Source organism: Cryptomeria japonica, chromosome 1 (genome assembly GCF_030272615.1).
Source record: "Cryptomeria japonica chromosome 1, Sugi_1.0, whole genome shotgun sequence".
NCBI lineage: Eukaryota > Viridiplantae > Streptophyta > Pinopsida > Cupressales > Cupressaceae > Cryptomeria > Cryptomeria japonica.
In genome coordinates, this window is record NC_081405.1 from 316581016 (window position 1) to 316653104 (window position 72089).

The window sequence follows — 72089 nt, forward strand, 5'->3', positions numbered from 1 at the left end:
GCTAGGGTTAGGGCACGGCCACCGTGTCTTCTTCGTTTTGAACGCGTTTTTCTTTAAAAAAAAAAAACAAGAACTTAGTTATGTTAAATGCGATTTGTATAAACATAGGTTATGAAATCGTTTGGTTTATTAATGTATTTTGTTGGTATTCAAAAAAAAACAAACAAACATGTGGGTTAATATCCTGTTAATGAATATTAGTTTAATGATTAAGTTTCCAATCAGTGATTTATGATATTTATATCATTTAAAGGAGAGTAATTTTAATGTTGAGTTTAGTTAGTTTTAAACTGGATTAGGGTGGCATATAGTGGTAAATGATAATTAGATATGGATTTATCTTATAATGGGTTTATAAGGGAATTAATTATTCAATCCCATTTCTCGACCTATGCTCCTTTCCTGATTAAGTTTTAAAAACTGTTGATTTTTGCAATTGAAAATTGTTGATGATGTTAAATTTTATCGTGGAACAGATCATTTGAGTAACTGTATAGTAGTGAAATACTTATCGTTGGGTATTGAAATTAAACGATGTGCTTTTGGAAATGATTAGCTTCTTTAGTTTCTCCTTCTACATTTTTATTTCCGTTATTCGCATAATGCATCTAGAAGTGAAATTATGAATCTGTAGAGATTGATTTTTAGTCCAGTATGTTTATGACGTTTTGGGATGGAGATTAAATATCTTATTTTAATAGTTTAAACGGTTGTCTGAATTTTTAATAATATGATTTGGTTAAAACTCTTTATGGCTTAAATTGCCTGTTCAATGCTTGAACCTTAGGAGTTAGAAACCCAAGAACAACTTACCCTTGATGAGATAGATAACTGTAACCTGTTTTTAGAACATGTAGAGAACTTGATTGATTTTAATGATTAAATCAATTTGAGAATTCATTGTCCTTTCTGATTATTGCATTGCGAGTTTAATTACTGTATTCGCTTTAATTTATGAAATGGCATGTTTTGCTTTGTAAGTAGGACCCTGTCGTATGGATGATTTGGTGTTCCTGTTTCAGTCCTCGAATTTTGAGTTGACTATGGTATTGTGATGTTGTCTTAGTTGGTCATATCCTCTTCTGTGAGTCGTATTTGACCTGATGATTGTTTCTCCTTCTTGAACTCCGTTCGTCTGACCATGTGTATTCCGTGGTTTGAGTTCGTTTGAGTCAGTCTAGTGTCGTATGGGAAAGTGGCTTTCGATTGGGGGCCGCGCCCAAAGTGGTTGCTGGGTAACCCGTCGAAAGTGAGTCTAATAAGTGATAACCTAAATAGATTAGAATATAATCTCTAAATAAGATAATGTGCCTCACACATGGGACGAATGCTATCATAGATTCGGCATGCTGTGAGAAGGCCTGAAATGGCAAACCATCTTCCTTGTCTTCACGAGAGGATGTGTGGGTCCACATGAGTCTTGGATGGGTCGGAAGTTCGGATTAGGTTGCCAGGGTTACCAGTGTATGGGCCGGGACCTATGAAGACTTGCCATGGTATCCATACCAGGTGGTGTGATGACACTTGTCCCTACGTCCGCTAGTGTGTTGTCGTTTTGTCCTGTTTGAGTACCTTTGTGAGTTGTCCTTTTTGTCTCTGCCCTTGTGAGTGTCGGTTTCATGTTAGACCTTGGGTGGTGATGGTTCAGTTTCATGGATGCTCTCATGGACTCTTATGTTATTAGCTTTGTTTATGTTCAGCTGGATCCTGTTCCTTGTAAGGATCGTTTATGTATTGATTGACCGATGTGGTCGTTTGTATATTGCTTATATATCGCCTTGATGGCTGGATTGTATGGTGTAACCTCTTGTACTCTTAAACTTATTATTTATCCGAGGGGGTCTTGCAGTTGAGCAGACTCGGAGATGTAGCCCTTTAGGGGTGAACTCCGAGATCATTATGGTGTCATGTGATGTATTCTCTTATGGTTCCTTTATTCAGCTTTATCATGTATGATTAATTTATGTTAGAATGGTTAAGTGGATAATGGAATTAACTCTAAATGCTTATATTCAGTTCTATCTTGAATGCCATGTGGATCAAATGCATAATTGGTTGAGATGCGATTTATCGTAACGCATGTGTGAAATCATCTTTTGAAATGCAATGAACTGGATTATGTATGAATGTAGCTTAGAGTAATGAATTATACTCAGTTGTTGTTAAGGAATTTAAATATGCTTGGAAAGACCTCTTATGTTTATGGTGAAATTCCTAGTGTATTAGAACGTTAAATGTATGGTTTGTAATTCTAAATGAAAAGATTGAATGAAGTTTATGAATGGATCTTAAATGATGAATCTTGCTTGTGATTTATATTTCCGTCCTTTGAAGGAAATTATCCTGATTATGAATTTCCTCGTTTTTAAGATATTTAGCTTATTGGATTAATGGTGTGAGTTAAATGAATTTTGAAATTAAGTAATCTCGTTGGGAAACTCTTTAGGAGATTGTTGTTAATGTCTTCTGCTATGTAATCTGAATCTTGGTATCGTGTTGCATCTTATGTGTTGTAACTTTAAAAAAAAAATTTGCACTCTTTTCTTGTAATTTTGGCTTATCCCTTCGGGTTTCCTGGCGGGGCATTACATTTTGTATCAGAGCCCATGTTGCAAACATTGGGATCTCTGGTGTCGCCTGTGCCCTCTATTTGTGTGAGGTGTATCGACCTTATGTGTATGCTTGTCCTCCTTTTGCATGTGATTGATTGAGCAGACCTTGTCGGGTGTGTAACGTGTGTGTTCACACCTTGTTTTCGCCTTCTTGATGTTGGTGTTTGAGTGCTTATATGTGCATTGTTGTTTATTGATGTCTTGGTCTACGATTACTCTTATTTGGAAGGAGAGTCGTATGTACCATTCCTTATTGAGCGTTGTACTCTTTAGACTAATCCATTTGGATCAGTCTGTGCTTGTCTTGAATCTAAAAGTGTGAATTATGTGTGTTTAAAGATTATGATTTAGCTTAATGTTGTCCACTTGAAGGACTAGCATGGAAATTATTGTATGCTTACTTTGTAGAAAACTAAATGATCATCACCATTTCTCTCTCTCTTTCTGGAAATTAAAATGGTTAGGAGATGTGTGATTATCTTTGACTCGAGTTTTCTTGTTTGCAAGAGAGAAAAGGGTGTGACTTCTTGAACCCTTGTGTGAGCCTTATGATGCTTATGCTTTTAGATTATTAAAGGGCTATGGGTTTAAAAATTTACTTTGGTTATTGGGAGAAAACTGTATGTGTATGTTTAAAGAATTCTCCATGTGTATGTTGTAGGAGTAGCATGATTAAATTCTACCTTAGTAAGGCGCATTTCTATGCAAATAGATGAATTATGTGATATTGCTTGGTTTGTAGAAGAAGTACTAAAAAGAGCATGTTATTGTAGCTTCGAGAAATTATTAATGTGTTCTCTGAAAGATTGATTTATGTGTTTTCCGAAAGATTGTTTTCTGTGTTTCATTTAACCAGTTGATTGAAGATTTAGTTTAGCAAATGCTCCATTGAACTCGCTTTTGGGTATATGTAATTACCTTAATGTGTTTAGAAAATGCGAATGGAAAAGCTGGTTTGATGTGCGTGCATTAATATGTTTTATTTGGTTAATAGCTCCTTGCTTATCTTTGATCGTAATGTGATTGGTAATCGGTTGCAATTATGACTTGTGTCTATATTGCATTATTATTATTAAGTGAGTGTTCTTATGAGGTCTTGCATTATCGAAAAGATTGCCTCTCTTGATCTCTGTTTTGTTTGTAAACTAGAACCTCTTGTTGCAACCATAATCATTGGAAATGGTTTTGTTAGACTGATTGTCATCCTTCTAATGGTAGCGAAATGAAAACCGTGTAATTGAAATGATAGGCTTATAGTGAGGAATTTAATATTATAGCGTGATCTTGATTGATCTTGCGTTTTGTAGGAAATAGTTTGGTTATCAAACTCTCTTTCCCTTCTCTTTGCCTAATCATAAGATTTTTTTATAGAAATGATATTAAGAATGCATGGACTTAAATAGAATGTTTATAAAACATGTGAAATCGTGTATTTGTTTTGGCTTCATAGTGATAGATGAAAGTCTTAAGCTTTAGAAATAAATTTGCTTAGCTAATAATGTAGTTATGAATGCTTAGTGAGATTCGAGAAAGCTAGAGGAATGATGTTAATTCCTTATATAATTGTGAATTGTTAATAATTTCAGTACTTGAATCTAGAGTAAACTTGATTTAGTTATTTATATAGAAAGCATTATTGGAATTTTCCTTGAATAGATGTTAGCGTACTGAAAAGTATTCCCCGTAATGTGACTAAACCAGTATTGGTGTTTTATGTGCATTGTGAGAAACCAGTGCTTATCTTGTGTGCCCATGGGTTGGTGAAGTAATCAACCATGGAGGATATGTTGCTTATGAGTATGGGAAACCATACTGTTTATGTAATGTTGCTTATTTGTTTCCCTACTGAGTACCAAACCTCGGGTTGTGGGTAACTCGGTATGTTAAGGGGTAGTATTCGAAGCGACCGTTCCTTGAATAGTATGGATTGGCGTGCGAGTAATGTCGACGCGAAGCGACTTTAGCTTCTCTACTTCGAGGAATGATATAGTTGTACTACTAAACTGTATCAAGGTGTACTCAATACTTTCCCTTTGATGAATCTATTTATAGGTTTATGTGTGTCAGCCTATTCTCTTCCTTATCTGAGCATATAGATGGTAGTTTTTGTGCATATTGTTGGATTCTATTGGAGTATCTGTTGCCTTGTCTTCTTGAGAGGCGTGTCATTATTCTTACATAAGTTGCCAACTGGCCTGTGTTGGTAGACTTGTGGGTAGACCATAGTCATGTATACCTCTGACTTACGGCGAGTATCCTTCTAGATACGTCGCTATGCGGGATGTGGCTTGTGCGTGCTTTTTCCGTGAGGTGCACTACCATGCGGGATACGTCCATTGTGTGTTTTCTCCACTTGGGGTATTGCCATGCCACGTGACGACGTGATACGGGGTGATGTCGAGGTGCACACCGCCATGCCATGTGGATAGTGTGACTATGTCGCACCACATGATGAGCTACTGCAATAGCTAGTCAGTTGTTCCTTCCTTCCTCGTTGGTGGCTAGATGCTAGTCACACAGTGATGTTACGTGCAGTTGTGATATTCTTTATATTTCTTTGGGGATCAGCAATTTATTTTACTTTGATTTTGAAGGTTTGGCCACGATCTTGTGATCTTTTGCACTTTGATTTGGTGTTGAAATTCCGGATTATTTTCTTGCCTTACTGTTGGAATTGATGATTTATTATCTTTATTCATCTGTGCTTTGGTGGCTGAACTGGTTTATCATTCTTGTTTTCGGATGCTGATCTTGTGTCGAAATGTGAAATTCCTCTCCAAGGACGTATGATACGGAATTGGTAGAATGTGTGTGAGGAAGTTGTTGTAGGGAACCGTGAGGATGGGGGTATGTGAGGCTGTGTTGCAGCTATGATCCACTACCTACCTTGTGTGGTGACTATCTCTTGGAGGCTAACCACCTTGTTCAACAAGGGATATTCACAAAGGTCTTGTATGGAAGGTAGCACCGCTATGGTGTACCTAGCACCATCAAGCCTTTGAGTGTGATATTGGATTCTTATGATCATATTGTTGTTCTGAGATCAGGCATAGAGATGCTGATCGTGCATGTTATCATTGACCGAGCATTAGACATGCTCACATGTGGCCTTTTCTGTTATGCATTCCAGTTATGTGGATGGTTATTATTTGTATCATGGAGTAAATTGTGTTAGCTTGTCGCTATGTTATGGGACATAGTCTTTGGAAAGGTTTTCTTATGCCTGGCAAGTGTAACCATTGAGTTATTTATGTTGCTCTTACTTCATGAAAGTTAATTTGGTTGTAGAAATTGATATTTTGAGTTAGTTCCATTTGATAAAATTTTATGATAAAGATGGATTGGTAAAGGAAATTGATCTTATGGCATGTTTTTCTGTCATTTTTGATCGATGATTATGGTAATTGTTGTTTACCTCCTTGTAATGTTTTAATTTGGTGCAATGAAAGGAAGAAAATTCTGTTTTTCTGCTATGATGGTGGATATCTCTTAGAATATTTTTAAGGAATGTATGGATTTAGTTGTATCTCGCCAATGGATTATGGCGTTTGTAAAAGATTTAGCGATAATATTTCATTTATTTATGGGAAGATTTCTATGTGCAATTTGATCTTTGTTGAATGAGTTTCAGGGCTAATGCGTACGACATGTTCTCCATCTAGCCTTACGACTTCCAGGAGTAAGTCGGAACCTAGGGGGGGAGAATGTAGTACCCCTATCGTAATCGATCTCTAACCTTGGTTTAATCGTGATTAGTTATCTTGATATAATGATTACAGTTAGATGTTGATTTTACGCATCGCTGTTGATGTGATTTTCTCACTAGTTGTATGCAGGTTATTCAGTGTACCTATTTCGTGATTTTAGTATCGGACTAACGCTTTCATTAGATTTTATAAATGTATGCATGTATGATCTTTTGTTGCAGGAGATTTCAGGTACGAAGTCGCATGAGTGCGAGGTTCGTCGTCACCTGGTTTTGCAGGTTTGAGCATACCCTTGTTAATCCCTAGAGTCGGATTAGGTGGTCGTGAGACCCTAGTCGACCTTAGTCGTTCTCTAGTGAGCATCGCCAGTCGTCGTCGGTAATCCCTTCTTGTTTGGGTTTGCGAGTCGTCTGTTTGGTTGTCTTCCTCGGTTTGCGTGCCTGGTGTGTTGGTAAATTGATTAATTAGTCCTTAGCATTATTTTGAGTATTTATGCGCTTGTGCAGTGAAGACTAATGGATTAAATTAATCTGGTTTCCGTTTTGCGATTTCCGTTGTTATTGGATTGCTCGTTTTTAATTTGGAGTAAATTCGATTTAATGACTGTTTTCGAATATTTAATGCATTTTATATATGCTGTTGAAAAAGAAAGTTTTGTTTTTATTATCGCAATAGATTGATTGCTTTCTGTTGGATTCTGGTATTTGAAAGGTTAAATTGAATTGATTGTGAAAGAAATCGATTTTTAATTGATTAAGCAAGTTATTTTGTTGATAGTTAAAAAGAAATAATTTTTGTGAATTATTGGAAAATAAGAGATTTTATTCCAAAAATAGAAATTTGGAGTCAACTCTTCCATATAACCCAATTTGGGAAATTTGGAGAGGAGGGACAAGTTTGGAGGAGATTTTGGGGGAATCTGGCAGGTGGGCTCTCCCTTCAGCCATACCAGGATTGCGAATCGAGGTAGGATTCTGGACTGGTTATTGAAAATCAATTTGGATGTCCATTTGAATTTGGTTGGAGATTTTAATTTGTGATGTGTTCTCATCTTTGCTATTTGGGGGTTTGAATCCCTTTTGTTATTGGGAAGGAGGAAAATCCCCAAGAAATTGTTACCAAACCAGTCCCTTTAATATTCGAATTGATTTTAAATCGAAATTTTTATCAAACTTCGTGTTGGGCGTTTGGGGTAATTTCGGACTGTGTGTTCAATTTTAATTTTAAAATGTTATTGTTTTATGGCTGTGCGTGTTATTGTTTGGGCGAACTGGGCGTCTTATTTGCTTTAACCGTGGGTTTGGGGTTTGGAGGCGGGGAGCGGAGCTCCCCCGCACCTCCTCCCCCTACCCCCGCACGCAGCCCTTTCCTTTTTTTTTTTCCCTCGTCCCCGCCGCGTGTTCTGGTTTACCTCCGCTCGCACACCGTTTGGTACGCCGCTCGCCGGTGTTGTTTGCTACGGCTGCAGCCCACGGCGGTGGCCGCAGGGGCCGCGGTGGCCGCAGGGGCCGCGGTGGCCGCAGGGCGTCGCGGCACCTGCGGGCACCACCGTGGTGCGGCCCGCGAGCGCCGCCGCCCCTCTCCCTTGGCTAGGGTTAGGGCACGGCCACCGTGTCTTCTTCGTTTTGAACGCGTTTTTCTTTAAAAAAAACAAACAAGAACTTAGTTATGTTAAATGCGATTTGTATAAACATAGGTTATGAAATCGTTTGGTTTATTAATGTATTTTGTTGGTATTCAAAAAAAAAAAAACAAACATGTGGGTTAATATCCTATTAATGAATATTAGTTTAATGATTAAGTTTCCAATCAGTGATTTATGATATTTATATCATTTAAAGGAGAGTAATTTTAATGTTGAGTTTAGTTAGTTTTAAACTGGATTAGGGTGGCATATAGTGGTAAATGATAATTAGATATGGATTTATCTTATAATGGGTTTATAAGGGAATTAATTATTCAATCCCATTTCTCGACCTATGCTCCTTTCCTGATTAAGTTTTAAAAACTGTTGATTTTTGCAATTGAAAATTGTTGATGATGTTAAATTTTATCGTGGAACAGATCATTTGAGTAACTGTATAGTAGTGAAATACTTATCGTTGGGTATTGAAATTAAACGATGTGCTTTTGGAAATGATTAGCTTCTTTAGTTTCTCCTTCTACATTTTTATTTCCGTTATTCGCATAATGCATCTGGAAGTGAAATTATGAATCTGTAGAGATTGATTTTTAGTCCAGTATGTTTATGACGTTTTGGGATGGAGATTAAATATCTTATTTTAATAGTTTAAACGGTTGTCTGAATTTTTAATAATATGATTTGGTTAAAACTCTTTATGGCTTAAATTGCCTGTTCAATGCTTGAACCTTAGGAGTTAGAAACCCAAGAACAACTTACCCTTGATGAGATAGATAACTGTAACCTGTTTTTAGAACATGTAGAGAACTTGATTGATTTTAATGATTAAATCAATTTGAGAATTCATTGTCCTTTCTGATTATTGCATTGCGAGTTTAATTACTGTATTCGCTTTAATTTATGAAATGGCATGTTTTGCTTTGTAAGTAGGACCCTGTCGTATGGATGATTTGGTGTTCCTGTTTCAGTCCTCGAATTTTGAGTTGACTATGGTATTGTGATGTTGTCTTAGTTGGTCATATCCTCTTCTGTGAGTCGTATTTGACCTGATGATTGTTTCTCCTTCTTGAACTCCGTTCGTCTGACCATGTGTATTCTGTGGTTTGAGTTCGTTTGAGTCAGTCTAGTGTCGTATGGGAAAGTGGCTTTCGATTGGGGGCCGCGCCCAAAGTGGCTGCTGGGTAACCCGTCGAAAGTGAGTCTAATAAGTGATAACCTAAATAGATTAGAATATAATCTCTAAATAAGATAATGTGCCTCACACATGGGACGAATGCTATCATAGATTCGGCATGCTGTGAGAAGGCCTGAAATGGCAAACCATCTTCCTTGTCTTCACGAGAGGATGTGTGGGTCCACATGAGGCTTGGATGGGCTGGAAGTTCGGATTAGGTTGCCAGGGTTACCAGTGTATGGGCCGGTACCTATGAAGACTTGCCATGGTATCCATACCAGGTGGTGTGATGACACTTGTCCCTACGTCCGCTAGTGTGTTGTCGTTTTGTCCTGTTTGAGTACCTTTGTGAGTCGTCCTTTTTGTCTTTGCCCTTGTGAGTGTCGGTTTCATGTTAGACCTTGGGTGGTGATGGTTCAGTTTCATGGATGCTCTCATGGACTCTTATGTTATTAGCTTTGTTTATGTTCAGCTGGATCCTGTTCCTTGTAAGGATCGTTTATGTATTGATTGACCGATGTGGTCGTTTGTATATTGCTTATATATCGCCTTGATGGCTGGATTGTATGGTGTAACCTCTTGTACTCTTAAACTTATTCTTTATCCGAGGGGGTCTTGCAGTTGAGCAGACCCGGAGATGTAGCCCTTTAGGGGTGAACTCCGAGATCATTATGGTGTCATGTGATGTATTCTCTTATGGTTCCTTTATTCAGCTTTATCATGTATGATTAATTTATGTTAGAATGGTTAAGTGGATAATGGAATTAACTCTAAATGCTTATATTCAGTTCTATCTTGAATGCCATGTGGATCAAATGCATAATTGGTTGAGATGCGATTTATCGTAACGCATGTGTGAAATCATCTTTTGAAATGCAATGAACTGGATTATGTATGAATGTAGCTTAGAGTAATGAATTATACTCAGTTGTTGTTAAGGAATTTAAATATGCTTGGAAAGACCTCTTATGTTTATGGTGAAATTCCTAGTGTATTAGAACGTTAAATGTATGGTTTGTAATTCTAAATGAAAAGATTGAATGAAGTTTATGAATGGATCTTAAATGATGAATCTTGCTTGTGATTTATATTTCCATCCTTTGAAGGAAATTATCCTGATTATGAATTTCCTCGTTTTTAAGATATTTAGCTTATTGGATTAATGGTGTGAGTTAAATGAATTTTGAAATTAAGTAATCTCGTTGGGAAACTCTTTAGGAGATTGTTGTTAATGTCTTCTGCTATGTAATCTGAATCTTGGTATCGTGTTGCATCTTATGTGTTGTAACTTTAAAAAAAAAATTTGCACTCTTTTCTTGTAATTTTGGCTTATCCCTTCGGGTTTCCTGGCGGGGCATTACATTAGCTCTTTCAATCTAAACAGTTGCACCTACAGTCTAAACAGTCGCATCTATAGTCCAAACGGTCTAACATACAGTTCAAACAGTCGCATTTTTAGTCCAAACATTAGCGTTTTTATTCCAAATAGTTTCTCTTTCAGTCCAAACATTAGTGTTTACAGTTCAAACATTAGCTCTTTCAGTCCAAATGGTCGCACCTTTGCTCCAAACAGTCGCATTTTCAATCCAAAGGTCAGCTCTGTTTGTGTTAATGTCAAATTTCTCATATTTCAACATTAACTCTCAAAGGTTGAGCATATTATAGAGTTGGGTCAAAATTGAAATCTCCTAAGTTCAAACACTCAATTTGCTAAACCTACATATCATTATTTGAACTTTAGAGTCACTAAATAGCATAATAGAGTTCTTGGTTTGTCAGTCAGCATTTCTGGTCTGTATGTCAGTGTTTTTGGTCAGTATAGTAGCGTTTTTGGTTCAAACAACATCATTTCTGGTCTAAACAGCAGCATTTCTGGTCTAAATAGCAGAGTTCCTGGTCTAAACAACAGTGTTTCTGGTCTAAACAGCAGCGTTCCTAGTCATTTTGTCAACATTTTTGGTAAAATACATCAAAATCAGAAAACAAAAACAACCCATTTCTCAAACAGTCAAACATAGTGAATAGTTCATCTTTTCGGGTCATTATCAAGTTTTATTCTATCAAAAACAGATTCACAAACAAGACACACAAAAAAACTCTCAAGTATTCACCTCAAACAAGTTAAAGATCAAACACCTTAAAGTGCAACAACACATTGTCTTTGATAAACTCATTGTTCAAACATAGTTTCTCATTAGGATCTATCATCTTTTAATCACAAAACTACAACACTTGATCAGAATAACCTTGTTCTTTATCATAGGATATATCATTCCTATTTGAACTTGGTCATATCAAAAATCAAAAAATTTGCACTCTAAAAACTAAGATCGAAAAACTTTTAAACAAGAAAATACTTGAAAAGATCATTTTGTGTCTATACATCTACAACTTTCACCTCAACAATTGATCACTTATAATGACACATTACTCAAGATTTAAACCCCGAAAAACATTCAAAACACGTGTATGCCCGTTATAACCAGGGCTCAGAGATAGAAATAGAAATGTTTGAGATAACTAAAGACTATAGAACCATGGAACACAAAGATGAAATACAAGTGGAAGATGAAATACAAGTTGAAGAGGAAATAACAAAACAAAATATCAGAGACATCAAGAAAGATCCTCAATTCAACAAATTCATGAAGAAATTATTGGAGGGAGAAAAAGAAAAATATTTCCTAATGTTAGCCAAATCTGGTGCTACACTCCCCCAAGATTTTGATGTAAACAAATTGAAACAAAAGAAAAGTGGTCCTCCTCCTAATGACAAACAATATGAGGACATCTTTGGTCTCAAAATGAATAACACATCAATTCCTAGCAACACCAGAAACAATGAGGAAACTTACATTCCCACAAGGGAGGAAGTAGAAATTCTAAATAACGCTCAATCCAACGAAGATACAAGAAGGGATAGAGATGATACAAGAAGAGATCAATATATTCCTAGAATGCAAAATGATGGTCATACAAGAACAAATCATGTTGATAATCCTATCATAACTCTCACACAACAACTACAAACATTGCAAACACAAATCCAAGATATCCAAAGAGGAAATGTTAGGCGATACTTGATTCAAGAAATATGTCCTTATCCATTTGATAGAATCCTCAACATGATACCTTTTCCTATAGGTTTCGAGACTCTGAGGTATGGAAAATATGACGGAAGCACTGACACTCAAGATCACATAAGAGAATTTTGCACAATGAGCATGGAGTTTGCACATGAAGATACATACTTAATGAGACTATTTCCAAAGGGTTTAACTGGATTAGCCATGGAATGGTTCTCAAAACTTCCACCAAGAATCAAATCATTTTCAGAGTTGGTGGATAAGTTTGTATCCCAATACGCTTATAACATTCAACACGAAATAACCATGCTAGACCTGTGTAACTCAAAACAAAAAAGTGGAGAACCCTTCATGACATTCTTACAACGATGGAGGTGGTTAGCTTCAAGGTATCCTCGTACAGTGTCGGAGTATGAAAAAATGGACATTTTCATAGACAACTTAAATGATCAAATGAGTTATTACTTGAAAAATGCAAGGAAATCAAAGTTTGGCAAAAATGATTGATAATGGAATCAGAATGGAAGAAGCCATGATAAAGAAAGGTAAGTTGAAAATATTCAAAGAAGGAGTTCACCCTCCTAACAACACTAACAACAATAATCACAATGATAAACCAAAATTTTGGAATAGAAATCGTAATGTCGTCAATAACGGGATAGTGGATAACAACAATGTAAAACCAAAGCAACCAGTTTTCAATTTATCCAATCACTCAGGAGCAGCTCAACAAGACAACAATCACCAAAAAGCAACTATCAAAACTTTCTTTCGAAGACAATTTACAAACATTGGTGAACCCCTTGGGTTCGCATTGAAAACACTTATCGCAAACAAATTGATTACATTAGCAGAAGAAAGAAACTTTGAACCCAAGGTGAAACCTACTTGGTCGAATGACAACCATTATTGTGATTTCCATCGAAATAAAGGACACAAACCAAATGCTTGTCAACGATTAAAACATGTCATCCAAGATTTGATTGATAACGGAATAATAACTGTGGATGGACATACAACAAATGAATCTCACACAACTTTCAAAACTCTGCTTCCTAATTATGAGAAGGGTGAATCATCAATAGGGCAAAATGGTAAAGGTAAAGAAAAGGTAAACTATGCTCATACATATGACAATGTGGTAAATGTAATTGTCATTAAAGAACAACAACATCACGAACTTGCTCATGTTATCACACGAAGTAAAGCCAAAGTTGTTTTTCTGGGTCCTACAACAAACACGTCATCCACTACCAAACAATACAATCTAGTGGATCAATTATAGAAAACAACCGCACAAATATCCATCTTAGAACTTTTAAAACTGTCACCTACACACAAAGAGATTCTTGAACGAGCATTAGTAGATACCACATTGTCCAAAGATCTTGATATTGATCAATTCCAAACCATGGTGGGACACTTCACAACTCCTCACTGCTTATCATTTACTGAAGAATATGACATGTCCTTACAACACGCCCACAACGCTCCTTTGCATATTGAAGTCCTCATTCACAAAACATGAGTTAAATGTGTTCTAATAGATGGTGGAGCTGGCCTAAATATTTGTTCATTAAGTCTTGTTCGTGCCTTAGGATATTTAGAAGATGTAGTTGATCCCCATTAAAAGACCACCATAAAAGCCTATGACGAAGAAGAATGTTCCTCCAAAGGAATTGTGATACTACCCATCAGAGTAGGACCTTTACAGAAAAACACAGCATGCCAAGTTCTGGACTTGGACTTATCATATAATATACTCCTGGGGAGACCATGGATACATGACTTGCAAGCTGTCCCATCAACCTATCATCAGTGTGTCAAATTTCCCTATGATGGACAAGAAATCACAATATTTACAGATTCAAATCCATTCCAGTATTGCAACAATCTAAAAATGGCTCAAGAAGTCATTGTTCCTCATAACAGAATACTCAAGTATGGAAAAACAAATGCAGTTAAGAAATCGAGGAAATGGAGAATACTCAATATCACAATTACCACTCTCTCCTAAATCCTTTGGAAAACCATCAAACTCTAAACAACAACCAATTGTGAAACATCTTCTGATATTTGATGGAGCATTCATTAGTGTTGGAACCTTGTCAGAGGAGACAAAAGACAAAGATGTGCTACAGTGGCTATACAAAGATGAAGAAATTCAACAAAAGGTCAACAATGTCAGAATACCTATAGAAAAATATGGAAAAGGATTCAACATTCTTCAAAAGATGGGATACACTGGAATAGGTCCTATAGGAAAAGAAAAGAAGGTATCTCAGAACCTATCCAACCTCATAATCAACAAGCTACATACAAAGTAGGCTTAGGGTATGGACAAGTTACTCTACCAGAAGACACATCTTCTAACCAACAAAAAGAAGAATATGAAAAAAGACAAGAACAACTTGCAATTGAAAGGGAAGAAGCATCTGTAAAGCAACGATCACAACCAAACATCAAATGGAAAAAGAAACAATCCTCAAATCAACAAGAGAAATAAACCAATAATACCTCCCAAGTAGCATTAACTCTCAATCAAAACAAGCATGAACCTAGTACTAATCAAGGAGAACTGATAGTAAAGTTGACAGAACTCAATCTCAGTCTAGAAGAAGTTGGATATGAAAGAAGGAAAGATATAGCAAGACAAACAGAACAAACACATCAAAAGCTATATGAACAAATTTGTAGATTGCAAGCTGCAAGTGAGACAAATTCTGATGAATGGGAATGGGATTCCTATCATTCTGAAGAATCAGCTGAAGAAAATTGCTTTAAAGAAGATGTAGGAGTCGATGTAGTTCACACATATGTAGGACAAACGTTAGGAACTAGTTCACTTGAATTAGAATCACATTCGGCTGACTTGGAATTAATTGAGCACGATCAAGAACTTCCTGGGTGAGGTCATTCTGATGAGGGTACCATTCTGGACATTGACATACATATCGAAAACTTTGATAACTCAATCATGACCCTAAATACTCTCGAAACATCTCAACCAGATGATCCTTTCCCTCTACTCCACCCCGAACTTATTGAATGGGAAAACGAAGGACATACTGCCATTGATACCTTTCCAAATGACTATGCCATATTTGTATATCTTAATGCAATCGAACTCGCAACAACTTCAACCAATAATTTCAGCAACACATCTTCCAGTCAAGTGGCTGCCAAATCTCCTAGTCGTAAAAGCAAAAATAAAGAAAACAATATCAAGTCTAATGTTGATAACCATTTCTTGGCGACATTAGATTAGGAAAAAGTAAAAAGAAAGGACGTATCTAACAGTGAAAACCTCCTCAAGGCATCAAAAGATGGGAGATTTGACAGTTTACCTGAGTACTATCAAGAAAGGTCATCAATTTTGATTGAACCAACAGAAGCAGTTAACATTGGGACATCAGAGCAACCCAAGATCCTACATCCAACAACTTCTTTGATAGAAAAGGAAAGGAAATAATATATAGAATTCTTTACACAAAGATAAAATCAATTTTGCCTGGTCATATGCAGACATGCCACGGTTGGATCCAGAGCTTATTATGCATCACTTGAATGTCAATCTAGGAGCCAAACTAGTCAAACAAAAATTAAGAAAGATGCATCCACATATTGCTCTCTTGGTTAAAGCAGAACTAAAAAAATTACTGGATGTCGGACTCATCAGACCTATAGCATATCCTCAATGGGTATCAAACATTGTTCTTATTTCAAAGCCAGACAAAAGTATCAGAGTATGCATAGGCTTCAGAGATCTTAATAATGCATGTCCAAATGATGACTTCCCTTTTCCTAACATTGACATCATTGTAGATTTAACAGTTGGACACTCCATGTTTTCTCTAATGGATGGTTTCTCTAGATACAATCAAATTAAAATAGCACTTGAGGACCAAGAAAAGACAGCTTTCACATGTCCATGGGGTACTTTTTGCTGGAACGTCATGCCTTTTGGATTAAAAAACCCAGGTGCCACATATAAGAGAGATATGACAACAATATTCCATGACATGATGTATACATTCATGGAAGACTATGTGGATGACATCTTGGCAAAATCATACAACAGAGAAGAACATATTGAAATACTAGAAAAGATCTTTGATCGGTTAGAACAGTACAAGCTAAGACTAAATCCTAAGAAATGTGCCTTTGGTGTCACTTCAGGAAAGCTATTGGGATACATTGTTTCAGCTAGAGGTATCGAAGTAGATTCAGCTAAGGTCAAAGCAATCATGGAAATGACATCTCCCAAGAATATAAGTCAACTCAGATCACTACAAGGAAGATTGCAGCCAATCAAAAGATTTGTGGCTCAACTAGCAGATAAATGTCAACCATTCACCCATCTATTACATAAAAATGTTCATTTCAAATGGGACCATCAATGTGAAGAGGCATTCAACAAGATCAAGGTATATCTCATGCAACCACCTATTCTAATGTCCCAAATTCCAGACAAGTCGTTATTGCTCTATGCTTCGACCACTAAAGTATCATTAGGAGTTTTGTTGGCACAACAAGATAATGAAGGAAAAGAGCGAGCCATCTACTACATCAGCAAAACACTAGTGGGATACGAACTCAACTATTCCCCAACAGAAAAGGCATGCTTGGTGGTATTTTTTGCTTCTCAAAAATTAAGACACTATCTACTATCTCACTCCATCAAGTTGATAGCTAAAATTGATCCATTGAAATATTTGCTCAGCAAGGCAACATTGACAGGACGACTAACAAAATGGATCATGATCCTAAGTGAGTTTGACATTGAGTATGTAGATAGAAAAACTATCAAGGGACAAGTCATCACAGATCAACTAGCAGAGGCACCACTTCAAGATGATCATCCTCTAAAGATTGAGTTTCCTGACGCTGATATCCTAACAATCACAACAAAAGCATGGCCACTATACTTTGATGGTTCATATACACAGCATGGATTAGGAGCGGGAATTCTATTTATCACACCACAAGGTCACACCATCCCGAAAGCATACAAATTAAGCTTTCCATGCACCAATAACACCATTGAATATGAAGCTTTGGTTATAGGTATCAAAATGGCTGTGGAATGGCACATTACACGACTTCATGTCTTTGGAGATTCTCAGCTCATCATCAATCAAATCAATGATGACTATCAAACAAAAGATGACAAACTCATGCCTTACAAAACGATGGTGGATGACTTCAAGAAATAGTTTGTTGAAATCACTTTCGAACAAATTCCAAGAAATGATAACAAAGAAGCAAATGCCATGGCCACACTTGCTTCTCTATTACAAACACAAGAAAATCAAGAGTGTTATGAATTCCTGTTTGAAGAGTTGTTTTACTCATCTCATAATTGTCCTGATTCCCAAACCATTTTTCAACTTATAGGACAAGATTCCTCCCACTATGGCCAAACTTATACATACCTAAATGATAACATCTTACCTCCTGACTTATCAAAAAATCAAAAGAGAAACTTTATTCGCCAATCCTCCCATTATACTCTTGTCACAGATACCCTATTTAAACGAGGTCTAGATGGTACTCTTTTAAGATGTCTCGAACAAGAAGAATCTAATAAGGCCTTAAAGGAAGTCCATAACGGTATTTGTGGCACTCATTCAAGTGGTCTTACTCTTTCAAAAAATCTCATATGCTTGGGCTATTATTGGCCGACTATGGAACAAGAGTCTTTTCAGGTAGCCAAAACGTGCAAACAATGTTAGATCCATGAAAACTTGATCCATGCACCAGCACAAGAACTTCATGCTTTGGCAACATCTTGGCCTTTTTGTCAATGGGGTCTTGATCTAGTAGGAAAAATAAATCCTTCTTCATCAAATGGTCACAAATTCATCCTTGTAGCTACAAAATATTTTACAAAATGGATCGAGACAGTACCTCTCACAAATATCACAAGAAAACAAATTGCTGCATTCATATTGAATTACATCATATGTCGCTATGGAATACCAATGACCATTATCATTGATAATGGGCAACCATTCAAGAATCAAGATGTACAAGAGCTATGTGAGAAGTTTAAGATCCAACACAGATTCTCCACACCCTATTATCCATAAGGGAATGGGCAGGCAGAAGCATCTAACAAAACTATTATGAAAATCCTCAAAAAGATAGTGAATGATGCTAGGAAAGATTGGCATATTCAACTAAGCCCTACTCTCTAGGCCTATAGCACCAGTATCCACACACCAATAGGTGCCACACCTTTCTCTCTTGTATACAAATTAGAAGCTATATTGCCTATCGAAGTAGAGATACCCTCTCTATGTGTATCACTAAAAGGTCTCATCCCAGATGAAGAACAAAGAGTGTCTAGACTACAAGAGTTAGAACTGATCAAGGAACGAAGTCAAAATGCCTTTGACCATTTAAAGGTATATCAACAAAGAATGTGTCGAAGTTATAATCACAAGGTCAAACCATGAATCTTTCAAGTTGGAGAACTAGTACTAAAGGAAAATCCATGAAATTAGTTAGATCGAGAAAAGAAAGGAAAATTTGAACCCAACTGGTTAGGTCCATTTGTGGTCATAGCAGTATTTGGGTCAGGGGCATGTCAGCTATCAACACAAGATGAAGATCAGCTTGAGGAACCCATCAATAGCATGCATCTAAAGAAGTTTTATGTCTGAAAAATCCAAAAAATCAGTGAAAAATCAGAAAAATCCTAAAAAGTGAAAAAAAAAGAAAAATAAAATAAAATCAAATATAAGAAAAAGTGCAATAAAAATAGATGGTGAAAACCTAGCAAATAGGGACTATCTGTTGGCTAGCTCTGCCATCTATTGCTTCGTGCTTTCTTTCGCTTGCATTCATTTCCATCAGCGCTATTCATATTCATATCATAAAGCCTTTTCTACATACGCAGGCATCCCAGGTGATTTCTCATCATGGTTTGGATCATTGACTATATCATAATAAGGCTTGTTTCTAGGTTGGGGGCAAAATCCTAAACCTGGCCAGGGGCAAAAAGTTTTGATCATTTTTGAGCTTAATCAAAGCAGGTAGAAGAACAGTCAGATAATGCTTGTCAAGAAAAAAATGGAGATACATCCAACATTGAACATAAGATCACATTATCAACCATTAACTATCACATATCAATCTAAACATTACAAAACACATATCAATGGATGATATATCTTGACTCATGATTTTAACACTTTGGTAATGATGGTTCAACTATTTTATTTTGATTTTCGCTATCATGATTTCTGTGTAACTCCAAGATGTCTTTGACTAGAGGAACAAGGAAGGAACATGATATTTTTCTTGTCTACTATCTGTAAATTATTCATTAATATGTGCAAAGTTGTCTAAGGAAATGATCATCAGAATATCATGGAAGACATTTTGGACTTGCATATAGAAATGGTTAATACTGCCTATTTTATGCAAGCAACACTGGTCATCTTGGTTCAATTATACCTCGATGCTTGTGCTAACTTGCAATATCAAAACCCAGGAAAGTAGTGCTTAGGTCATCATGGTTCAATTATACCATTGATGTTTGCACTCACTTCCCACATTTTAAAGGCTCAATGATGAAACAAAGCAATGATTCCATGACCAGTCTGATCACTGTATTACATTGCATTTTAAGATAGATTTGCATTTCATTCTGCATGGGATCACAATGCTCATCTTTTCCAAGGCCAAAGCTAACATGGTGTTATTTCTCTTATTACGTGATTGAGTACATTGGACAGTAACAAAAATAATCAATTCATTCATCCTGCATGATAAGTTAGTTCATCTCAAGTAAACATTGCATAACAAGGCATCATTCATATAAAGCATCAAATCATTAATTCATTTAATAGGATCATTGCATGACATTCATCAAATCTCAAATCATATAAAATAACACCATTGCATTGCATTGCATCCATCTCATATTAACATGCATGAGAAAATCATAAAAAAAAAATATCATAAACATGGAAAGCATTGCAAATCGCACATACATCACATAGAAATTATAAGCATCACCATACATATTTGCATACATCATGTAAATACTACATCATCATCATCTAGAATTCATAAACATATAGAAATTAAAGCATACATCATGAAAGTAACTGCATAACATATCATCAAAACAAGACCAATATCCAAGGTACAATGATATCACAAAATATACATCACAGGAATCATCAATATCTCATCACAAAAAGGTGTGTACATAAATAGATCAATGTCCCATATTAGTGTGACCACTCAGACGTAGAGAAAAACTTTGTCCTGATGCAACACATAGAGTAGCACTAGCTAATACCCCTGTATGTGAGTCCCCACCTGGGGGAGCTCTCTGAAGTGGCCCTGTCACTTCTCGACTCTTAGTCTGGCTCTGTCCCAATCTCCTACTCAGCTGTGAAAATCTTGGAGCCCTCTGCTCAGGAGGAACAGTAGTAAAGTATAATGTCCTGTAATACTCAGCCTCTCAGATCCCCTGGTGCATCATCTTCAAGGCATTCTTCCCTGAAGTAGACCCTCCTGACAACTATACCGATGTCTCAACCTGCCGACACCTATCCATAGCTACGTCTCTCTTAACTAGGAGAGAAGAAATCTGAGTCTCTAGCTGGGCCATCTAATAGTCCCTCTCTGCTAATCGACTCTCTAGCTGCTGAACCTGAGCCTGTAAGTCTGTAATCTAAGCCTGTTGCTGATGTGATGGCATCCTAATGAGGATCCACCGAGGTGCCTTTTCTTGTGGCTACTCAGCCCGTGATACTGTCTTAGGTACCTACTCAACCGAGGGAACCTCCTACTCTGGAACCTGATGCTCCTGATCCCTTGGACCTGATCTCCTATGTCTGACCACCCAAGCCATCCAATCTGTATATACATCCCTAGAAGATCTAGAACTACTAGCTCTTGGTGTGCCTGTTGTTGCCACTGCCACTGCTCGACCATCTCCCTCATCACATCTCCCCCATCTCCCCCATCATCATCTCCTCCATCATCATCACCAACACCCTAACCTCTTGCATCTCCTCCATATCCATCTCCATCTCCGCTATCATCTTTGTCTCTACCATCCCTCCATCATCTAAGAGCTCTGCGTCGTGACCTCTCATCATCCTCATCTAACACTGGCTCTGGCTCAACCGGGCATGTCAGCCTCAGAAACCTGTGTGCAATACAATACACGGTGTACTCATGTGTCATCCTGCTATCCATCGCACCTAGAAGATAATCCCAATCCATAGGCCCCTGATTGATACTCTACACTTGCATGGTCATATGAAATAGAAGGCCCCCAAGTAGCCACAACCAATCTCCGATGAGCATAATGAGTTGTACCCTATGGCATCCCCTATATCCTGCCATACTGTCCCAATACCCTCATACAAGGGAATCGCTCGATGATGTAAGGTGTCAAGCCAATCAGATATCATGTCATGAATACATATGGCATCTCCAATGCATCCTCGAGCCAAATCTCGCAGTCCCTATATGGCCTCCATGTCATAGTATCTAGGTCATCCAAGGTCTATCTCCAGTGCTCTAATTTGCCTAGCTTTCGCTAGACAATGACACTGGGATACCCCTCCGCATAAGGCCTCCCTATAGGCCTATCTCTGTCAACCAATAGTCGTGTAATAGGTAAATTCTCCTAGGCCCATATCTGAAGCACAGTCACCCCTACTGATAATGCACCTGACCCCTAATAGACAACTCGATGCAAGTCATGATATAAGTGTGCTAACATACATGACCCCCATGAAAATCGGGTCCCCTCTATCACCATCTACTCAAGCAGACAACCCCATCCAACAGATAATCCCTTTGACCTGTGATTAGGACAAAGGAAGCCGCTAATAAATCCAGCGAGTATAGTCGGCAATGTGGCATACCCTAGCTCCAACATCTCTTGCCATGCAATATCGTACCCACCTATCTCGTCATCCTCAAACATGCGACAAAGTGCCTCTGTCCCACCCCGCTCACTCAGATCATAGTATACTAAATTGCCCATCACCAGGATACGCAAAATTTGGTGGACATCCTTAGGTGTCACCGTCATCTTTCCAGTCGGCAAGTAAAATGTGTTATATTCACTATGTCAGTGCTCTGCTAAAGCTATCAGTAATCCCCAGTTTATCAAAGGCTGGGGCATGTCAAGAAGGGAAGCTAAACCACACCTACCAATGTGGTCTCACTCTGCCTAGCTAAGATGGGGTATCAACATCCATGTCTTCGGGAAACGTTCCTGAGACTGAAGAACGAAAAAGTGCTGCTGCAATCAAATCAACTCATCATATCAGTTTCTTGATTTATCTATCTATCAGTCTATTTTACTCAATTGAGATTGTTGTCAAATCTCATTGAGCCCCTATCAATGACACTCATCCATCATGAGGTCATTATCAGTTTTCTCTCATCTCGCACGTGCATTGAGATAATCAGAACTGATCATCAAATTTATCAATCAGGAGTGCTTAATCAAAAATCAAATCTTACCCTATCAAAAATTGAAAAATCAGAAATCAAATCTTACCCTTTCAAAAATTAAAAAAAATCAAATCCAATTGATAGAAAATTTGACGAATCAAATCAATTTATGGAAAAATCAAATTAATTCATCAAAATCGTGAAAAGAAATCATCACCTAATCGACAACATCGAAAAATCAGAAAAAATGACAACATTGAAAAATTGTTCAAAAATCGAAAAATCATCAGAAAACCAAAAATATTGAAAAATCATCGAAATCGAAAAATCGTCAAAATCAAAATCAGAAAATCAAAAAATCATCAAAAACCGAAAAAATAAAAAAATCACCAAAAATTAAAAAAACCAAAAAATCAAAAAACTCAAAAAAAAAAAAAAAAAAATTCTAACCCCTGCGGTGGCGCCCGCGGCGCCGCCCATGGCAGCACTGCCCACAGTGGCACCGGCGGCTCCGCCCGCGACGCTCAAGGTGCCCACGAAGCCAATGGCGGCCACCGTCGGGCCTCCACCGCCCCGCCTCTTCCCTTCCCGCCCAAAATTTTCAAAAAAATAATATTTTTTTAATATATTTTTAAAAAAATAAAAATGCATGTATAAATAATATTTTGAGATGCGAATTGATTTTTTTCAAAAAAAACCCAATAAACCCATTTTACTAATCGAAAAACCCATCTCAAAAATGCATTTTTTTCCCAACCCAGCTGGTGAAAACGCAAAAAAATGATTTTTTATGCTAATAGCTAATTTTTAAAAAAAAATCAACAAAGCTAGATTTTCTCGAAGTACATATTAGTGGACCATATGCCAGAGGATGCTCATATCACCAAACTCGCTCGAACCTATGCTGGTGATACGGGATCACCATTTCCTTCTTCTAAAGCAATTTTCTCCAACAACTGCAGTGCACAAATGAGGAGTGGAAAAATGAATTCACCTTTTTAAATTCATAATGGGGCATTTAAGTGGGATTTTTATTTCACTTATTGTTAATCATCTAATCAACTAATCAGTCTAGCAAGACAGCATTTTCAAATTTCTTATCGGGAAATGAATCGGATTGACACTAAAAATCATTAAAATGTACAAATTTAAAAAATTTCAGAAAAGAAAAATCCAAAAATCGCGAAAAATTCAAAAACATCTGAAAATTATCCGATTCATCTCCTGAGGGGGCATCCTCACATCAATTTTCATCAATCAGAGTCTGGGGCATCATATCGAGATTTATCATCTCCAAAATTGAATCGACATCATATTGAGATTTATCATCTCCAAATCAAATCAGTATCACATCGAAACCAAATCCACATCAAATCAAGATCGAATCTACATCCTATCAAAATCAATATTAGCAACATCATCAATCGAGCTTTCTTTGAACCAACGCGTCATCACACATCGCTTCAAAGAGGGGCAAAATGTATACACCTAAAAATGGTCTGAAGATAATTAATTAAATACGCAGTTATTTGATTAAATCCCCTTCTCAATTAATTGAATTCACAAGCAATTCAATTAATTTCTTTATTCATCTACTAGTAAATAAATCTACATGATTTATTTATATAGTTCATCTCACATTCCTCCTTTGATTAATTAATTATAAATTAATTAATGTCTCCCCATATTAATCAATTCTTCTAATCCCTAATTAAGATTAACAAACTCAAGTTTGTTGAGATTAATTACCATTTTCCAATTATTTGAATTTCTAAATTCAAATGAGCACATGGCTCCTAACTTTAACCACCCAACCTAAACATCCCCTAACCTAACCCATTCAATCTAATCTTGGGTCTAACTAACCCTATCCTATCTTGCACATTCTAACCTCCTTATCCTAACCTCTCATGGTGTCGATATTCTCTCCTTGAGACACATGGCACTTTTGCCACATGTCTCCTCCCTTTGACACTTGCCCTCTCATGAGCAAGGCTCCTTGACACTTGTCATCACAGCGATTACAGGTGTCCCTTCCTCCAACCTCTTCTCCAACTTCCTCCATCTTGGCCCTTGATATCTTCAGATCAAATCCAGACCATTGATTCCTGCCACCTCGGTTTTGGCCTTGGAAATCCTATAAATACCCCTCATTTTGGAGCAATAAGGATCCCATCTCATATCAATTTAGGCATTGTTACTATAGGCATTTGCATTTCACTTATCTAGTAATTAGCTTTAGATTTATCATAGCATGTTCATCTAGGTTCTTAAATCATGCATTTCATATCATCTCCATAGTTAATCATGATCAATTAGCTACAAAACTCTTGAGTTGTCACTTTGGAGGTCATTGCTCCACTGAGAGCCCATCAATCCAACACCTTCAAGGTCCTCAAGAATAGAGGAAAATGGGACATTTCAAGGAAGGCTTATAGTTTGCATGTTTGATTTAGTTTTCAATTAAGCTTTCAATTATGTTTTTATTGTCTCATTATATGTGTATGCCTCTTATACTAACCACATTTTTAGCATCATAGTAACTATTATGCATGCAACAAGTTTGGGCATAGAGCATTTGAGTGCAGGTCTGTTATATAAAACACTGGAAGATATCTTTAAAGGAGTCAAGGAGTTTTTCCTGAATCCTCAATGAACCAGAATCCAAACTGGTATAATGCTTGTGACCATCAGTCAGGTGGTGGTGGCTATCAAGCGGCAAATGGTTACAGAGCAATCTGTTTGATTTGTAATGGTAGCAGTCACACTGCTACAACATGCAGGAGGAAGAATGGTAGAATGAATAATGGACCATGGAGAACACCTAGAATGGTTTGCTATCATTGCAAAAAAATGAGACACCCTGCCAGATTGTGTAGAATGAGAAATAACATATTAGATGATATATCGGTCACTCTGGAAGGAAATATTGATGTTGAAACTATTCAAGCGGATATGAAGAAAACTTGGAAAAAGAAGCCAGAAGAAGTGTCTCAAGAAGAACTTGTTTATGCACCTAGTGTGGAAATCTCTGAACTGGCAAACTAAGCTACAAATAAGCTTAGGGGGAAACAAATCGGTGAAATGTTTGGAACCCCCGATTTACATTGGTTAAAGACCTTAACCGGTATGTGATACCTGTCAATTGGCAGGAGACTGGAAACGGTAAAAGGCAAATTAGGGTTTACGCCCTAATGATAGAGCATTTTTTATGGTAGGTGAAGAATTCGTTTAAAAGGGATTTTCAAGTCATTTTCACTTATCAATTTACGAGTGAAGAATTTTTCAAGTGCAGAGCGACAAAAGGCGATTTGCCTTGCAATTCAAAGAGATTTCAAAACTTTGAAGAAGAATCAGAAGATAATATTAATCGGTCAAGTGTAGAACTCAAAGTAGTAATCCAGCAACCGAAGTAGTGTATGGTGAAGCAGAATTTGCAAGCCCTAAATCTCGACTTGTGAAGGTATTTTTTGAGTTTCTCTATTTATCATGGCTTCTACATCGCACTCTAGTTCTATTGCACCCATTGATTTAGTAGATTTCATCCAACGGAAGGCAAAATATAATTCCCTATCCCAAATACCCACTGGTGTTATAGTTGAGGAAGGTATTTCAGATTATATTGATTGTAAAATTGAAGACCTAGTTTCTCTAGTGATCCATTCTCAGTTAAGCTTATTCTGCGCGAAGGACAAGAAGATCAAACTAGAATACAACATCTTGGAAAAGAAGAAGCTTCACAATGTGGTCTATTTCCTTGAAGAATTTACAAACGATCACATCCGCATCATTCTAAGCAGAGTGCAAGGTGACAAAATGTATCTTTAGCACACACATGACATCACACTCAAAGCTATTCATGCCGTCACTGGTTTCTATAACGTTGGAGATGTGCTAGCCCTAAGGAAAGTCATTAAGATAGAAATGACCAAGCTCACCGGTTCTGTGAGTGACCAACGGGGAATGACCGTCAATACCATCAAGGATGATCTGGTCAAATATGCCTGCATGGTGATAGGTTATCGGACATTCCATGCTAGCAGAATTAACTCTGTCTCTATTGTAGCGGTAAATGCCACCTATAGGATAATCATGGAAGATGCCTCATTTGATTTATGCACCTATATGCAAAGGCAACTTCTGGTGAACCTAAAGTCACTTAAATAGGACAACGCCTTGAAATGTAAATTTGGACAACTATTGGTCAGATTGTTCTTCTACTTCCAAGGCTATTTCCAAGGAGTTGGTGATATTCAGTTGTCTATTGCCCAACCGGTTACCAAGCAAATCAGAGAAAGTCTTCAAGTGGTTGGAACCGGTTATGCTGAAGTCTTGAACAAATACTTTGGTGAGTTCAAACGCAAGATGAGCCAAAGGGTGAGAATATCTAGTGATATTGTGAGGAAGTATGAAGAGGACATCTGCTTCACCATTAGAGTAGATGAGTGTATAATAGAGGCAGTTGATCCTAGAAAAGAAACGGTGGAACCTATGGGATATGAGGTAATATATTATATGCTAGATGGGTATGCTTCTACCCTACTTGCCTCACCACTTGATCCTAAGAAGAAGAGAACCGACACCTATCTGGAAAGGGTTACATTGGTTGAAGAGCCTTCAGTAAACAAGGGAAAGGCAGTGCCATATGTATTGACACGAGTTACTTCAGCAAGTCCTAAAGTGATCAAGCAGTCATCGGCAAAAGAAGAAACTAGAAGTTGCACCTGCCAAGGTATTTGAGAGGAAGTGGAAGACAAAAGGCAACACACTGGACTCAGAGAACACAGAATCTGAAGAACAACCTAAGAAGACTAGGAAAATGAGGAAGAAGACAAAGACAACTAGCAATGAACTGACATCATCAACACTGGTAAATATTGATATTTCTTCTTACAAACTTTTGACACATTGTCAAAGAACTATTGAGAATATTAGAAGAAAAGTGTTGAGTGATTTAGTAGATTATTTTCATGATTTCAATGACAATGAGAAAGAGAAAGTAGAACAGGAAGTCACTGAATATTTATGTATTAATGACCAGTCGCCATCAGAAATTAAATCTATGACACCAGATTCTTTATACAATTCTTTAGATAACAAATGGTGCATTGCCATAGAAAAGGAATAGGAAATAAGAGAGGAAATATTTGCTCAATATTTTCCTGATGTGTCTAATTCAGAACTTTATGAAGTTATGGAAAAAATATAAAGGCCTCTTCTTCATGAGAAGAAGGAGACTCTTGTTGCTAGAAGGGAAAGTCCCTGAAGTGGTAAAAGATACCCACTCTCATGCCAAAGTTGCTCTGAGGTTGTACCAAGTGTCCGAAGCCAACAACAAGGTTGAACAAGAACCCAAAATTGAAAAATCGGATGAGGTGTATGACAGTGCAGGAGAACCGGTCACTGAACAAATGGAACCTATTGACGTTGATGCTTTGGATGGTGAAAATGTCACCCCGGATAAACAAAAGGTTGACAAAGAGCAAGCGAAGAATGAGAAAAAGAAACAAGAGGAGAAAAAGAGAAAATAGGAAGAGAAGAGGAAACAAATAAAAGAGGAGAAAAAGAGCAAAGAGGAAGAGGAGAAGAGAAAAGAAGAAGAAAAGAAATAGGAAGAGGAGAAGAGAAAAGAAGAGGAGAATAGGAAGCAGTAAGAGGAGAAGAAGAAACAGGAAGAGGAGAAGAAGAAGAAGGAAGAAGAAAAGAAATAGGAAGAGGAGAAGAGAAAAGAAGAGGAGAAGAAGAAGAAGGAAGAGGAGAAGAAAGAAGAAGAGAAGCCAAAAGAAAAAGAAAGGAAGAAGGAAGAAGAGAAAAGAAAAAAAGAAGAAGAGGAGCAAAAGAAGGCAGAAGAAGAAAAGCAAAAAGCCAACGACAAGGAGGAAGCAGCAAAGAGCATACAAGTGGAGACCCCAAAGGCAACTGGTAGTCAAGCCAAACCAACTGACATTACCAGTCCCATTGACCTCCAATATACAAACGAAATGGAGCTATTGCAAAGAATTAAGCTTACCCAAGAGCGACTGGAAGCGCTAAGGAGGAAGGAGCAAGATGCTATTCAAACTGTAGTGGAAACTCTTACCAGTTTGATTCCTGATACCTTCCTCCCAAGTACCAATTCCTCTCTACCTCAACTGAAACTCTTATGCATAGTTCTAGAGGACCAGGTGCAATGCCTAGAAGATGTTACTAAAGCCAATGCTCAAAAGAAGCATCAAAAGGCACTGAACACTGCCTTAGTGAAGAAGTTAAATGAACTCCAGTCTGAACTTCAGAAGGCATAGAAGGGCATAATATATGCTATGGATGAGGGGAATCTATTGCTTAGTAAGATATGCCAACCCCATCTATTCTGTGATGATGTACTTGCTCAGAAAGACAAACTACAATCTGATTTATAGACATACATAAGCACCTTCAAGATGCCCTATGATTCCTTCACCACATATGGGCAAACCGTTCACTAGTTTCAACTCCAGACTACAAGAATAGAGTTAGAGATCAGCAACCGGACACGAGATTTGTAGGAACTTCAACTGGTTCTACTACCAAGACTGCAAATAATTCAAAAATGCTATCTCAATCTGGATGCCTTAACGGTCACTCAAGAGATGAGTACATTGGATACCATGGAGGAACAGGTTTTCCAGATACAAACGGATAGTGAGGTTGCTACCTCATTGCTTGAGTCATGGTCTTTATCCATGAAGACATTTATGCAAGACTTAAAATTAGTTTTTGACAAGTTTCACTCTTTATTGTCATAAACACTTATGATTTTAATGATAATGAGAAACTGGGGTTATTCTATAGTACTTTGTCATTGTTGGCAAAGGGGGAGAGTAGTATTTTGTATTTAAAATTTTGATGCATTTTATGTATACTTTCATGTTTATCTCTGTAAGGGAGTAGTATACATTGTATTTTCTGCAAAAGGGGTAGTGTATATGCTTAGGGGGAGTAATTTTGATTATGGCATATTTTTGTTGTAAAATATTTAGATGTGAAAATTTTTCCTATGTGTTGCCATCACTACCAAAGGGGGAGATTGTTGGCATTTTTGAAGATGTTGTTATGATTGTCATTGATGGAAACACACTTTCTTTGAGATCACTTTTTGTACCTATGAGTTATGCTCAACCGGTATTTGTTCCAACCGGTATTATGTATTACAGTCTTTAGACTATCGGCGTTCTGCAGAAAGTGTTTACCAATCCCACGCTGTATGAAGACCCAAGCAATATGAAGACCTCAAGCGGTTCGAGGATCCCTAAGTGGTATGAAGATGCAAAGTGGCAGTTATCATTTTCCCAGTCTTCATTTTAGCAAACCGGCAATTGGTAAAATGTGTGAACCGGTAATCGGTAAGATATGTGAACCAGAAATAGGTAAATGAATGAACCGGTATTACTCTATGATGAGTTACCAACTGGTATTATTTTGTGATGAGTTATCATCCACCGACACTTTGGTAGTGATTCTGTGTCGTGTTACCAAATGTGTCCAGATGCACTAAACCTAGGAACTTGCAATGTAATCCTATTGGACCGACATGAAATCAGATTCCTTTATAAGGACATCACGTCTAGGGTTTTAAAAGGTGGTTATAGTTTTGTGTGGTTGATGAAGTTTTTTCATGTGCGATCATAGAAGAAGATTAGGTCTATGTGAAGAAACAGAGTGTGAAGATATTGAAGACTGATGTAATGCTAAAATGCATTAACAATGAGCTATCAAGGATCTAACCAAGCATACTATGCTAGTATTTAGATCACTCACTTGTTGATTACTCACATCTTTGACAAGTTTGTAACCCTTAACCGGGTAGGCTTGGCAAAGCCTTTGTAAATCCTCTAACAAGGTGGTTCACAATTGTGAATCTGAAATCTTCTCACAAGGTAGTTTTTAATCGGACTTATCTCCTAATAGAGATTGAGATTCCTAACATGATCTGTTCTGGTAAAGAACATTGTATGACCTTAACCGGTTTGGTTACTATTCTATAGATAGTTACTTGTGAGTTTCATCTCACCGTGGTTTTTCCCATTTGGGTTTCCAAGTCAAAAAATATTTTGTTATGGTGATTGTGCTTCTATGGGTGAATTCCTTATTTGTTGTTTGGTTTGCATTTGTGTTAACCGGTTTGTTAGTAAAATTGTTATACCGGTTTACTGCTAAACTATTTAAGTGTTTAAGTTCAGTAATTATTGGTATACTAATTCACCCCCCGCTCTTAGTATTCATCAACTCTCATGGAGGCAATCAAGCCCCAAAATATTTGGATAGAGGAAATGGGCTATGAGGTATATGCATTAATCCTTGATGCATATGCAAAAATTCTGATTGATGGAGTAATAGATGAGGCAGAGACACCATATGGAACTACATAGAAGAAGACTCTAGAGGTTGAAACAGAGGTCAATCGGAAGAGAAGGGAAAAACAAGAAGGAAAAGCAAGCAAATTTGTACAGGAGGTCTCAAAGGACATAAAGGCACTTATTGATGTTGTCCCGAAGAAAGGGAGAAAGAGGAAGGATTTGGTAGTTCACATTGAACGTATAACTTTAGGTTCTGAATTAGAGGATAACACACCATTAGCCTTCAAAAGGGTTGTTAGGAAGAAACCAAAAGATCCTAAGGTAGAAGCAAAGATGCAACTAGTTAGAAAGGTCACAATCAAGTTACTAGTTCATAAGCAAGCACCTAAGGCTATACCTACAGTTGCATCCTGTACTGCTAACAAGAGGAAGTAGAGTGACATTTATTTGGCACTTGAAATTGGTAATGTAATTATCATACGACCCAAAACTTGTGCATAAATTGTAGATGAAATAACAAAATATGGAATGTTGAAGAATGTTGAGTTTTATTATGAAAAATTAGAGGTTGATGAGTAGAGAGAGGTAGAGGAAGCAGTCATGTTATACTTACATATTTATAAGAAAGCATTAATAGAGATAGAAAATCAAATATTGGCTGAGTTATATAACATGTTAGATTCTAGAAGGTTTTATACTATGCAAGAAGATAAAAACATTAAAATGCAAGAACTTTTAGCTATCTATGTTAGTATTGCTCCGGATGAGATGGAAAAGACAGTTAAGGCTGCAGATAGAAAGGCTTTTAACATCAAACACAGGATAACTAGCCTGATGCTAGGGAGAATGAATGAAGTAATAAAGGAAACTTAGAAAGATTGGATTAAATTTTTGGGAGACCATAGAGGATTCTTTACTTCATCAGAGACAAAGACAGATACTGTAGATACCCCAGTTGAAGGGAAACGAAAAGGGATTATGGGTACTCCACCCTCAGTTTTGAAGAATATCAAGATAGTGGAAATTGAGTCACCGGTAAATACAAATGTATAGACAAATATTGAAACACCGGTTAATATAGAGAACATTGTACAGGATACTAACATTGAGGATAATTTTCCTCCAAATACTAATGTACAGGTTTAGGATAATGTTCCTAGAGAGGAACTGACAGTTGCACAGACTGCACCAAGTGGCAAAGCCACTGGTGTAAGTGAGGAGGTAATAAAGGATAAATCATCAGAGAAAACAAAAGAATCTGGTAGGATACTAGTTGGGAGTTCATCATTATTGACAATTGACACTTCTCAAGTTGAAAAGAAAACCATCATAGAGATGAGTCTCACAGAATTGATGATGATGGCTGCTCGAAAACTGATGAAGGAAGGAACCACAGACAAGGGGATTATAGACCAGTCAATAACTATTTTGCAAAGATTAGTCCCAAATTGTAAGATTGAAAATGAAGTGATCCCTTTCGGCAAGCTTAAGGTAATAACTTCGCACATATCAAAATACTTTCAATCCTTACAACAAATCTCCAACCGACAAGCACTTGAAAGATTGGCTTAGGCTAAGAGAGCCACTTTTGATCATATCAATGAGACAAAGAAGAAAAAGATTGAGGAGAAGTTAATTGTAATTGAAAATTATTTGGAACAATGCACTAACATATACAGGGTATGTTGCAATACTAAAATACTTACAGCAAATGTAGATAAAAAGATAAAAGAGGTACATGAGAAAATTGCTAGTATTGCTAACTCTTTTGATGGATTAATTTCACTAACAACATCAATTGATAGTCAAATTTTGACTTTGGAGAACCAAATTTCTTCTTTTGAAAAGGAAAGAGATAAAATCATTCAGAGAGCTAGAAGTTTGAGAGGTTTGGTGAGTCCAAGATTGGATTCACTCTATGTACATAAGAGGGAATGCATGGATATGCAGGGAAAGCAACACCGACAAAGGTCAATGAGAAAGAATATCTTGCATTTTCATTGAGTGGACTTGCATCTATCTCTGGCACATTCAAAACTGACTAGGATACTTATATGGAATTACTGGAGAAAGCTTATCCAGAAATCTTGAAAGTGGTCAAACTCTGGTAAGATATTTTTTGGAGGTATTCAGTGTACATTTCTTATTCTTTGACATTTTTTTTTACAATTCTTTTTGGGCATTGATGTTAAAGGGGGAGTAGTATACATATGAAAAGTAATGAAATAATTTCATACATTTGGGGGAGTTACAGAGTTTTTGGAATTTTAGAGATATGGAGTATTTTGTATATTCAGCGTAGGGGGAGCAGGGTAGGATGAAACCGGTAGATGAAACCATGACCACTTTTTCACATGAGTGTTGCCATCAATGCTAAAGGGGGAGATTGTTGGCAATTGAAACTCTATTGTTTAGGTTTCACTATTTTGTCATTGATGGCAACATGATTTTGGGTTCCGACTTCATATGGTGTACCGGTAGGCACTTCATAGATTCTACATTAGCACCGGTAGGTCAGGAAGATTTCTTTGGTCAATAGCAATGTAGGCCGACATGCTATAGTAAATGTTATTGGTATTGGAGGCTGACATATCTTGGATCCGGCATCAAAAATTTGTGTTAATCTTTACTCATTTATGTTATATGACTGACTTGTAATCTAATATTGTATATATCTTTGTAAGTTGTCATAAGGCATAAATTTTGTATATGGTGTATAGGATAGACTGATTAGATCATTTTGATATGATAGGGATGTAATGGAATGCATATGTGAATTTAATTATTCAGAGAGACTATGTATGTGAGGAATTTATTGTAAGGGTTATTCTAGTAAAGGGGTTTAGGGTTTCAACCAAAATAGATAGAGCTTAAACCAGAACTATACTATGGCATAGAAGATACTATCTTAGTAGTTCACACTTCTATGGATTGTTGTTTGGAATTTTATGTAGTTAGTGAGGCTCCTATTGTGATTGAGCAGTGTGCTCTAGGCTGTAAGCCTTCCTGCAAGTACAGGCCCATCATATATTGTAATATCTCTTCATATCACCAGTGCACTGATATTGTGGGTCACAAATCCCACCATGGTTTTTCCTCATTGAGGCTTTCCATGTATAAATATGTGTGTTATGGTTCTCATTTATGTGTTTGGGTTATTGATTGCTTTACTTCTTTCAATTTTTTTTATACTGGTATACTGGTTGGTGTATGAATGTTTTGTGAAGGCTGAAATATTTTATTTCGATATTACATTGATTCACCCCCCCCCCCCCTCTCAGTGTTATTGGTTTCCAGCACACCATCAACATCCTGAATCCCTTCTAGAAGGTGCACCAACACCACCTATGCATAACATCAAGGATCTTCAATAAAGCTTTGTCAGTGAAACCCTTATTGGATCAATAAAGCAAGCTTACTAGAACATAAGATAGCATCCGATCATGGTCAGTACCAACTGATTGAAACAAGCTTTAGAAGCCTATGAACCATCCATACAAATATATTGCAACAACCAGATCATACCGGTGGCAATCAACTAATTATCTTCCAATCTAATCCACCTAATAGAAGCCTGTAACCAACCAAAACAACAAGTGTTGACATTAATGACAAAAGATCAGTGTAACACATAATCAATTCCATCATATGGCCGACAGTATGTGTCCTATAATGACATTATTAAGAAAAGGCATTGCATATATAGATCACATATATGATTTTGAAGACAATGACAATTCTAGAGATGATACTCAAAATGCTACCACTTGTACATCTCCTAGGGTATCTCATGAAAATGAAGAAAAATTCAATACTCCTATAAATGATCTCTCTAATGGAGAGACAACATTGTAGAGAAACATGACACCATCTTCTTCTCATACACATACTCTAGTGCAAGGTTAGCAAGGTAAAAAATTTAGTGTATCAATCCCTCTAGATTCTTCTTATTCATCTAGAGCCTATCTTAATCATCAACATATTTGTAGGGAAGATGATGTTATGAATTTTATTCATGGTATTTCTCCTCACATACCATTAAGAAAAGATGAAGCCTTAGATGATAAATACCCTTCTTCTTTACTAACCAAAGAGGACATGAATATTGATGATAGAAAGGGGAACCTGCCTACAAAGGATATTCCTTCTTTATATAATTCTCTCTTTGACCCTTTTATGTGTCCTTACACTACAAATTTTGAAGAAATGTATAATTAAAGCCCTTCTTCTTCACAATTGAGAAAATTCTCTGAAGTGGGATATGATATGATTTCAAAACAAGGATATAGAGGAAAATGACTTGGAAAACATGAACAAGGAATTAATATCCTATAGACCCTCCCATACACTTTACTAAAGAAGGCCTAGGATATCCCAATTCTCAAACATATATGGAGAATTCTTGTAAGGTTAAAATTATTAAAGAGTATTTTACAAGACATAGAAACTAATGCCCATCAAAACATGCTTCTACATTAAGTAATCCTCCTTCTTTACTATTTGTTTTCCTCAAGAAAAAAATCAGTCTCTTTCCACTAGTATAGCTTGTCCTACATCTGCATGAATCACACAACATAAAACAAATTTTTGTCACACTGGTATTCATGTTCTCATGCGACACCTAGCATAAAACAACTTTCTAGCCTATGGATTTGATGGCCTCTCTTGGTTTTATTTCCATGGATCACCTAAATAAGATAACTTGTTGGCCTGTGGTGTCCACATTATCTCTTGTTTCCTCCTCATCATCTCATACCTTTGCTATTTTTTGGATCATGGTTCATCATAGGATGAATTCTCTTTCTCCTTTAACTTGACCACTTGTGTTCTTGTAATACCATTCTGAGAATGAGATTAGTGGTAGAGACATTTTTATTATCAAGGTCTCTTCAACTAGCTAACTTGGAGCTTTTTGTTTATGTACTAACCCCTTATATGTCTTTTGTATTAGTTTTCTCTTTGTTTGGATTTTTAATCTTTGTCTTGTTTTGTTTGTTCTTGCATATGATTATTTGATTTAAGGTTATAAGATTGACGGCTTGGTTCATTGAAATTAGTAATGTATTGTCTCCTTGTGATCTCACTCTTGGTTGCCCCTCTCTCTTGATCATCTTTCTATTTTTTTAATAATTATTTTCATAGGCTCGTACTCTTGTTAATTTGGGGGCTAAATGTAGCATAAATTGTAATCAATTCGATTCACACCTAATATTTGTGCTCCTACTTTAGTGTGTCCTATTTTCATTCCCCCTAGGCTTATTTTGGCCACATTTTTTCTCCAACCCTAATGTAACCTATTGAAACAATTGAGTAGCCTCCATCCTGGAGTTTTCCTCCCCCCTTGCTGATTTTTTAGTCATATTTCTATAGGACTAGGGCTTGGTGACACCCTGGGCCAAACCTGGGTGCCCCACCACGCTGGTGCACCTTAAACAAGACCCAATTCAAAATCCTGTTGGGATCTCTCCCTCTGCAATGGATTTTAGTCCTCATGGCTAGACTTGATCGTTGGAGGTTAGCCTAATTAGTAATTTCCATAGGGAACACTATATAAAGATATCATATTAATTTATTTTATATCCAAGACTCATCCATAGCATTTGCACATTCAAGCATTTGTCATCAAGCATTCTCAAGCATTAAAGGTAGCATTTTATCCCACCATATCCTTCAAACATTATGGACAAAAGTCACATCAAGCCTCATGGAAGGATGTGTGTTTCATTAGGTCATTCATGTTCATGTGGTTGTCATGTTATTAAATCCGAGATTTGTTATTATATCCAAACTGCATTGCATCATCAATCTTCCTATCAACCATTGCAGATCAAAGTTATATCTCCCGACATTTATTTTAGTATTTACATTACTCAATTAAAGGTTAGTTCCTAAACTAGGGTTTGACTAAAGGAAAACCCCTATTTGAAATCCCTTTTCCTTTATTTTCATGTGCAACTAGTTGACTTGAGAGCTATGATTAAATATTTTGATAGAGTTGGTGATGACCAATAGGTTTAGATTTTGAGAGAATGAAAAGCAGAGGACCAAGGAGACCTACTATCGTAATCCTAATTATTCTACCTGAACTTCTGATAGTGAATCCAGTGTGTCTCCCTAATCTAGAAAAATATATCACTTGCCTATCTTAGAGTTATAGGACTAAGGCAACCTAACATCCTAGTGTTGACAATTTAGCCTAAACTTCTAGGAATAGGTTCTAATCTTATCCTTCTACATAGATCCCTATCCATGACTCTATTTCATATCTATAGAAGACTATTATTACTATTTTACTCTAATTGTCTATTGTTTTACCCTAAGTCAAAAGGGGAGAGAAACATTACAAGTGAATCTAATGAATAGTTTAGCCTTTTGCCTAATTGAATTGTGGGTAGATCTACTGAATTCATCCCCCTTTTTAATGTAGTGTTCCCTTAGGTAAGATTAGTGGTTTTGTTATCTTATCTAGTCAAACCCTAATTTTCCCAACCATTACACATGTATCATGAACATATAATCTCAATGCAAAAATATCAAACAAATTATGGATGCACGATAAGCTAGGTGATAAAGCTAGAGGATAGGATACTAGACATATGCACTCTAAAATGTTAAATGGGCCCACAATTGTATTGTGAGCTTAGAGCCCTTTCTATTTTAACATGCATGTAAATATTTTTACTCCATCTTCTACTATGAAAATATCATTTAGCTTTTCTTCTTCAATAATGCTTATTTGGTTGTAACTAGTGAATCTATCCATCAATTTAAGCTTTGAAAGTTCAACCGAGTTTCAATTTTCTCATATTCTTTCTTGAATGCAATGATTACGTGTGACACCTAATCACTTCTTTCAAGATTCCAAATAATTTCTATTTCTAACTTTTTCTTTGATTCTTTCTAAACTTTTGACACATAGTTTTGATTCATGCTATAAGTTATTTTACTTACTGGTTGTACCCTAGGCATTAAAGAAATTTGGTGAATGAAAAGTTGTATCTATACATCTTTGAGCTACTTGTAAATCCATGCAAAGAATATTTTGTATTCTATGAAATTTTTGAGCAATGCAATATTTAGTACTACAAATTTCTTGTGGCAAAAGAGATTCAAGGGATGCATGTAACATGTATGGGATACATGTTTGGAAATAAAAAATAGATGGTCAAATGTATGGAAATGAGCGTAATTGGAGAGGCATACAGAATTTGAGGATCAACATAACTTTGCACATAAGTGTTTCATTTTTCAATATCTAATTTTATAAATTCATTACTTCAAAATGATAGATGTAAAACTATATGGTAATTAGCATGGGTATGCAAATTTCACCATTATTTTTTTTGCCCACTTTGAGGTGTATGTGAATCCTACCACTAACATGTATTTCAAACTAAATTATGTACACTCAGAAACATGTATGTAAATTAGGTATTCATTCAAAAAAGGATACCAAGTTCAACATCAATAATGGACCCCACTATATTAGAATCTACAAAATAAAGAAAGATATATAATAAGTAGATTTTTTTATACAAGTTAAGATAAAGACACTTGCGAGTTGAATTTTCTATTAATGATCATTTGAGAGAGAATAAAAAATAGGGTTAGAGATATTCTCCCTTTGTGAAAATAGGTGTTGTAATCCACACCTAGTGCATTGGCCAGAGGATGACATGGTATTTAGAGGATTATCATGCTATGCAACCAAAATTTATCTAGACATGATGATGATTATATATTTAAACACTTATAAATGCTTACAAGATCAATAAATAAGCAATATAGTGATTGGATACACCCCTTTAATAAGTTTCATCCATAACATGCGAGGAATTGGAAGAGATAGAAAAATAGTACATGAAATGTAAATGTAAGCATATGAGCTATATATGAGCTATGCAAAATAATTCAATGTTATGAGTGCGCCATGTAATAACTATATAAAGTATATAAAATGGTAAGGCAAGGAAAGCACATAAGATAGCAATAGTAACATACTTTTTACTCTAAAATATGAAAGTCAAAATTATAGAAATACCTATATCTAATTAGACGAGACGTTAGGATAGACAGATATTAACTTTCCATGACATATATTAACTGTGATAATACTAACGTGATTGCCTACATATGAACGAGCTTCTTGGTGTGCTTATTGTGCTCACACCCTTTATTTACTTATTTATTTATGCGAAGCTTTTGGAATTCTAACAAGTGAGGTTGGGACCGGGGACGACATGCAAACTTTTACACAAGTATACATTTGCTGCCGTGGTCACAATCTTCTACAGATCCAGAGGGAGCAGGGGCAGCAGGCGAAGGCGGAGATTTAGCATTACATGGGCCTTCCTTGCAACCTTCTCCGCAGTAATCTGGAGTGGTTCCACAGTACCCATATTTGCTGCAGCACTCTCCTGCACCGCACCCACAATTCTGTGCTGACCCAAATCGCATCTCTCCAACGATTATCAGCGTGGCCATCAATAACACTAAAATCCTTGTATAACTCGCCATGCCTCAAATCTTGTTGCTCTGATTTGCGAATTGTGCGCATCATGTGTGGTATTTATAGGTCTCGAGGATCGCTCCATCTGTTTCAACGTTAATGGCTTTGTAATAATCTTTCACGCCGCAGCCGTTTAAAACTTTATAATTAACAGACAAAAATAACATCAATAATTAGGATCGCTCCATCTGTTCAAATGTTTTCAATTCATTGTAATGTTATGAACAATGAGGATTGACGTCATTAATGTGGATTAACGCCTTGGCATGGACTGTTTCTGCACAAAATGGGTTTGCTAAAATCGTACACTCCAATAAATCCAGCTCTATTAAAATTTTATAACTAACACGCAAAAATATCATCAATTCAGACGTTTTCTTGGCTTAGTGATGTCCAAACAAGAAGAAGAAGATCGGTGATGGTGAGGATTGACGCGATTATTTTAGCTGCAATTGGCGGTAATGTCTATAAGTAATAATGTCATAATAGTTATGTTCCTATGCTGGATTTGAATGCACATTTGGTATTAATTATGAAGGAATTGAAATTTAAAAACATTGATAATCAAATGTGTATCTAGTAAGGAAGGATATATAATATAATTTATATAATTATGTTTATATGTGTTTATTTAGATACTTGGTTTTAGTGTTTTGGTTATTGATCTAATTGGGTTTACATATTTATTGTTACCAGCAGATTGGTCTAGGTTATGGATCGGTATGCGTTATCTATTCCAGATCAGCACGACACGTTATGGAGATGATTTATTGATTGGATATTGTTGTAAATGTATTGAGCCGACATGATGCATCGCATCAAGACTTATTTATAATTGATTTAATTGTAATACTTTTAGTGAGCTGACCCACACATTTGGTCTTAGGTTTAGTATATATGTAAGATCTCATTTGTGAGATGACAGATATGATATGGTTATGGTATGGTATTTTAACATGGTATGTGGGAATATTGAAGATCATATGAGCAGACCATTGAGAAGGTTCAAGGAAGGTTTTAAGGTGTTTATCAGAGCTTAACCGATACCGAATCCGGCATTGAAGATGCTATTTTGAGCAGTACATTATTCTAGGACTTAACCATCCTACTGTAGTCATTGCAACTCCCATTTGAACAGTGTGCTCTAGGCGGTTGACCTTTCTACATGTGCAGACCCCATTTGTATACACATACTATCTACAGTAGTATCATCTGATTGTGGGTAAGGTTTTCCACCGTGGTTTTTCTCCTTACAGGGTTTCCACATCAAAATCTATGTGTTATGTGTTGTGGATATTGTTTCTCTTTCTGTTTTATGCATTAAGTTTCACCAATATTGATATTAACTGCTAATCTGTTAACTGGCATTAAGTTTGATTAAGTTATAATTGGGTTGAAATTCATTGACAAATGATTCACACCCCCCCCCCCCCCGCTTCTCAGTTGTCCTTTCGTTTCCTAACAATTGATATCAGAGCTAAGTCCTCTTTTTGCAAAGGCCTAACAACTTCAGGAGATCCTATGGTAAATAACATTTTCAGGAAGGACAGTACAAAACTTGATGGAACTAACTATGGTATATGGAAGATCAAAATGGAGACACATCTGAATTGAATTGGAAGAGACATATGGGAAGCTACAAAGAATGGCTATGTTGGTCATACTTAAAATCAACCTAATCCACCGACATTGGGCAAGGATCAGGAGAATGATTGTAAAGCATGAAAAGCACTTTTGAGCACATTATTTGATCAACAAATTATGGGATTATCAGACCGGTCTACTGCTAAAGCTATTTGGCATAAATTGGAGACATTGAATGAAGGAGATACCACTATCAAAATTGCAAAACTGGAATGTTATCGGGTCAGGTATGAAAATCTGAAAATGGAAGAAGATGAAAGAATTGCTACTTTTATGGAAAGAGTTAATGAAATTATTTTAGGAATACAATGTTGTGGAGAATCGTTAAGTGAAGATGAAATTGTTTCTAAAGTTTTAAGAGCTTTCCCACTAGCATACAAAATGAAAGTAACTGCTATTAATGAGTTGAGAACAATGCTTAATACATCAGTATCCAGAGACACCTTGGTTGGAAAACTTTTAGCATTTGAGCTTGAAGAATTTGGTCCTGCTGCTAAAATTAAGACAGATTTAGCCTTTAGAGCATCATCATCATCATCATCTATCAAATCTGATTGGAAAGCATTGTATGCAAAAGAACTTGAAGATATCAGAAAGGAAAATGAAGAACTAGAAGAACTTGGAGCACTATTTGCAAGGAAAATATCTAAAAGTCCAATTGGAAATAATTATGAAGGTAAAGCACCATTTAAATGTTTTAATTGCAATAAAGTTGGTCACATAGCATCTAGATGTTCTGATAGACATACAAGATTGAGAGAGGAAGCTAAAAGAACATATAAGCCTAACCCTGAATATTAGAGATACAGATTTAAGAAGAACAAAGATAAATTTTGTTACTATGTTGATGAAGGAGTTACAGATGATTCTGATGAAGAACCGACAAATAATGGATGGGCATTTGTTGCAATAAAAGAAGATCAACTAGCACCTATTGTTCCACTGGTAGAGCAAGCCCTAGCAGCTAAAATTAAAGAGAAAGATGAATGGATCATTGATAGTGGATGTTCACATCATATGACTGGTGATAAAAGTAAATTCTTATCTTTTTAGGAATACAATGGAGGTCTAGTAAGATTTGGCGATGATAAAGCTTATTTAATCAAAGGAAAAGGCACTATATCCTTGGATGGTAAGTACAATACTAACAATGTCTATTATGTTGAAGGTTTCTAGCATAATATTTTGAGTGTTGGTCAATTAGTTGAAAAAAGATTTCAGTTACAGTTCAAGAATGGAAAATGCAAAATCAGAAACATAACTAGATTGGAGATTGTAAACGGTAATCAGACTAAAAGTAATATCTTTCCTTTGAACAATATTGATTGCATTCTATATTAGGAGAGATGAGTATGCTGGTAAATTTGATCCTAGAAGTGATGAAGGAATATTTCTTGGTTATTCATCTAAGAGCAAGGCATATAGATGTTTTAATAAAAAATTGCAGAAGATCATTGAGAGTGCTAATGTGAAGATAGATTAACACTTTAGAGGAAATTCAAGGTATGTAGATTCTAAACCGGCAGTTGAGATGATCATAAATGAACCAATACAAAATGCACCGATACAAAATATGGATCCAGTCACACCGGCATCATCAAAGAATTCCACGGTGAATGAAGAACAACAACATGTGAATAAACCCAGGTATGTAAGACTCAATCACTCAAAAAATCAGATAATTGGGAATAAGTATCAAGGTGTTATGACAAGAGGAAGACTGGCAAATGAAGAGGTATGCTTAATTTCTCAAATTGAACCAACATCTATTATTGAAGCATGTCAAGATGAACATTGGATAAAAATAATGGAAGATGAATTAGAACAAATTGAAAAGAACAATACATGGACATTAGTTCCCTGACCTAAAGACAAAAATATAATTGGAACTAAATGGGTATTCAAAAATAATTTTAATGAAGATGGTGAAGTAATTAGAAACAAAGCAAGATTAGTTTGTAAAGGTTATTCACAGAAGGAGGGAGTTGATTATAATAAAACCTTTCTACCAGTAGCTAGAATTGAGGCAGTTAGATTATTTCTGGCATTTGTAGCTCATATGAACTATAAAGTATATCAGATGGATGTAAAATGTGTATTTCTGAATGTTGATCTTGAAGAGGAAGTCTACATTGAACAACCTGATGGATTTTCATTGACAAATGATAAAGATATGGTTTGCAGATTATGGAAAGCTTTGTATGGATTGAAGCAAGCTCCTAGAGCTTGGTATGCTAGATTGGACAAATATCTTTTGAAGCTTGGTTACACTAAAGGTAATGCTGACAACAACTTATATTTCAAAGTGACTAATGATGACATCTTGGGTATTGAATTTTTTTGTTGATGATAACATTTTTGGAGGAGAAGATGGATTGTGTAAGGACTTTGCTAACAAGATGTAGGAAGAATTTGAAATGTCTATGATTGGGGAGATAAAAAAAATTTTAGGATTGTAGATTTCACAAACTGATAGAGGTATATTCATATATCAAAAAAAAAACTTGAAGGAACTATTGAAGAAATTTGGTATGGAAAACTCTAAACCAGTAAGTACTCCTATGACTACAACTGATAAATTACCATTGAAGGATAATTTAGCTCATGTTAATCTGACAAGATACAAATTTATGATTGGAGGTTTACTGTATTTGATATGAACAAGAACTGATATAATGAATGCAGTATGTATTGTTTCAAGATTTTAGAGTAATCCTATAAAAAATCATAAATCGGTAGTATAAAGGATTTTTTGATATCTACAAGGCACAACAAATCTTGGTTTATGGTACCCTAAGGATGAAAATTTTGATTAATGTGCATACACCAATGCAAATTGGGTAGGTGATGTAGATGACAAAAAGAGTACCACTAGCAGAGCATTCTTTCTTGGTAGCAAATTGATTTCATGGATAAGCAAGAAGTAGAGTTGTACATCATTATCAACAGCAGAATCAGAATATGTTGCAGTAGCAACTAATTGTACTTAGGTATTATGGATTCAGCAAATCTTGAAGGAGATAAAGGTAAAATGCAAAAAACCTATAATCATTTATTATGATAATTCAGCAGCAATTGATATATCAAAGAATTTGGTATTTCACTCTAAGACTAAGCATGTTTCTATCAAATATAATTGTCTAAAAGAGAATGTTGAAGCAAAAGAAGTAAGATCAGTTTATGTGAATACTAAAGAGTAGATTGCAGATATCTTTACAAAGCCTTTGCCTAAGGAAACCTTTGAATATCTTAGAGAGAAGCTTGGGGTAATATGCTCACCGACAGAGACTTAGATGATTGAAGATTGGCATCAAACTGATAGGAACTAACAAAGAAATCATTTTCTCGGCTTTGATGGAGGAGAGCTACTTCTCGGAGGGAGTAGTTGGTTGTATGTTCTGGCATTTATTCTTAATTGCTTTGGCATTTGATGTCAAAGAGGGAGATATATCTATGGAAAAACACTATTCTTATCGAGAGATTATTCATTGAGGGAGAGATATATACTCTTTGCATTTTCGTTTTGATTTCTAGCATTGATCTATTTTGGAGATTGTTGGTTTTTGGTTTTTGGCATTTTGTTTAGGCACTTAGATGTTTTTTCCATCTAGTGTTACCATCAATTCCAAAGGGAGAGATTGTTGGTATTATAGATTTGTTACATTAGTTTTGTCATTGATGTCAACACTTATCCTTCTGGAGATCTATGGTTATGTTGAACTGACACATTGTGTTCACCGGCAAGGTTAGTGACTTATGCATAGTCACTGGTATATGCTCACCTGTAGGTTATATGGTTCACTGACATAGATGATGATTTGTTATCATCTAGATATCACTTGATTATGTCAAAGACATGATTTGGATACTTGGTTTTAGTGTTTTGGTTATTGATCTAATTGGGTTGACATATTTACTGTTACCGGCATATTGGTCTAGGTTATGGACTGGTATGCGTTATCTATTCCAGATTAGCATGACACATTATGGAGATGATTTATTGATTGGATATTGTTGTAAATGTATTGAGCCAACATGATGCATCGCATCAATCTGACTTATTTGTAATTGATTTAATTGTAATATTCTTAGTGAGTTGACCTACACATTTGGTCTTAGGTTTGGTATATACGTAAGATCTCATTTGAGATGACAAATATGATATGGTTATGGTATGGTATTGTAACATGGTATGTGTGAATATTGAAGATCATATGAGAAGACCATAGAGAACATTCAAGGAAGCTTTAAAGGTGTTTATCAGAGCTTAACCGATACTGAATCCAGCATTGGAGATGCTATTTTGAGCAGAACATTATTCTAGGATTTAACCATCCTATTGTAGTCATTGCGACTCCCATTTGAGCAGTGTGCTCTAGGCAGTTGGCCTTTCTCCATATGCAGACCCCATTTGTATACACATACTATTTGCAGTAGCATCATCTGATTGTGGGTAAGGTTTCCCACAGTGGTTTTTACCCTTACAAGGTTTCCACGTCAAAATATTTGTGTTATGTGTTGTGGATGTTGTTTCTCTTTGTGTTTTATGCATTAAGTTTCACCGATAATGATATTAACTCCTAATCTATTAACCGACATTAGTTTGGTTTATCAGTATTAAGTATTAAGTTTGATTAAGTTATAATTGAGTTTAAATTCATTGATAATTGATTCAACCCCCCTTCCTCTCAGTTTTCCTTTCAATTCCTAACAGTTTCTTCTTTGTCCTCCCTTTTCCCCTCAAAATATTTGTCTTTAAATTGGTAACCCACATAGTACCTGTGATGCTTTGTCTTGACATCTTTCCTAAAATAGTGTTTCCCTAACCTCTGTGCATGAGATTTGTGCAAGAAAATGTTGCAAGTTTCATTAGAATGAGTTTTTGATGTGTTGGCATTGATGCCAACATGATTTTCTTGTCATTAGTGACTAATTGTCTAATTGATATTGAGCTTGATGTGCAATTGTGTTGGGAGATTTTCTCCACATATATTTTATATTGTATATCTATTCATGTGGTTTGGCTATGTTGTTAAGTAGTGTTTAGAGATTTTAAATTAAGGATTGGGTCCTCTAGTTTGCAGTGCTAAGGAAGTTGTATTAGCCAGTATGTGTGACAGTGTTTGATAGTGTTTATCTGTGAAATGCATGCTCTGCATTTCTCCACATTATAGTTTCTAGTGTTGTGGTTTTTGGAGCTAAGTTGATATTGCCCATAGCTTCATTTTGTTTAGCTATCACATGCTTTTGGGTTTAAAAACCATGATTTCAATGTTCGATGGTGTTTACTCTATGTTTGGCCGACCTAATGTGAATTGTGTTTAGTTAAGATGGTTAGTCAACCTTGGGAGAATTCACAGATGTAAGTATGATATAAATAAAGGACAATATTTTTCAGGATGGTGTGTGTGCATATGTGGAAGAGAGAATGAATTTGTTTCATGAAAAAGAGTTAAATGTGATGAATGTTTGTGAAAGAGGACCTATCTCCTTGATTAGTTGATTAGTGTTGTTTGAGTTGTTAAAAAGTGTTGAGCAGTGTGGACTTTCATGTGTTAGCTAACAAAAGTAGTGAAGGTATCTATAGATCTTAAAATTTCAGGGGTGCATCGGTGGTGGATTCTTTCTCTTTTATTCTTCTTAATTTGGGAGGCGAGCCCTCTGAAAGTGAGCATTTCTTTCTTTCCTTTGGGCAGTGAGCCTCTGATAGTAAGCCTTTCTTTGTGAAAATCACCTTAGCTAGTGTCACCCATAACAAGTGTTCATATAATGAGAACATCATTCTCCGTGATTTTTCCCCTAACAAGGTTTTCTATATAAAATTTGGTGTTTCATTATGTATGTCATGTTTTTATTTCCATGTTCTTTCATGCTCATATCTTTCTGTGGATTAAGTGATAAAGTTGAGTTGCTAAGGATTTTATTTAAAGAAAAGATTTTAAGATTTTTTTGTACAACTAAATCACCTACCCCCCTCTCAGTTGTCTTGTACATTAGAACATTCAAAAATTGGTATCAGAGACTTGATTCCTTGGAGAAGAGATTAGCCACTTGAGAAGATCTTGATAGTGCACAAACTAACAATCCCTATGTTTGATGGATCTGACTATGCTATCTGGAAAGTGAAGATGCAAGGTTACCTGATTTCTCTTGGCTATGAAGTTTGAAAGTCTGTTACATAAAAGTACACTAAACCGCACAATGGGGTGAACACTTCGGATGAGATCAAGGAATTTGAAAACAATGAGAAGGCAAGGTTTTCTATTTTTAGTGCTCTTTCTAAGACTGAATTAAAAAAAGTTGTATGCTTGGAATCTACTTATAAATTTTGGGTTAAATTAGAAATACTTGTGAAGGAGATAATACAATCAAACAAGCTAAGTTACATAATGGCAAAACTAAATATAAATGTTTATAGATGCATCAAGAAGACAATATAAAGATCAAAGGGCTTGGACGTAACTTGCTAAAAGATGAAGTTTTAGAAAAGGTACTTAGAACTATTAATAAATACTATAGCTCTAAGGTTTTAGTGATAGAAGAATCACATAATAAGAAATGATTAAACTATAGAATAATTGTATGGCTCGTTATTGGCTTATGAGATGAGAGAATTTGGTACTACTATTGTTAGAACATAAACTTCATTTATGGATACTTAATAAGTGAAAGATGAGGAATCTAATGAAGAAAGATTTGATGAGATTGAGGCAAAATTTGTGAGAAGGATGAAGAAAGGAAATGAAAATTATAAAGGTAAATTGACATTTATATGTTTTAGCTATGGAAAAATAGGTCATCATGCTTCTAGATGTCTTGATAGAATTCTGAATCAAAAGAATAAGGAATTCAAAATAAAGTTCAATAGGAAAGCTTATTATGTTAGAGAAGATACAAATACTTATGATGATGAATTTAATTATGAAGAAGACAGTGAATGTTTATTCTTGGCATTAATGGAAGAATCTTTTTTCGCTAACCCTAAAAAAGATATGGAGAAATCTTTGGAAGATGCTTCTAAAACTGAAGGTACTGTTGTATTTATTTTTATGCTAGAAGAGGTATTGATGAATACATTATTGATAGTGGATGTTCAAATCATATGACTGGTGACAAGAGTAAGTTTGTAAATCTTGAAAATTTTGATGGAGGTGTTGTTAGATTTGGAGATGATCAGATGGGTAGAATAGTTGGAATTGGTTTTATTAGTTTTGATAGCATATATATTATTAACAATATTTTCTATGTTAAAGGCTTAAACCATAATTTTATGAGTGTTGGTAAAATGTGCAGGATTAGATATAATCCTATTTTTTAGGATTATGGGTGTAAGATTAGAAAAAGGTCCATAACTATGATTGCAATAGGAAAAACAATAGTTGGTGGATATTAACTAATGACGCAGAATAATGAGAGTTGGTTATGGCATCAGAGGATGTGTCACATTAATTTTGATAATTTGGGAAGGATTAACTATTCAATTCAAGTTGTGAGAGATTTTCAAAAATTAAAAAAGTCTACTAATGTTATCTATAAAGAATGTCAAGTTGGAAAAGAAACAATGAGAATTTTTTAAGTTAAGCAACAATCTTATACTAGACTATTATAATTAGTGCACACTGATCTTTGTGATCGAATGAAAACAAGAATTCAACAAGGTGAAAGGTATTTCATGCTCTTAATTGGTGATTGCTCTAGAATGACTAGGGTCACTTTCCTAAAACAAAAATCTGAAGCTTTAGAAAAGTTCAATAAATTCAAGGCTATGGTTGAAAATAAGACATAGAAAAGAATCAAATGTTGAGGTTTGACAAATGTGGATAGTTTACTTATGATCAATTAAATATTTTTTGTGATAATCATGGGATAAGAATAAATTTGTGTCCTCCTAGGATGGCACAACAAAATGGTGTAGTTGAAAGGATGAATAGAACAATTCAAGAGGCTGCTAGAACAATGATGAATGAAGAAAGTCTAACAAAAGTATACTAGAAAAAAGAAATGCATATTGCTATATAGACACTTAACATAGTGTGAATTAGAAGAAATCATTAGAAGACATCTTACAAACTTTGGTATGGAAGGAATCCACCTATGAAATATTTAAGAGTATTTAGATGTAAATGCTTTATCAAAAGTGACAAAGGGAATTTGAGAGATTTTGACACAAGAACTAATGAAGGTATATTCCTTGGCTATTCTACTAAAAGAAAATCTTACATATGTTATAATAGAAGACTCAGAAGAACTATTGAAAGCACAAATATGAAGGTTGATGAAGACACTTCAAAGAATACAGTTGTAGAGACGAGATATGAATTTACAAGTCTATCAATAAATCAAAAGAAGAAAAGAACGAAGAAATACAAGTTTGGAATGAAATGGAAGATTCTTTACAAATTGCTCTTACGACTCTTAGGCATGTGCAAAATAATCATTTAGAGAAACAAATTATAAAAGACAAGAATATCGGTGTTATCACAAGAAGTAAATCTATTCAAGGATAGGTGAACCTATGATTAATTTTAGAGATACAGATGGGAACAATAAGAGATGCTTGTGGTGATAACCATTGGATGAAAGCTATAGAGGAAGAATTAGATCAAATTGAGAAGAATAAGACTTGGGAACTTGTCCCAAGACCAACTGACAAGTATGTAATAGGAACTAAATGGGTATTTCAAAACAAATTGGATGAAGATGGACACATAGCAAGGAATAAGGAAAGACTGGTATGTAAAGGCTACTCACAAGTAGAAGGAATAGATTTTGAGGAAGATTATGAGCTCCTATGGTAAGAATGAAAGCTATCAGAACGTTTCTAGCTTTTGTAGCACATAAGGATTTAAACGTTTATCAAATGGATGTGAACTATACATTCTTGAATGGAGAATTGAAAAAGGAAGTATATAGTTCTAGACAGATCTAATACTGGGAGTAAAATGAGAGGGGGGGTTAGATCACTTTACTATCAAAAATCAGAACTATTGCATATCAAAATCCTTTAAACTGGAGCACAAAGAAACCAACACAATGAAGGATAAAACATGAAATCATAGTACATACAACACCAATAATTTTAAAGTATAAAACCTGGTAAAGGGAAAAACCATAGTGGGAAACCCTACCCACAATCAGATAATACTTTTGCAGTAGTATGTTAAATAATGACATTGGGGATTTCACTAGAAATTTGGGCAACCAACTAGAGCTCACTGCTAATAAGAAAAGAGAAGTCTCACTAACTTACAAAACATCAGACTATAATCCAAAAAGAATGAACTGTGAAAGTAGCATCTCCTAATGCTTGATATAGTTCTGGTTAAGCACAGATGCATGCCCTGCAATACCAAAAACCTTCTGCCAAATGATATATCACTTGTTGGCACATAAACCTTCCTCTGATAATGCAGATATAACCATCGATCCCACACCTCTTATTGATATAAAAATTCCATGAATAAGTCACCTATAAATACAAATCATCAACCTTATGATAAGGTCGACTAAACCCTAAACCCAAAAACCCATAATAACAAAAATTACATTACATGGTATCACCAGACCAATATTAGGATTTACATTACATATCATGGACCTAATTCAAATATCCAAACAATTATATCTGCCAGAAATTATATTAAGACCAAAATCCAGCATGTTTCACCAACTGGTAGAAACCCTCAATGAAGTAACATAGACACTCTAACCGGATCCAAATAGGACCACCATAATAGCACACCAACCAATGCAAAGTCACCAAATACTCATAATATAATCAAGAAGCACCTTTAGCATGATAGAAACTGATTCCATAAGCCAAAACAAAATTGTTTGATCAAAACATCAAATATCACTTACCGGTAAAGCTAACCAGTACCAAGAAATACCAACCGTGAACATAAGTGATAGTTAATTGAGCACCAAAGTATGCACCAATAGATTATGACAAGCATATAACCATTCAGAATAAGCATCCAAAATCACATCGAAGGATTTGATCATACCAGATCAAAATTGAAGCCATAACCAGGATAAACATGAAGGTAAACCGGGATACAGTGTTAAAATCAATGACAACACTAACCTAAATATAGCATATTTTTAACAATATCCCCCTTTGGAATTGATGGCAACACTGAATGTGAAAAACATCCAAGTGCTAAGGAATGCCAACAATCTCTCCCAAAGATATGATTGATTTTCACATGAATACCATCTCTCCCCCTTTGACATCAATGACAAAGGACATATACCAAACCAAAAATACTCAACCAAATAGCTAACTACTCCCCCTTAGTAGTAGCATCATCTCATCAACCCGAATCCAAGAAAATATCTGATAAGCTTACTAGATTGATGCATTACTGCATCTCTAAGTCTCTTTCAGAGGGTTGGTAGCCCCCAACTGATCTCTGAGATATTAAAAAGTATCTTTAGGCAATGGTTTTGTTAGAATATCTATAATCTGCTCCTTAGTAGGCAGATAAACCAAAATGACTTCCTTTTCTTCAATCTTTTCCTTCAAGAAATTATACCTTATATAAATATGTTTTGATTTGGATTGAAATATCAATTCTTTGACATATCAATAGGAGCAGTATTATTATAGTGAATAAAAAAAGGCCCATCATAACTTATCCTTATATCTTTCAACATATATTTCATCCATAAAATCTAAGTATAGTTGGTTGCAACAGCTACATATTCTTCTTCCGTAATAGATAATGAAGTACATGGCTATTTCTAAAGAAGCCATGAGACCAACTTATTTCCAAGAAATAATGCATCGTCAGTGGTGCTCTTCCTATCATTCACATATCCTACCAAATCAGAGTCTGTATAGGCACATAATTTGAAATCGTCATTCTTTGGATACCATAACCCAATGTCTATTGTACTTGCCAAATATCTGAATATCCTCTTGACAACAATATCATGAGCTCCTCTAGGATCTAACTAAAATCTAGAAGCAATACAAAAAACATTCATTATATTAGGTCTAGTCTGAGTTAAGTACAACAATCCACCAATCATTGATTTGAATCTACTTAGATTCACTTTAGGAGATTCATCATCCTTTGATAATTTGCAACTTGTTATCATAGGAGTACCATGAGGTTTTGAATTCTCAAGTCCAAATTTCTTAATCAATTCCTTCACATACTTATTTTGACAAATGAAAATACCTTTATTAGTCTGAGTAATCTGGAAACATAAGAAAAATTTCATCTCATCAATCATAGACATTTCAAATTCATTTTTTAATATATCATCAACAAATTTCATGCATAGGCTTTCTTCTCCTCCAGAAATGATATCATCCACAAAGACTTCAATAATCAGTATGTTATCATGCTCAATTTTATAGTATAAGTTACTATTAGCATTACCTTTTCTTAAACCAATCTTAGAAAGATATCTATCCAATCTAGCATACCATGCTCTAGGGGCATGTTTTAGTCCATATAAATCTTTCTTCAATCTACAAACCATGTCCTTGTTTTCTGATAAAGAAAATCCATCAGGTTGCTCAATGTAGACTTCCTCCTCAAGGTCTCCATTCAGAAATGTGCATTCTACATCCATCTGATATACTTTGTAGTTCTTTTGTGCAGCATAGGCAAGAAATAGTCTTACGGCTTCAATTATTGCAACCAGAGCATAAGTCTCACCATAATCAATTCCTTCTTCTTTAATAACCTTTGCAACCCAATCTAGCCTTTTTTCTTACAACTTGACCTTCCTCATTCAATTTGTTCTTGAAAACCCATTTAGTTCCAATAATATTCTTATCTTTAGTTTTGGGAACTAATTCCAATGTATTATTATTTTCTATCTAATCTAATTCTTCTTCCATTGCTTTCATCTAATTTTCATCTTTACTTTCTTCAATAAATGATTCCAATTCAATTTGAGAAATCAAACATACCTCTTCAATATCTAGCCTTCTTCTAGTCATCACACCTTTTCTTTTATCTCCAATGGTTTGATCTTTAGAATGATTTAGTTTCACATACCTGGGAGTCTTTGAATTTTCTTGATTTACTAACTCTTTCTGTTATTCAGTAGTCGTTGTTGAATTTTTTTATGTTGGTGGAAACACTGATTCAATGCTCTGAGCAACTTCTTGCATTACTGGTTCAGGTCTAATAAATTCAACTTCTGGTCCACAATCATATGATCTGATCTGATTACTACTTTGTTCATCCACCTTAACATTTATGCTCTCCAATATCATATTCAATCTTTTTTTATAACATCTATATGTTTTACTTTTTTCTATAAATGATAAAAACTTAATTCTTTTGAATTTTGGTTTTTAACACCAATACTTAGGGCATGCAGTTGATTTGATAGTGATATGTTGAATATTTTTTATTTTATTCAGTTTTGAAGTCCAACTAATTATAATTTAGATATAGGTGAACGTTTGAAAACATAACTTGTTCTATATATATATCAAAATTCAATTTAATTTTTTTTGTTAGAAAGAAGACATCAATACCTAGTGCATAGATATTTTTTAGATTTGTTTTGAATTAGTTCACTATTTTTCCCAATACATTGAACAAAGAAGTTCATGTTCGGTGAAAAACATACATTCATAATAAATAAAATAAAAATATATTAATGAAAATAAATATATTATAAATTATACTATTTGGAAAGCTTATAATAAGGACTAAATATTTAAAAAAATTAAACTTCCAAATGAATTCGACCCCCAAAAGTTAATGTAAAATTAGTTTTTTATTAGCATTTGATATATGCAAAGGAGACTCCATTGCAAGTATGATTCAGAAGTAGAGAGGTTCTATCCAATAAATTTTGATCTAAGAGCCTTTGATCTAACTCTCTTTAATTAATTACTTCTAATGGGACCTCTTAAAGCTTAAATCATTATATTTTCTAAAAAATGTATGATTTGAGCAAAAATCAGGATGTACCAAAAAGTGGGAACGTTTTTATCATTTATAGAAAACCAATTATGCGTTTGGGGATGCACATCACTCTTAAAAATGTTGTTTGTTGTAAAAAACTATATTTCTATGGTAGAATCTAGCAATGAATAAAGAATTGCATAACCATTACTCTTACAGAACCATTATGACACTAAGAACCATGTGGAATGAGCAAATCGAACATATGTTGCCCTAAATAGAATCTAATGCCAAGAAGGGTAGGGGAAGAGTGGCAACCTACCAACAATAAATGAGATGAGGCATCTAATGGAGGAAACAATAACCTTATATACATGCATGACATCTCAATTTTAAGAGCTACAATTTGATATTCCCTGCGAGAAAAATCTCCATTTCTTTAGGATAACAATAGCAGGCAAATAATCACCCATTTTCTTCTGGAGAAACAATCTCTTCCATTAATTATGTACAGGGGATTGGAAGAATTAGCAGGTCATGCATGCATTCAAAAGTTGGTGTTAATACTTCTATAAGCCTTTTAATTGAAGGATTGTTGATGAGGTTTTGTTTGGTAGGTTTCCCCATTCTCTCGGTAACATGCCAAGGGAAGCATAATCTTTTGCCAACTCTTACACATCAGAAACGCATCACACATAGGTACCATTGTTGTATTTCAATCTTATATTTTTTTGAAATTATAGTCGTAGCTCTGTAGAAAAATAGATACTTTGTCTGCTCCATGGATTAGAAATTTTTTTTATTATTTAAGTGTATGGTTATATATATGTGCTTACATAATAAGAGACATCTCTCACATTTTATGTGTTTAATCTGTGTCAATTTGATCAGGTATGGCCAGGGCCTTTGTCCAACAACAATAGGGTGAATGTAGCATTCTGGAATAGAAGCAATTGTATAGCCTCTATCACTGCCAAATGGAAAGACATTGGCTTTTCATCCAAAATTGTTGTCCAGTTTTAGTAACTATTGAGAGGTGGAAGAGGATACAATCATTCGAATGCTTTTGTAGAGATACATTTTGTGAGATAAGATCCATTTTAGTTCTGCAAAATTTCCTTCTTTTTATTTTGCCATTGATTTATTTTTGGATGAATAAGTTGGAGGATTCAATAGCTTGCAACCTGGATGAAAGCAAAGTGAAATACAGGTTCCATATAGTACAGTGGGCATTTGGGTTTACAACCATTCTTCTTCACAACAAACCTATTAAAATGAACAATACGAAAGGTGAACAAATTAATACACTCTAAATTAATCCTCCTCTTGATTGTTTTACTGTTTTGATTAAATCTATATAGAAATCTTATTGACAAAAAACTTGCTAAAATAAAGACAATAAAACAGATTTGATTGTTTCCATCAAATCTATATATAATTCTAATTTTAGGATATCAATAGAAAACCTGCTAAAATAAACACAATACAATAAACTTGCTAAAATAAAGACAATAAAATAGATTTGATTGTTTCCATTAAATTTTTCTTTTTTTCTTTTTTTTGATTAAACCTATATAGAATTCTTATCAACAACAAACTTACTAAAATGAATAATATGTAAAACATAAAAAAAGTTAGTAGATTCTACAATTAATCCTCATTTAATTATTTTAATGTGTCCATTAGACCAATATAGAATTCTTATCCACAATAAACCTTCTAGATGAACACAATGTAAAATGTGAAGAAATTAATACATTCTAAAATTAATATGAATGTGTTCAACAAAAGAAAATACTAATTTTAAAGGTAATTGAACATTAATAAATTTAGTAACAAACCATAGAAGAAAGGTAAGTGAACAACATTCGATTAGGATTAGAATTTCATTGGGGTTAGACTTAAAGTTCATATTCAATTAGGGTTATAGTTAGTGTAATAAATAGAATTATGGGTAGGGTTATATTATGCTTAGAGATAAAATGAAAATTAGGGTTAGGGTTAGAATTAAAATTAGAGTTAGGGTTAGAATTAAAATTAGAGATAGGGTTAAGGATTAAATAATGGTTAAAGTGGGGGTTATAGTTCAATTAGTGTTCAATTTGTTTAGAGTTAATTTGGGGTGCAATTATGATTAGGGTTAAAAATTCATCTAAAATTTGCTTTGGAAAAACTCTGAATCTCTAAAAACTCTTGAAATCCTCATTCTATTTTTTCCTATGTTTTACTTGGTTTGATAATTTCTGGAAACTTGGTTTCATTAAATCTATACAAAAATCTATCAACAATAAACCTACTTAAATAAACACAAAAAAACATAAGATGAAATTACTACATTACAAGATTAATTCTTATTTTGAGTTTTTCATTGTTTGGATTAAACCTATATAAAATTCTTATCAACAAAAAACTTACTAAAATGAGCATAATGTACAAAATTAATATGGATATGTTAAACAAAGGAAAATCTTAATTTGAAGAATAATAAAACTTTATTTTAAAAAAATTGTAAAAAATATATTTGGAAACTTAAAACAAGATCTAACAAATCACTAGTTTACATCATCTTCAAATTCTTAATGGTTTAAAAGTTATAGGTGTTGGAAAGCGAAGGTGTTTTTCAAAATGTTCATCTAAGTGTCAAAGTTGGTCAAAAAGTGGGAACCAGTATTGTGAGTTCAACCAACATTTATGCTCTCCAATATCCTATTCAATCTTTTCTTATAACATCTATATTCTTTACTCTTAGTAGAATAACCCAGAAATATTCCTTCATCACTTCTAGGATCAAATTTTCCCAATGCACCATCCCTTCTAATGTAGTATTTAGCTCCAAAAAATTTGAAATATCTAACAGTAGGGGTATGACCAAATCATAATTCATAAGGAGTCTTATTGGTATCACCTTTTATGTGTACTATGTTGAAAGTGTATACAGCGGTATCGACAACTTCTTTGTAATAGATATCAAACAATTTAGCTTTATTCATCATTTTCCTTGCCGCATCCAATATGGTTCTAATTTTCCTTTCCACCAATCCATTTTGTTGTTTTGTTCTAGGTGCAGAAAGTTATCTTCTGATTCCATTCTTCACACAAAAAATTGTTGAGTTCACCGGATGTAAACTCACCTCCTTGATCTTCTCTTAAGCATTTTATCTTCAATCTTGTCTCAGTCTCAAGCATAGCTTTGAAGATTCTAAATTTCTCAAGAGCTTCTGATTTTTCTTTTAAAAATGCAACCCACATCATTCTAGAGTAGTCATTGATAAGTAACATAAAATATATATCACCTTGAAAACTTTTAGTGCTTGTCAATCCACATAGATTAGTATGAATAAGATCAAGAATTTCATTATATTTATCATGTATCCTTCTAAAAGAATTTCTGACTTGCTTACCCATTTGACATTTTCTACATACCAGATTATAAGGCTTGACAATCTTGGGCAAATCTCTGACAGCCTGTGTTGAATTGATCTTCACTATGGAATCAAAATTTACATGACACATCCTCTTATGCCATAACCAACATTTATCAATCTGAGAAATCAAACAAGCTTTCCCACCAGAGTTCAAATGAAAAATGTTTCCATTGGTCTGGGTTCCAGAAGCAATTTCCAATCCAGATCTATTGATGATCTTGCATTTTCCATCCTTGAATTGCAAATGAAATCCTCGATCCACCATCTGACCTACACTTAAGAGATTATGCTTCAAGCCTTCAACATAATAAACATTATCAGTGTTAGTCTTACCGTCCAATTCTGAATTCTTGTATACTTGATAGAAATTTTTTCTTGTCACCAATCATGTGATGTGAGCATCCACTATGTATAACCCATTCATCCTTTTCTTCGATTTTAGAAGCTCAAGCCTTCTTTTAGTATGAGTTGCTTCGAAGATAGGTTTTGAAGAATTATCCTTGATAGCAATAAAGACCCAATCTTTACATGAGCTTCCATTGTCAGTTCCACTTATAGGTTCATCATCATCATTAGTAATACCAAAATCATCATCACCAGCACAATAGCATGATCTATCCTTATTCCTTCTAAATCTAGATCCATTCAGATATTCCTGATTAGGCTTATAATTCTTCACAAATATTTCATGATTCCTAGCAGCTCTTCCAGGACATTTAGAAGCAAATGACCAATCTTATTGCATGAAAAACATTTAAAGGGCACTTTTCCTTCATACTTACTTCCAATTGGTCCTTTAGGAATTCTTCTAGCAATCAAGACTTCCAACTCTTCAAGTTCTTTGTCTTCCCTTTCAATGTCCTCCAAATCTTTAACATATAATTCCTTCCAATCTATCTTTTTCTTACCAGAGGCAGATTCTTTAAATGCAATTTCAATTTTAGTAGCACTTTTATCTCCAAGTTCCTCAAGTTCAAAAGTAGTCAATTTCCCAAGTAGTGTATCTCTGGTAATAGGGGTACTTGACATTGTTCAGAGTTCATTGATTGGAGTAACCATCATCTTATAAGTCAAAGGTAGAACTCTCAAAACCTTTCACACAATCTCATTCTCACTAAGTGATCCTCCGCAACATTTGATTCCCATAAAAATCTCATTTGTAATCTATCCATGAAAGAACTTATCTTCTCATCTTCTTCCATCTTCAAAGTTTCATTTCCTACCTAGAAACCTTCAATTTTTTTAATCTTTACTACTTGATCGCCTTCATATAGTGTTTCAAGATTTGTCCAGATTAGCTTTGCATTCTCTAACTCTATTACATTTAATATATATTTTCATCAAATAGGGTTATTAACAATTCTCTTTTTGCTTAAACATCATTTTCAGCTCTCTTATGTTGATCACGAGGTGCCAATGTTCTAGAATTAGGATCATGAGGTATATACCCTTTCTCCATTATCTCCCAAACTTCAGTTCCAAGACATTTTAGATGAATCCATTTACTTTTTCCATATTTTGTACTTTGTACAATCAAATCTAGGACTCTCCTTCCAGTAGGGGTTGAATGTGGAACTAGATGCAGTTGCCATTAGATCTCCTCAAGTGGTTAAGCTTATGCAAAGAGGACCAATGCTCTGATACCAATTGTTAGACAGATCTGATACCGAGAGTAAACTGAGAGGGGGGGTGAATCAGTTTACTATCAGAAATAAGAACTATTGCATATCAAAAACCTTATAATCAGAGCACAAAGAAACCAACACAATGAAGGAAAAAAAATGAAAGCATAGTACACACAACACCAATATTTTTGATGTGGAAAACCTGGTAATGGGAAAAACCATGGTGAGAAACCTTACCCACAATCAGATAATACTTCTGCAATAGTATGCTAAATAATTACAATGGGGATTGCACTTGCAATCAGGCCAACTACCTAGAGAAGTCTCACTAACATACAAAATATTGGACTACAATCTGAAAATAATGAACTATGAAAGTAGCATCTCCTAATTCTTGATAAAATTTCGGTTAAGCACAGATGCTTGCCTTGCAATACTGAAAACCTTCTACTAAATGATATATCACTTGTTCACACATAAACCTTCCTCTGATAATGCAGCATAACCATCAATCCCATTCCTCTTATCGATATCAAAAATACATGAATAAGTCACCTATAAATACAGATCATCAACCTTATGATAAGGTCAGCTAAACCCTAAACCCAAAAATGCATAATAACAAAACTTACAATACACGGTATCACCAGACCAATATTATGATTTGCATTACATAGCATGGACCTAATTCAAATATCCAAACAATTATATCCTCTGAAAATTTTGTTAAGACCAAAATCCATCAAGTTTCACCAACCGGTAGAAACCCTTAGTGAAGTAACATAGAAAGTTTGACCAGATCCAAATAAGACCACCATAACAACATGCTAGCCAATGCAAAGTCACCAAACACTCAGAATATGATCTAGAAGAACCTTTAACATGATAAAAACATCAAATATCACTTACTAGTAAAGCTAATCGGTACCAGGAAATACCAACCCTGAACATAAGTGATAGTTACTGAAGCACCAAAACATGAACCAATAGAAAATGAAAAGCATATAACCATCCAGAATAAGCATCCAAAACCGCATCCAAGGATCTAATCATACCAGATAAAAATCGAAGCCAAAACCAAGATAAACACCAAGACAAACCGAGATAGGTCCAATCAGGATATCAAGACCATATCCAACTAGGATACATTGTTGACATCATTTGCCAACACTTAGCCAAATCCAACATATTGCCAACATATAGAACAAACAAAAAGATTCAATCTATCAAACACTCTAGATATGTTGTTGTTGAACACAAAATACCATTGAGAGGGGGTTGAATCAGTGGTTCCTAAGTTTTTCCTCTTCTGATCTAACTTGAGAATATCAATTATTTACTTAACCACTTAAACAGTCAAACCGGTAATATAAGAAAGAAAGCCAAAGAGATCATACACACACAAGTAACTCACAATACCAGATTTATGAGGAAAACCCAATATGGGAAAAACCTTGGTGAGAAAAGTTGTTGAAGAGTATTGCTCCAATCCAACCTCACAGGTAAAACATAGACTTACAACAATTTTGAGCACCAACTCAAGGAGCACCAACCCCTACACTTTTAGGGCACCAACCTAAGGAGCACCAATCCCTGCACCAAGCTTCAACTTGGCGATGTATATTGAAATCCTATTTGAATACAATTAAGGCTTCTTGTTGCAAATGAAGTCTACAACTCTTGAATCAAATAACTCTCTGCCAGTTGACAGTCTTTTCTCCTCGACTGAAACTCACACTGTCAGTTGTGACATTGTTGTCTCTATTTCTTGACCTCTGTTATCTTTCTCTCACTCTCAAATAGTCTCTCAACACACTATGCCACACTAAGATGTTGCCTGCTCTGCCACACCTTACCAGTTGGGCTTAACTGCAAGACTATGGTATTACCGGTAGAATCCTCTCACCAGTTTGCTTGCTCACACACATTGCAACTTTCTCAAAACTCATTCTAAAGTTTTCTCCTTTCTCACTCTCACTTCGCTTCTCTACTCAATCTTCATAGCATCAATTACATTTCCATTTGGAGCTCTCATCTCTTATCTAGTGATTTCTTGCTAGAACGAAATTCAAAAACTTGAGCAGGTAGAGTTTCCTCTTTTTGACATAATCTTAATGAGATCCAATCCTACCTATCTTGGATCGATCACCTATCCTCAAAGCACGCACCTACACACAATTTCCATTATCCAATGCATATTTTCTGGAAATGGCAATCTCGAATTAGATCTTCTGTCATGAAATCAGTCGACACATAAAGCACTTTAGAAGTTTTCTTTTCAAGGACTTCTTGAATCAGATTTCCCTTGCATAGATTCAGGCCCCAACTAGTCTCTAATCTTCCTTTGTCATTCCTTCTTCCTTGAACCACAATCATTAAGATACAATCTCATGATTTGTGGCTCCTCCATTAATGGTGATTATCTGTTTCATCAACCCTGTCGACGAGGCTTCACCAACCACAACATGTTTGCCACCTCTACTTCACATGACGTCACAATGATCAAGACATGGCCCACCAACACATAGTCGATCCAACAAACACATACAGGTTTATCCCTTTACCGATAGAGTTTTATTCTTTTGTTAATTGGTAGAGCATCCTGTACCGGTTGCACATCTTCACCTCTGATGGTGTGAGACAACTTTAACATTACATCTCTTCATCATAAACAAGCAACCATCCTTCAGATCACTTTATGTATCCTTCATACTAGTTTCTACTTTACCGGTAGACCTTCATTCTTTATGCTCACCTTTTGTGGATCTCCATCATGTCGGTTGACATCAATGACAACTTAGTACCAAAATGCCAACAATGGTGTGCAAATTGAAGAAGGCGTTGTATGGATTGAAGCAAGCTTCTAGAGCTTGGTATGCAAGGGCTGACAAGTATTTGTTGAGGTAGGGATTTCAAAAAGGTACTACTTATAGTAATCTCTATTTTAAGGTTGAGGAAAATGATATCTCGACTGGAGGAAATGTTGGTATGTACAAGAATTTTTTTGATGAGATGCAAGAAGTGTTCAAAATGTCTATGATTGGGGACATGAATTTATTTCTTAGTTTGTAATTTAGTTAGAAGGATGATGGTCATTTATTTCACAATATAAGTGTGTTAAAGAAATGTTGAAGAAGTTTGGAATGGAAAATCCTAAACCTATTTGTACTCCTATATGACTAATCATTGTAAGTCAAGTAAAGATGTTAAATATCCAAAGACTGATGGGAACAAATATGTAATTAGTGATGGATGATTACTATATCTAAATATTACCATGCTAGATATCATGCATGATATTTGTCTTGTGGCTAGATTCTAGCAAGATCCCATAGAAACACATGTTGTTGAGAAAAGAATTATTAGATACTTATATGGAATGGAAGACTATGGTCTATGGTATCCTAGAAGATTTAATTTCACTCTTATTTCCTATACTGATGCAAATTGGGTTGGTTGTGTGGATGATTGGAAAAGTACAAGTGGGGGTGCATTTTTTCTTGGAACATGGTTGGTTTCTTAGTCAAGTAAGAAACATGATTTGGTATCTGTATCTCCTACTGAAGCTGAATATATTTTGTTGTTAGTTGCTACAAATAGGTATTATGGATGAAACAAACTCTAAAGGACATTTAAATAAAGTTTGATGAACCCATTTCTATCTTTTGTGACAATACCAATACAATAAATATTTCTAAGAATGTGGTATTACATTAAAAACTGAAACACATTTCAATCTAGTATCACTTCTTGAGAGATAAGGTATTGGAGAATGAGGCGAAACTTGATTATGAACCTACAAAATAATATATTATCGATATCTTTACTAATGTTCCTGGTAAGGATATTTTTTAATATCTCTGGGAGAAATTGGGGGTTATTTCCCATCCTTTTTCTAAACTAAATGCATACGGTGGTGTATCATTCAAGTGAGCATCATGAATATTATTATTCTAGATTAATTATTCGAGGCTATCTCTAATGGGAGCTAAGTGCGGTTGTGAGTTTTGAGGATTTGAATAGAACGAGCTAACATTTTTGACTCAGACCCTTTTTCCTTGATGGAAAAGGAGGAGAGAATGAGAAGTTGGCAAACAAAATGAGAAGATGTGAGTAAAAAATTAATTGGCAAAGGGGGAGAATACTATATTAAAAATCACTGATAATGTTTCTGGGTAAAAGCACAATGTCGTGTAACACTTTTATAAAGGCACCGACCAACGGAACTAAAACTATTTAATTTAGACCGCAGAAAAGTGACATTTCTAAATTGAATTTTCAAATGATGTAAACTAACCAAATGTAGAAATATTAATAAAAATTATGTCTATTATTTTTTTGAAAATTTAGGAAAAAGATTGATATTTTTTTTATAATTTCGAAGGCAGATTTTTCATTGCTGAAAAATACTGAAAAATCAGTGGTTCTAGTCGGTGCCACATAAGAAAATGAAAATGGACTTATTTTTTTCTAATTTTTTTTCCAAGAAGAGAACATATATATGCAGTGTTAAATAAATTAAAATTAAAATTTTGATGTATATTTTTCTCATTATAATATTTTGAAATCCAACATAAATAAATTTGATAGTTTTTGGTCGGCAACACCTCTTGACTAGTAAATTTATCATTAACCAAAAAAATAATAATGTTATTCGAGAAGATTCTCTCATCTAGTGAAAAATTATTTTTTTAATTTTTTTTAATTTTATTCAATATTTATTTTTTAATTTTGAATTAGGCTCTTTTTTTACTTTAAAAGGCTCCTCACAATGTTTAATTAATAAAAATTGGGACAATTAGTTTCAAACTTTATAGGTGATCTATCAAGACATATTCTCTTTAGTTGACATGAGGAAAAGTCAAGGATTTTTTTAAGAGAATGTTGCTGACTAAAAAATAGGCTATAGACATTGGTCCAAAGAGATAAAGGTGTAATCTAGCAATAGTAATTCACAAATAAGTTAAAAGTCTATTATCAAAGGGTTGGAATCCTAAAGGGAGATATAGGTAGAAGGTGGAATTGATAGTCACCAGGTGACTAGGATAAGGAAGCCAAGACTAAGGCAATTGATAAAAGACATACTTAATAAAGGAGATATAAGATATATTGAGATATTAATATAAAAAGTCTACCTTACTAGTCTAATACTATGTGATATTTCTTTTCAATGAAGTAGTTAGATCAGACTTGAAATTCTTGTAATTGATCACCTCAATAGAAATGTCTATGGGGTTTTAGCTTCAACTAGCATAAATCCTTTTGGAATAGGACTCTCTCTCTCTCATCTTCCCCACCCTTCCCATTTCTCCACCACATCTCTCCCCCTCTCTCTCTCATATCTTCCCCACCCTTCCCATTTCTCCACCACGTCTCTCCCCCTCTCTCTCTCTCAAAAACATATAAGTTTCATAACACTTAGGTAGATTCCAAAGTGATAACACTAAAGTTTAGAGACCAAAGGTGTATACGAATTAAGTTTCCTTAACCTACATGCATTTTTTTCCTTTGAAGTGGTTCCTTCATCTTTGCTGCCAACAAGCAATGACTATAATGTTTAAAAACTATACATGGTTTTTAATCTAAAAAATGCGTATGGATATTTTACACTATAGGCATTGTATTTTAGGGAACACAAACACATATATTTTAAGGGAATGTAACCTGTATGAATTTTATTTAGTTAAAGATGTAATGTCCCTTACGAGGAACCTCAAGGAACAAGATAAGCATACATACAACAATAGATAAATACAATATTTTTTTTAAGAAACATTTAATGACAAGTATTGAATAGGATTTACAACGCATCAATTTCTAAGATATTCCTCAACTTCATATACAATTCAAATTGCATGAAACATAAAAGAATATTCATAAACATTCATACATATTAAATTTCAACTATCTGAATGCATTGCATATGATTAACCTATCTAAACCATGTTAAGCTAATCATCAACTCAAATATAAGATAACTCATAAACACATAACAGTTTGTCAGTATCAACACTGCATAATCTAAGACCACCAAACATAAATTAACATTAGATTACATTATCCAATTATATCAAGGTTCCTCCTTAATAGAGTGATACAATTACAATTGTATGATAGTAAATGAAACATCATCATAAATACATCTCAACATGAACACAGGAAACATAAATAAGATGCACCAACTAGAGAAGACCACAACCATGCTCTAGAAGAAAACTGACTTCCAAAGGTAGGTCATGACCACTCAACCATGTGGAACCTGAAGGTCCACCCCATCATGTTAGTGAGATAGAAACTAGGTCCTAATAGACATTCTAGGGTCAGCAAGATTCATCCATCCCAAGGAAAGTCAAATACTATCATCAAGGTCTACTATTAGAGGCTCATTGCCCCAATGCTCCGGGAAAGGTGCTAGGACACATTACAAAAGGAGTGTCATTAGATGGTACCTCCCAAGGTACACATGTGCCATTGATAACCTTTCATGAGGATAAGGCATTCAACTATGCTGGTTACAAACACCTCATGGATGAACATGCAATGCCAACTCCAAATGTCCTATGGATGGAGAAGCAATGCGAGCTCCATACATCTCCAAGACAAACAAGCCATTCCAACTCCATATGTCACAAAGACAGACAAGAAATGCCACACTTATTCAAATATGTATAGATTCTTACCAAGCTCACCTCCTATCAAAAATTCCATGTGACCATTCAAAAGGTTAATGTTTTCTACAACTCATGAAAAATTGTTAGTTATTAGCTTGTTATAGCATCATTCATCCCTTTTTTAATCCATTCTACTAAAATTCATTGAGCAATAACATTCCTTCCAAATTCAAATAAGCTAAGGAGATAGAATCATTGTTTAACCTATTCATTTAATCAAACACAATATTTCATCAAAACCATGCAGATCTTTCATGAAAATAAAGAATTTTATCATTGTAAATCAAATAAGGACACATGAAGGAATGATTTCAAATTTCCTATACTATACATACATTGCACCTACTTTACCATAGTCAACACATATACTATAACATGATCTATTAATATAATATTTCATAAGATTTCCTATATTATTCATGCAAAAGATAATTTATCAAACGTATTCTTTTAAAATGGAAATCATAGATGCAATACATTAATTTTTATCTTCAAAGAAGATTTATTGTAACCAACTGCTCTTTAAATTCATGTAAAATTATATCCATAATAAGCATTCAATACTTATATTCAATATTGAGTTCACTTCTCAACATTATGGACTCTTATCTAAACAAAGATAAGGAGGAGAGAGTGTGTTACAAATCAATCAATAAATGCATGCAAGATCATACATGGTTGATTAAATTTTCTAAACATGTCATATTTATTGTACCTACATGCAAATCCAGTTTTTCGTGAGGTCTCCTAACACTGCAAATGCAACTAGAGGTCTTAATTCCTTACTAAAAGGTGAGATCTATACAAACAATATTTTTATTACATGCAAGATCACATATATCGACACTCAATAGTTCTAATTGATATTCATATCAAGATAAGAAAAGCAGAGGAGAGAGAAGATATCATTAAACTACTATATATGTATATATATATATACATATACCTTCCAAGCAAGTTCTTCACATACAGATCAAAATCCAAACTAAGTCAAATTTAAATGTAGCACACAAACACCTCATCTTAATATTCATACATAAATCAATGCATTATTCAAACATAATAAGCTAGTCCTTAATAATTTAACATTAGTTAAGGTAATACATAGCATTTTCTCTATAATAGGATCATTTATATACCTAACCAATTTTAGTATTCAAGTAAGTACTAAAAATTACAAGGCAAATCAAGGGCACAGATAATCATATAACAATTACTAACATTAAGGAGGAAAGAACAAGAGATGATTATACATGATACACAGAATTATGATTTTTCAGAAAGATTAAGAAAAAGAGAGAAAAAAACATATATATATAAAACCTCCAAGGTCTTTATATATTATCCCAAACAAAAATCTAGAAGGGAAAGAACAAGACAAAGCAATATAACACATCCCACAAGACTAAGAGAACAACCTTACCCAGAGAGCCCAATTTTTACAACATGGGCTTTGATACCAAGTGTAATGTCCCCTTCTCAGAATGCTTCTTCAAACTATATCGTTTCCAACCATCATAACTATCCATATGCATTAATTAGAAAATTACTTAACTTTCCATAATAACCATTACCCATTAAAACTTTAATTATTTGTAATATCAAATTAATTTAACACTTTTAATTAAATAAGTATATTTCTTGATTTAACTATTTATGACATAATTCCAAAGTTATAGTGTGCAAATATTTATTTATACACACACACATATATACAATAAGATCGGCCACCTAAAAGATATTACAATAAGATCATGACATACATCAACATTACAATGATATACCATGTCGGCTTTAGACCAAAACAACGTTAAACAATCCATAAATTATCCTAGTAACGTGTAGAGAACACATTACATGATACCGGTCCATAACCTAGAACCAAAGAGATTCACCACACCAAAGTGATGTCTCCAATTAGTCAAGGCATGAACAAAGATGACCTTTTGCATCATGAATTCCATCTAGAAGCCGCACCAACACCACTTATGCATCCTATCAAAGATTCTCAGTAAAAGCTCTGTTAGTAAAACCCTAAACCCTTACTAATATAGGCTTACTAGAGTGTATGATAGCATCGAATCATCAATTTAATACCAACTGACCAAAACATACTCTAGAAACATGAAACACACTAAACCAAATATATTCCACTGATCCAAACATGTCGGTAGTAACCAACTGATAGTCCCTTTTGTCGGTAACTCTAGTCTTCTACCAATAACCAAAATTTGTCTGTTGGTAACCAATCATAACAGGTAGTGTTGACATCAATGACAAAACATCAATGCAACACATAATCAATTCCTTCATATTTTCATTAATCTCCCCCTTTGGCATTAATGGCAACACTAGATGTGAAAAAGAAAACATTTAAGTGCCAAGAAATGCTAAAAATTTCTCACAGGAGATATAATAATGAAATACTGAAAAATCCTAGTAGCTCCCTGTAAGGAGTGCAGTCCAATCTCAAACTGATCTGAATCTCTCTCCAATATGACATATTATGACATTTATTTTTCACATTATGTATCTCTCCCCCTTTGACATCAATGCCAAAGATATGACATAGATATCAAAATCTTGTGAATCTCAAAGATGACTAATCCCCCTTAGTAGTAGCACCACTACATCAATCCAAAGCAAAGGATAAATTTGATGATGCATACCAGACTAATTCTCTACTCCATCAACTAAGTTTCTTCTGAAAGGGTAGATACCTCTAACCTATCTCTCAAATATTCAAATGATTCCTTAGATAGCCATTTAGTGAATATATCTGCAATCTTCTCTTTAGTGTTCACATAAACCAATTTGACTTCCTTTTCTTTCACCTTTTCTTTCAGAAAGTTATATTTTATTAATATGTGCTTAGTCTTAGAGTCAAATAACAAATTCGTAGACATGTCAATAGTTGCAGAGTTATCACAATAGATAACTACTGGTTCACTGCAATTTACATTGATATCCTTCAACATTTGCTTGATCCACAAGACTTGAGTGCAATTAGTTGTTGCTGCAACATATTTGGCTTCTGCAGTAGATAAAGAAATGCATGACTATTTTTTGCTAATCCATGAAACAAATTTCTTTCCAAGAAAGAAAGCTCCACCATAAGTGCTCTTCCAGTCATCATTATCTCTTGCCCAATCTGCATTTGTATATGCACATAAAATGAAGTTATCATCTATAGAGTACCATAAGCCATATTCTGTTGTTCCTTGCAAATCGAGAATATCCCTTTTACTGCACATTCATGATTTTCTTTAAAATTACTTTGATATATTGAAACAATACTTACTACATTCATAATATCTAGTCTAGTCTGAGTTAGATACAACAAGCCACCAATCATAGACTTATACCTTGTTGAATTTACCGGTGCAGATGTGTCTTTAACATATAATTTCTCACTTGTCACCATAGGAGTACTTACCGGTTTGGAATTATCCATACCAAACTTCTTCAACAATTCCCTTAGATACTTAGTTTCATGGATAAAAATGCCTTTGTCAGTTTGAGTAATCTACAAACCTAAGAAAATCCTCATCTCACCAATCATAGACACTTTAAATTCATTCCTCGTATTATTAGAGAATTCCATGCACAATTTATTTTCACTTACAAAAATGATATCATCAATAGATACTTCAATAATCAAAATATCATCATCAATGATCTTGTAATATAAATTATTATTAGCACTGCCCTTAGTAAAACCAAGATTCAAAAGATATTTATTCAACCTTGCATACCAAGCTCTAGGAACTTGTTTAAATCTATATAATGCTTTCCTTAACCTGCAAACCATATCTTTGTCATATGTCAATGAAAATCCATCTGGTTTCTCAATGTATACTTCTTCTTCAAGTTCACCATTCAAAAATGCACATTTAACATCCATCTGATATACCTTATAGTTCTTATATGCTGCATAGGCAAGAAATAGTCTAACAACTTCAATTCTAGCTACTGGTGCAAATGTCTCACCATAATCAATTCCTTCCATTTGAGAATATCCTTTACAAATGAGTCTATCCTTATTTATTACAACTTGACCATCCTCATTTAGTTTATTTCTAAATACCCAATTAGTTCCAATAACATTCTTATTTTTAGGTCAGGGAACTAAAGTACAAGTCTTATTCTTCTCTATCTGATCTAATTCATCTTCCACAGCCTTTAACCAATATTCATCTTTACAAGCTTCAATAATAGATGTCGGTTCAATTTGAGAAATAAGACATACCTCTTCATTTTCCAGAATTCTTCTTGTCATAACTCCCTTGTTCCTATCTCCAATGATTTGATCTTCCGAATGATTTAATATTACATACCTTGGTGTCTTCTGAACTTCAAGTTCTCTGTTCTAATCACCAATCATAGTTGAATTTTCTGATTGTACTGGTGTAACTGTCTCAGTGTCTTGTATTGGTTGGTGCATTACTAGATCAATTATGATCACTTCCACTATCGGTTCTCTATCATATGATATAGATTGATCTCTTTATTTCTCATCCACTTTCACATTTGTGCTCTCCACAATTTTTTGCAATCTTTTGTAATAACATCTATATGTTTTTCTCTTAATTGAATATACAAGAAATATCCCTTCATCACATCTAGGATCAAATTTCCCAATTGAATCATCCCTTTTCATATAATATATACTTCCAAAAATTATGAAATATTTAAGAGTAGGTGTATGTCCAAACCATAATTCATAAGGAGTCTTACAGGTTTCAACTTTGATATGAACTCCATTGAATATGCAGACTATTATACTCACTCCTTCTCTCTAGTAGATGTGAGGAAATTTGGCTTCCATCACCATGGTTCTTGATGCATCCAAAATCATTCTATTCTTCCTTTCCACTACTCCATTCTTCTTAAGAGTCTAGGGTGCAGATAATTGTCTCCTAGTTCCATTTATCTCACAATAACTATTAAATTCATGAGATGTGAACTCACCACCTTGATCTAATCCCAGACATTTAATTTTGAATCTAGTTTCTGTTTCCACCATTTCTTTAAAGATCTTGAATTTCTCAAAAGCTTTAGACTTCTCCCTTAGAAAAGTCACCCACACTATTCTAGATTAATCATCAATTATTAGCATGAAGTACCTATCACCTTGAAAGCTTCTAGTCCTTGTTGGACCACATAAGTCAGTATGAATCAAATCAAGCACATCATTAGATTTATCATGTATGCTCTAACAATAAGTTCTAACTTGCTTTCCTAATTGGCATTCCTTACATACCAGATTTTGAGGCTTTATAATCTTAGGTATATCTCTAGCTACCTTTGTTGAACTGATCTTAACTATACAATCAAAATTAACATGACACAACCTCTTATGCCATAACCAACTCTCATCAATATGAGCAATCAAACATGTCTTATCACTGGTGTTCAAGTAAAAGATATTACCTCTAGTTTGAGTACCGGTTGCAATCTCCAAACCACTCTTGTTAATGATTTTGCATTTTCTATCTTTGAACTGAAGTTGGAATCCCTTATCCACCAATTGACCAACACTTAAATGATTGTTCTTTAAACCTTCTACATAGTAGTCATTATCAGTATTATGCTTACCATCCAAAGAAATAATACCTCTACCTTTGATCATACATTCTTTGTCATCCCCAAATCTGACTTGACTGTCATTGTATTCTTGCAAGGACAAAACATTTCTTTTACCTCCAGTCATATGATGTGAGTATCCACTACTAATTACCCATTCATCCTTGTCTTCAAATTTTTCTGCCAGGGCCTTTTCTTCATTCTTGATAACTGGTTCCAGTTCATCTTCCTTTATAGCATACAACACGCATTCATTTCCATTATTGGATCCACTAGCAAAGTCTGTTGACGGTTCATCATCTGAGTCATCATTTACTCCTTCCTCATCTTCTATGTAGCATAGTTTGTTTTTCTTGAATCTATATTTGTTTTGATTAGGCTTAAATAATTTTGTAACTCTTTCTTCAAATCTTGCATTCCTTTAAAGACATCTAGATGCAAAATGACCAATCTTATTACATATAAACCATTTAAAAGGCACTTTTCCTTCATACTTACTTCATGTCAATCCTTTAGATACTCTTCTAGAAAATAAGGCTTCAAGTTGCTCAAATTCTTCATCCTCTTTCCTCATATCTTCCAATTATTTTGCATATAGGACTTTCGAATCACTTTTGATGGTAGATGATGATGCATGAAAAGAAGGTTGAGACTTTGCAGCTCCAGAGGGTCCAAATTCTTCAAGCTCAAAAGAAGACAATTTCCCAATCAAAATGTCTTTGTTAACTGAAGTGTTTGTCATTGTTCTCAATTCCTTAATTACAGTAGA

General features: G+C 34.8%; 1 protein-coding gene across 1 annotated transcript; it reads right to left on the minus strand.

Annotated features, from left to right (window-relative positions):
- Positions 1-22434: 22434 nt before the first annotated feature.
- LOC131857391 (chitinase 5-like) lies at positions 22435-39493 on the minus strand. Its single transcript, XM_059209911.1, has 3 exons — positions 39241-39493; positions 23112-23245; positions 22435-22506 (listed from the first exon to the last, which is right to left on the minus strand). The coding sequence occupies exons 1-3, from the start codon at positions 39491-39493 to the stop codon at positions 22435-22437; spliced, it is 459 nt and encodes a 152-aa protein (XP_059065894.1).
- Positions 39494-72089: the final 32596 nt, after the last annotated feature.

What these genes read in the sequence shown, in the direction of transcription:
- LOC131857391 (XM_059209911.1), bottom strand. Translation starts at nt 39,493, where the DNA reads ATGGCGAGTTATACAAGGATTTTAGTGTTATTGATGGCCACGCTGATA. An exon ending in TTGTGACCACGGCAGCAAAT is followed by an intron (nt 23,246 to 39,240) that starts GTATACTTGTGT and finishes TTGGGCGGGAAG; the next exon opens with GGAAGAGGCGGGGCGGTGGA. An exon ending in CCGCGGGCGCCACCGCAGGG is followed by an intron (nt 22,507 to 23,111) that starts GTTAGAATTTTT and finishes ATTTGATTGCAG; the next exon opens with CAGCACTTTTTCGTTCTTCA.